This window comes from Oncorhynchus nerka, linkage group LG9a (assembly GCF_034236695.1).
Source record: "Oncorhynchus nerka isolate Pitt River linkage group LG9a, Oner_Uvic_2.0, whole genome shotgun sequence".
In the NCBI taxonomy this organism is placed as follows: domain Eukaryota; kingdom Metazoa; phylum Chordata; class Actinopteri; order Salmoniformes; family Salmonidae; genus Oncorhynchus; species Oncorhynchus nerka.
The window spans coordinates 28,534,834-28,606,922 of NC_088404.1; positions in this window are offsets into that span (position 1 = coordinate 28,534,834).

Below are 72,089 nucleotides of genomic sequence, written 5' to 3' on the forward strand. Positions count from 1 at the left end.
AAGGAGAATGGTGGGGGCTTGGGCGGGTTGCTGTGGAGGGTGCTGGGCAGTTGACCGGGGTAGGGGTAGCCAGATGGAAAGCATGGCCAACCGTAGAGAAATGCTTATTGAAATGTTAAATTATAGTGGATGTATTGGTCGTAACTGTTACGGTTTTCTTCCATTGAAAGAGAGTGGGACCAAAATGCAGCGTGGTTAAATCGATACATCTTTAATAGACGAAAAAACACGAACAATACAACAACAACAAACGGAACGTGAAAACCTATACAGCCTATCTGGTGAATAACTAACACAGAGACAGGAACAATCACCCATGAAATACTCAAAGAATATGGCTGCCTAAATATGGTTCCCAATCAGAGACAACGATAATCACCTGACTCTGATTGAGAACCGCCTCAGGCAGCCATAGACTATGCTAGACACCCCACAAAAACCCCATGACAAAAACGCACCAATAACCCATGTCACACCCTGGCCTGACCAAATAAATGAAGACAAACATACATTACTTCGACCAGGGCGTGACAGTAACAGTGTTTCCTAGCCACAGAGCAGTGGGCAGCTGGTAGGAGGTGCTCTGATTCTCCATGGACTTTACAATGTCTCTGAACTTTTTTGAGTTTGTACTACAGGATGCACATTTCTGTTTGAAAAAGCTAGCCCTAACTGCCTGTCTATATTTGTTCCTAACTTCCCTTTAAAATTGCATATCATGGGGGCTATTTGATGCTAATGCAGAACGCCACAGGATGTTTTTGTGCTGGTCAAGGGAAGACAGGGCTGGAGTGAACCAAGGACTATTTCTATTCATGGTTCTACATTTTTTGAATGGAGAATGTTTGTTTAAGATGGTGAGGAAGGCACTTTTAAAGAATAGCCAGGCATCCTCTACTGAACGGGATGAGGTCCATGTCATTCCAGGATACCCCGGCCAGGTCGATTAGAAAGGCCTGCTCGCAGAAGTGTTTTAGGGAGTGTTTGACAGTGATGATGTGTGGTCATTTGATCGCAGACCCATTACGGATGCAGGCAATGAGGCAGTGATCGCTGAGATCTTGATTGAGAACAGCAGAGGTGTATTTGGAGGGCGTGTTAGTTAGAATGATACCTATGAGGGTGCCCATGTTTATGGATGTGGGGTTGTACCTGATAGGTTCATTGATAATTTGTGTGAGATCGATGGCATCAAGCTTAGATTGTAGGATGGCCAGGGTGTTAAGCATGTCCCAGTTTAGGTCACCTAGTAGAACAAGCTTAGAAGATAGATGGGGGGCAATAAATTCACATATGGTGGCAGAGGGTGGTCTATAGCAAGCTGCAACGGTGAGAGACTTGTTTTTGGAAAGGTGAATTTTTAGAAGTAGAAGTTCAAATTGTTTTGGTACAGACCTGGATAGTAAGACAGAAATCTGCAGTCTCTTTGCAGTAGATTGCAACACCGCCCCCTTTGGCAGTTCTATCTTTTCAGAAAATGTTGTAGTTAGGAATGGAGATTTCAGGGTTTTTGGTGGTTTTCCTAAGCCAGGAATTAGACATGGCTAAGACATCTGGGTTGGCAGAGTGTGCTAAAACAGTGAGTTAAACAAACTTAGGGAGAAGGCTTCTAATGTTAACATGCATGAAACCAAGGTTTCAACGGTTACAGAAGTCAACAAATGAGAGCACCTGCGGAGTGGGAGTGGAGCTCGGCACTGCATGACCTGGATTAACCTCTACATCACCAGAGGAACAGAGGAGAAGTAGGATAAGGGTACGGCTAGACTACAGGAAATGGCCGTCTAGCACGTTTCGAAACAGAGAGTAAAAGGAGCAGGTTTTTGGGCACGATAGCATAGATTCAAGGCATAGTATACAGACAAAGGTAAGGTACATTGGAGGTAAACCTAGGCATTGAGTAATGATGAGAGAGATATAGTCTCTTGAGATGTTTAAACCAGGTGATGTCATTGCATATGTAGGAGGTGGAACAACATGTTTGGTTAAGGCATATTGAGCAAGGCTAGAGGCTCTACAGTGAAATAAGACAGTAATCACTATCCAGGACAGTAATGGATGAGGCATATTAATATTAGAGAGAGGCATGTGTAGTCAAGTGATCATATGGGTCCAGTGAGTGGTTGGGCTGGGTGGGGACATGGCAGTTCAGACAGTTAGCAGGCCGGGGCTAACAAGCTAGCAGTTAGCAGGCCAGGGATAACAAGCTAGCAGTTAGCAGAAATGCATGCCCAAATTCAACTGCCTGCTACTCATCCCCAGAGGATAAGATATGCATATTATTAGCAACCCTGAGAACAAACTATTCAGATTTTCTTTTTTTGAGGTCACTCTCTATTCAATGGGCTTTCATTGGGAATCCAGATTTCTAAGGGACCTTCTTGCATTTCCTATCACTTCCACTGGATGTCAACAGTCTTTAGAAATTGGTTGAGGTTATTCCTTTGTGTAATGAAGAAGTACGGCCATCTTGAACGAGGGTCACTTGAAGTGCACTGTTAGATAGAGGTGCGTGACCAGAAAGCATGCTACAGTTTGTTTTCCTCCTGTATTGAACACAGATCATCCCGTTTTCAATTTGATTGATTATTTACTTTAATAAATACCTAAAGGTTTATTACAAAAGTAGTTTGAAATGTTTTGGCAAAGTTTACAGGTAACTTTTGAAATATTTTGTAGTCATGTTGTGCAAGTTGGAACCGGTGTTTTTCTGGATCAAACGCGGCAAATAAATTGACATTTTGGATATATATCGACGGAATTAATCGAACAAAAGGACAATTTGTGATGTTTATGGGACATATTGGAGTGCCAACAGAAGAAGCTCGTCAAAGGTAAGGCATGAATTATATTTTTATTTCTGCGTTTTGTGTCGCGCCTGCAGGGTTGAAATATGGTTTCTCTCTTTGTTTACAGAGGTGCTATCCTCAGATTATAGCATTGTTTACTTTCGCCAAAAAGCCTTTTTGAAATCTGACTTGTTGGCTAGATTCACAACAAGTGTAGCTTTAATTTGCTATCTTGCATGTGTGATTTAATGAAAGTTTGATTTTTATAGTAATTTATTTGAATTTGGCGCTGAGCATTTTCCATGGCTTTTGGCCAGGTGGGACGCCCCACATATCCCAGGGAGGTAAACTGGTTTCCTCCCCTTTCCTCCCCTCCCCTAGACCTGGTCAGTCTATGTCTTGGTGTGCATGTGTTCCTAATGTTTGTGCACTCTGTGTATTTGTCTGTCTGTCTGTGAACGTGTAAGTTTGTCTGTCTGCCTGTGTGCCTGAGTCTCTCAATAACTTGCCCATATAATTGTATGTCTGTTGGTATATCTAACCTTTAACCTCTTGCCTCTAGTTGGGACGCTTGCCCCATAAACACTATTGGGTCTTTATTTCGATTAAATCGGGCCATATAAAGCCAAGATATCGTTATATGTAGACTGTGTGATAAACGAAAAAAACAGCGATTTCACAACGTAACGTCATTTTTTAAAATTCAAAAAGTAGACGATAAACTTTCACAAAACACTTCGAAATACGTTTGTAATGCTACTTTAGGTATTAGTAAACGTTAATAAGCGATAAAAATCATCCGTAGGCGATGTAAATATCATTAGCTGTCGTCTTGGAAAAAATTTCAGGAGAGAGCTCTTCCGGAATCATCTGGGCGGAGACCGGAGGTAAGTCGTGCCCCTCTTTCGGTTCAACCAAGAATCAAAGAGGATTCAATTCACAAGACTCTAGACAACAATGGGGATGCTGTGGGAGTTGAATGCTCGGTCTTATCTAATTCGGCTCACTGTTAACAATTGCTTGAAGTGGCGCAAGGATATTTATTTCCATTTTCTGTGATCAGGTTTTCCTGCGCTTTCCGATGTAACGCACGTTATGTAATAGCCACAGTCGTGATTTAACCAGTTTTAAAAACGTCCGAGGGTTTCCTATCCACACATTCTAACCATATGAACGTACTATATTCCTGGCATGAGTAGCAGGGCGCTGAAATGTTGTGCGATTTTTAACAAAATGTTCAAAAAAGTAGAGGGTAGGAGCAACAGGTTAACCTAACCCCTAACACTGTGACATTCTTTCCCCATTGAATGTGATGACAAAAATGTCAACCATTTGTCCCCTTAACATTTAATGCAATGTTTTGATAAAAACATCAACCATGCGACACTCATCTTTTCCCATTGAATTCAATGTATTGACAAAAACGTCAACCCAGTGAAATTCATCTTTTCACATTAAATGCAATACATTAACAAAAATGTAATAAATCAAATCAAAGTTTATTTGTCACGTGCGCAGAATACAACAGCTGTAGAGCTTACAGTGAAATGCTTACTTACATACTGTAACAAATAGTGCAAAAAAAGGTGTTAGGTGTACAATAGATGAGTAAAGAAATAAAACAACAGTAAAAAGACAGGCTATATACAGTAGCGAGGCTATAAAAGTAGTGAGGCTACATACAGACACCGGTTAGTCAGGCTGATTGAGTTAGTATGTACATGTAGATATGGTTAAAGTGACTATGCATATATGATGAACAGAGAGTAGCAGTAGCGTAAATATAATATGCAGTATTGGGAAGTTTTCCCTTTCGCAAAAATATGACAGAATATCGTTTTCCTATCATGTTGCTCAGTTTGTACTTTTTTATGGCTTAGAGTTATCACGTGCAATCACAATCATCTGTCTTTATTTCTTCCCTCTTCTGCACAAAACAGAGATGTTGATTAAAACAGGCAAGAGATTCTTTTTACAGAACAATACTTTACAATACTTTGGTAAATCCATTGTGTTTTGAGTATGTTGGACCCATTCCAAGACTACAGTTAACATAAGACCAGTATATAAACATGGTGCTTTTTTCCAAGCAAATGTGATAATGATAAAACTCACTACCACCGCCCTATGTAAATGATCTTACGACCAAATGTATTGTCATTAAAGGACAGACACTTGATCTTGAGTCTTTCGTACTTCAACAGAATAACATTTACACATTTTATTAATGGCACAACACTGGCTGTCTTCTGTTCCGATCAAATAAAATAAAATTGTATTTGTCACATACACATGGTTAGCAGATGTTAATGCGAGTGTAGCGAAATGCTTGTGCTTCTAGTTCTGAAAATGCACTAATAACCAACGCGTAATCTAACCTAACAATTCCACAACTACTACCTTATACACACAAGTGTAAAGGGATAAAGAATACGTACATAAAGATATATGAATGAGTGATGGTACAGAACGGCATAGGCAAGATGCAGTAGATGGTATCGAGTACAGAATATACATATGAGATGAGTAATAAAAGTGGCATAGTTTAAAGTGGCTAAGCATCTTATGCTTTCGCCGAAAAGCCTTTTGAAATCTGACATGTTGGCTGGATTCACAACGAGTGTAGCTTTAATTTGCTATCTTGCATGTGTAATTTAATGAAAGTTTGATTTTTATAGAAATGTATTTGAATTTGGCGCACTGCATTTTCCCTGGCTATTGGCCATGTGGGACGCAAGCGTCCCGCCTACCCCAGAGAGGTAAAATGACAAATGGAATCAATGCTGTTGAAACCAGATAAGGTGTATGAGACGCCATAGTGTTTTAACCACCTCCTGATGGAGAGAAAGATACGCTGATGTCCGGTCAGGAGGATCTGTGTTCACTACGCAGTCAGACCAATTTGAATGTAACCTCAGCCTGGCACAACTCAACTGAGGACACTTGTCACAAACATGCAGTGGTAACACTATCCACACAAAACATACTTACAGTACATGCTCAAACAACATGCATACTAAAGCGTTCACATACACAATTACACACACAATTATACTCACACACACTTTTCACAGGTTTTTAAGCATATGCAAACCTGCAAATCAATCAATAATTCAACAGAATTATCGCAAACCAAAATACTGTATCGGTGCTTTTTGTTCACAGCCTGAATGGAGCAAGAGAAGGGACGGAGGAAGTAAAGAACAAGGGACATTATATCCACAATGACAATTTAATTAGTGATGTCTGTCAAGCAGTGTGCTTTTTTTGGGACTGTGTCCCCTACATACACTGGCCAGCCTGAAAGAGACCTGTCTTTTATTGTCAGCATGTCACCATTTTCCTCAGTGTCAGAACAGGCAGAAAAAACAAGTCTACAGAAGGACAGTTTAGACCTTCTCAATGAGCTACACTCAAGATCTTTAAGATTGAGAGATACTGAAATCATAGAAACTTTATGGAAAATCATCTGAAAATCACATTTTTTATCAAATGTTCTAAGTCAAATACGAAATACCCTTTTCTTCAACCCACGGCCTACACATTTTAAAGAGAGTGTGTTGCATGTCATGCTGAGATCTTACAAACGGTGAAGGATGAAAGTTCAAACAGAGGGCACCATGTACTGCTATGATTCCCAAGGACAGAATACAGGAGGAAAAAACCTGACCTGCAACCATAGGGACCATGTGGGATTAGGTGGGTTGCTCTAGTGGGGGCTCGGTGGCATTATTGTGGCGGGGTGGTGGATAGGATAGAGGGCAGGGGGATGTCCTGACAATACAGAGACAACTGCTGGCTGATAGGAGGGGTTCATTTCTCCATTCTGCCACTGTGGCCCTGCCTCATGTCCTCTAACTGTGTGAAGAAGACAGCTGCTGGGCTGGGGACAAGGCTAGGGCAGAGGATCGACAGGAGGCGAGATGGAGCAGGTAGAGAAAGCGACAGATAAAGTGACAGGGGATCGATCCCTTCAATCAACCTCAATGCAAACAGTGACGATAAGGCATGATTTGGGAGAAGGGTAACAGATATTGGTATCAGCTTTCTCTTGTAAACTCAATGCAAGGAGACAGCTCCACAGAGGCCATCTACACACTAAATTGGCTCATGAGCCTCCAAAAGACAGAAAACAATAAATGGCACACAGCCAGATTGGTAGCTCAGCCTCGCTCGCTGCAGTCATGATCTGTCAAGAAACCAGCTGAGACATGAGCTGAAATTTGGTGCTGAGTTCCGATAAAATAACTAGAATTAAGAGTTGAGGAGGAGACTGAGTGGTACGGGACCCCATCCCATGTGAGAGAGAGCGAGTTTCCCAGCTGCCTGATAATGATTCCAATCATAGAGCAAGGTGACCTAAAACTTGATCTTGTCAAACTGTAAGGGGGAGGGGAAAACAAGCGAGTAGAGGTGGAAAGAGAAAATAAATTAAGTCTCTTAAGTTTCATTGTTCAGCGGTAAAGCCACAGTGCGATGGAGGGCAATGGATTTTCTGATTTTTGTCAAGCAGGCTATACACAATGGTTGGGATAATGTTTGTGACTCCACATGGCTGTTGCACAAGCACTCCTCCAGAGTGTGTGTGTCTGAGCAAATCTTCAAATGTCAGCTAGACTACACAGAGTCATTGTGCACGGCTCAGCCATTACAGCTTCAACAGCCTTAATGGGAAAGTGACATTAATTAAATGTCTGTTTTAATTAAAGTTATGAGCATTAGTGCATATCCCATCAATACACATCAGTGACATGTATTCATGATGGGCCTCATGACATGTCGAGGGCTTTAAACAGATTTGTGGAGACAAGAATCTCTGCTACCCGGATGATAAATATAAAGAAACCACATCAGTCTGTTCAGAGGTTTTCCTTGCTGAGGAGAATGTCCCAGGTGGGCAGAGGGAGAAAAAAACAGGCATAATTGATAGTCATACAGTCCAAATGGATGATCAATGGTCTGAAATGGAGGCCATCTATTCCTGTCAGGTGAGGATTAAACATATTGAGGAAAGGCTAAATCAGATGAATAAATATTTGAAATCCCTCCACTCTACAGGCCAACCTTGAGGCCATAACATTCAGCCTCCAGGCAGCCAGGCTGGCAGGCAAGCGGTCCAGACAGCGGCGAGGTGAGCACAATGCTGGGGAGGTCAGCTATAACAGTAACTTTAACGAGGTGCTGCTGGGTGTATTGAGCCGATAGAGGCCATGTCATGTTTTTAGGTGAATTCAATGGGACAAAGTCCAAAGCTCTGGAGGGCAACAAGCAAGTCAATGTTATCCCTGAATACTTATCAATAATTGTGATGTTTTTATTTAGATCAATATGCAATTATCTTGTTCTGACATGACATGATATTCCAATTCAAAAGGAACCTGTATGTTTTTTTTTTCATGTTTATTGCATCTGTACGTTCAGTGATCATAGGAATATGATGTATTGTATCTACAGTATATAACTAGGTTTCAGAGTTTTCCATGGTCAGGTCACATGACCATTATGGAGGCTCTAATTGCAATGTTGTATGACTGTTTGGGTACAGCCATGTAGGTATCTTAATATGTGCAATATGCACTCTACGTGGGTGCATCTTTTAAAACAAAATGATTAATATGGTTCATTCATATATTATAATTAATAATATATTATCCAGGTTCACCTGCTGTGAATATGTGGTGTCTAGGCGTCACTACAGACACCCTGGTTCGATTCCAGGCTGTATTACAACTGTCCGTGATTGGGAGTCCCACAGTGCGGCACACAACTGGCCCAGCTTCGTACGGGTTTGGCTGGTGTAGGCCGTCATTATAAATAAGAATTTGTTCTTAACTGACTTTCCTAGTTAAATAAAGGTAAAAAAAAGTAAAAGTAAAAAATGTATGGGGAAGTATTGCCCAATGGAGACATGGTAATGAAAGTAGCAAACATTCCCTTAAACACGTTTGGCAAACATACTGAATTATAGTAACATAAAACAATTCATACAACATGTGTGATCAGGCGTGTGTGTTTGAGAGAGAGAGAGAAAGAAAGACAGAGAGAGATAGTATTAGAAAGTCATATAAATACATAGCAGTGGGTTCTTATCTTGAGTTAATTGACAACTTACAGAGGACCTGCAATAACAGTTTGATGCTGTGGACTGGACGCCTGGCAGGCCGGGACATGACTAATTGTTCAGCACTCAGTATGACCCAAAGCAGTAAATGCATTGAACTGTGCCAAACGTCTTCATAATAAAATAAAACTTATCACTGATTTGGTTATCCACCACCCTGCAATTCTTCTATTGTTTTTCTGCATGTCTTTGTATACAAATTGGGTGCACAGGGCTCTGTGCTTGTTTGCTTAATATTACCATTAATTTATTCTGTTCCGAAGTTTTTAGAAACCAGCTCTTAAGGAACGGCACCTGAATCAATCCTGATTTGTCAAGGACAGATAGAGCTTTTTCTAAATGGAGAAAAAGTAGTGATCGGTTACAATGACTCATTCCTCATACGATATGGATTTAGGTGTCAAAAAATAAACTTTGCAGAATGAATATTCAATCTGCCAAAAGTTTTAATGACCAGTTAATGCTCTAATGCTGTTTTCCTCTTAAACATGTTCTCTGAAAAAAGTTTTGGAGAAATTGTGTTTGAAAATTACAGTAGGTAAGTGCTCTCTCCATCATTTCCCTTCTAAAAAATTGTGTTTGGAAATTACAGTAGGTAAGTGCTCTCTCCATCATTTCCCTCCAGTAATTTCAATTTGTGATTGTATTTCAGTTATAGGCCTATGTCTAAGCCCCCATTATTTGGAAAATGTACAACACTATAGACACTTTGAAATCAAAGATACACAGGCTGTGGGTGTTACAAGACGCTGGTCAATAAATAAGGGTTATGATCATGTTGAGTCATTGTAGACATTCAAACGACAGGCAGACTGATTATTCATGGGACAATATTGAGCTCTTGTCCAAGCAGCTTCAGGCAGGGAATTATTAACTGTCATAAAACTGTGTCATGCAAGTCTAAAACCTAAGAACTTTGTAGATACGGTATTTTGTCATACCGGTAAGCTATCTCTATACGTCACTTAGTCAGCACATGTACATTTGGGGAAAGCTGTATGCTTGAATAACCTGGAGATTGTGGCAGTTCCTTCCTGGTGTGGCTGTAAGCAGTCTAATCTTTCACTAAATTGTACTCAGCAAGCTGCTGCTGATCCATACTGTCTTCCTACTTCCATCAATATATCACTGGGGAGTTTAGATTTCTACTTGAAATGAAAAAGAAAAGATGTCACTTTAATGAATTGTAACTTGAAAGCCATGTTTTTGTTAAAGGCCCAGTGCAGTCAAAAACTGGATTTTACTGTGTTATATACAGTTGAAGTCGGAAGATTACATACACTTAGGTTGGAGTCATCAAAACTCGTTTTTCAACTACTCAACAAATTTATTCTTAACCACTTAAGCCCACCCGACACGCAGGCATCCCATCTAGCCATCTGGAAATGCAAATGCACTACGCTAAATGCTAATAGCGTTCATTAAAATACACATGCAGGGTACTGAATTAAAGCTACACTCGTTGTGAATCTAGCCAACAAGTCAGATTTTTAAAATGCTTTTCGGCGAAAGCATGAGAAGCTATTATCTGATAGCATGCAACACCCCGAAATACCTGAAGGGGACGTAAACAAAATAATTAGCATAGCCGGCGCTACACAAAACGCAGAAATAAAATATTAAACATTCATTACCTTTGACGAGCTTCTTTGTTGGCACTCCTATATGTCCCATAAACATCACTATTGGGTATTTTTTTTTCTCGATTAAATCAGTCCATATATACCCAAAATATTGATCTATGAAAAGTGTGTGATTCAGAAAAAAACACAGTTTTAAAACGCAACGTCATTTTTTTAAATTAAAAAAGTTGACGATAAACTTTCACAAAACACTTCGAAATACTTTTGTAATCCAACTTTAGGTATTAGTAAACGTTAATAATCTATCAAATTGATCACGGGGCGATGTGTATTCAATAGCTCCACGTCTTCAAATCATGGTCGGAAATCTCTCTTCCAAAACATCCTGTCGGAGACCGGAAGGAATGGGGTCTCTCTTACTCGTTTGACCAAGAAACAACCCCCAGGCAATTGACAAGACTGGCGACATCGTGTGGAAGCTGTAGGATTTGCAATCTCGGCCCCATCTAATTTGCTGTCCCATAGACAATACATGCAAGTGGCGCATTGATATTTCTTCCAGTTTTTGGTGATCAGTTTTCCTTGCGCTTTTCGACGAAACACACGTTCTGTTATAGTCACAGCCGTGATTTAACCAGTTTTAGAAACGTCAGAGTGTTTTCTATCCACACATACTAATCATATGCAAAGACTATATTCCTGGCATGAGTAGCAGGACACTGAAATGTTGCGCGATTTTTAACAGAATGTTCGAAAAAGTAAGCCCTAAGCTTAAGTAGTTTTAACAAACTATAGTTTTGGCAAGTTAGTTAGGACATAAACTTTGTGCATGACACAAGTCATCTTTCCAACAATTGTTGCAGAAAAGGATGTCATGGCTTTAGAAGCTTCTGTTAGGCTAACTGAGACACTTTGAGTCAATTGGAGGTGTACCTGTGGATGTATTTCAAGGCCTACCTTCAAACTCAGTGCTTCTTTGCTTGACATCAGGGGAAAATCAAAAGAAATCAGCCAAGGCCTCAGAAAAAAAACTGTAGGCCTCCACAAGTCTGGTTCATCCTACAAACAATAGTACGCAAGTATAAACACCATGGGACCACGCAGCCGTCATAACGCTCAGGAAGGAGACGCGTTCTGTCTCCTAGAGATGAACGTACTTTGGTGCAAAAAGTGCAAATCAATCCCAGAACAACAGCAAAGGACATTGTGAAGATGCTGGAGGAAACGGGTACAAAAGTATCTATATCCACAGTAAAACGAGTCCTATATCGACATAACCTGAAAGGTCGCTCAGCAAGGAAGAAGCCACTGCTCCAAAACCACGATAAAAAGCCAGACTACGTTTTGCAACTGCACATGGGGACCAAGATCTTACTTTTTGGAGAAATGTCCTCTGTTCTGATGAAACAAAAATAGAACTGTTTGGCCATAATGACCAACTTTATATTTGGAGGAAAAAGGGGGATGCTTGCAAGGCGAAGAACACCATCCCAACCGTGAAGCACGGGGTGGCAGCATCATGTTGTGGGGGTGTTTTGCTGCAGGAGGGACTGGTGCACTTTACAAAGTAGAAGGCATCATGAGGCAGGACAAATATGTGAATATATTGAAGCAACATCTCAAGACATCAGTCAGGGAGTTAAAGACTGGTCGCAAATGTGTCTTCCAAATGGACAATGACCCCAAGCATACTTCCAAAGTCGTGGCAAAATGGCTTAAGGACAACATGGTCAAGGTACTGGAGTGGCCTTCACAAAGCCCTGACCTCAATCCCATAGAAAATTTGTGGGCAGAACTGAAAAAGCGTGTGCGAGCAAGGAGGCCTACAAACCTGACTCAGTTACACCAGCTCTGTTGGGAGGAATGGGCCAAAATTCATCCAACTTATTGTGGGAAGCATGTGGAAGGCTACCCAAAATGTTTGACCCAAGTTAAACAATTTAAAGGCAATGCTATCAAGTACTAATTGAGTGTATGTAAAATTCTGACCCACTGGGAATGCGATGAAAGAAATAAAAGCTGAAATAAATCATTCTCTCTACTACTATTCTGACATTTCACATTTTTAAAATAAAGTGGTGATCTTAACTGACCTAAGACAGGCAATGTTTACTAGGATTCAATGTCAGGAATTGTGAAAAACAAATGTATTTGGCTAAGTTGTATGTAAACTTCCGACATGAACTGAATTTCCACACTGAGGTTGAAACAATACTGTGAAATTGTGAACATTTTGATAATGCCCTTTAAGTGTAAGCTGTTTGAATAGAACACATGCAACTTCAGCCTGTTTTGGAGGGAGAGAGTTTTGGCCTTCCATTGTGACATCACCATGCTGCAAACATAGATAGCCCCTCTAGTAATTTAATAGGATGTATCATAAAACCTCAAAGTTACAAGATGGGGTCAAAATAGCAGCCATATTGGTCAGGGAGAAATTCAAACAAGTCTAATTGGAATGAATTGCTCTAGAGGCATAATTCAGAGTTTACGTACACAGGAAAATAAAAATAAAGCATGTGATATCAGAAATTGGGTAATATAATTATTGTCAACCTAAAATGTTGATAGAATATCAGTACTTGTTGCATTTACAACATGTCTAAGTACTTTCATAAATTGATTTCAGTGTATGGCTATGGATTGGCTGCATAATTGAATTAAAACATCTTAGCGCTTGGCCCCTTTTTTCTCCACGTCCTGCCTGAATGATGTGCCCAATGTAAACTGCCTGTAGCTCAGGCCCTGAAGCCAGGATATGCGTACCATTGGAAAGAAAACACTTTGAAGTTTGTAGAAATGTTAAAATACTGTAGGAGAATATAACACAATAGATATGGTCAGAGAAAATCCAAAGAAAAACCAATCTGAATTTTTTTTTTGAGAGAGACTATCCTCTTGGAAATTCAAGAGAAAGGTCATATTGACAATTCCTAAGGCTTCCACAGGGCGTCAGCAGTCTATGTTCAAGGCTTCAGGCTTGTAACTTCAAAAACGAATAAGAAATAACAGTTTTAGTAGAGGGACACAGTCTTGGAAATTCGTGTTTGTGCGCGCCATGAAGACATTACGCACCTGCTAAAATCGGTTTCCTATTGAACATTCTTCTTTCAAAAAGAAATGTTATAGTTTGATTAAATGTTTGGGTATCTGAGGAGTAAATAGAAATGTATTTTGACTTGTTGAAACAAAGTTTAGGGGTAGATTTTTGTATTACTTACACTGCAAGTTGAATGAGTTGATTACACAAATCGATGGTGCCAACTAAACAGACTTTTTGGGATATAAAGAAGGATTTTATCTAACAAAACTACACTACATGTTACAGCTGGGACCTTTTGGATGACAAATCAGAGGAAGATTTTCAAAAAGTAAATTCATATTTTATCATTATACTGTATATGAATATATGAAACCTGTGTTGGTTTGATCATCTAAATATGATTATCTATTTGAATTGCGCGCCCTCCAGTTTCACCAGAAGTTGTCACGCTAGCGGGACCCCTAGCCCTAAGGAGGAATGTTGGCATATTGGCAGTTAATTTGAATCATTTATGGAATAATTCCTCAACAACTGCCTGGCTAGCTAGCTAAGAAACATACAGTGCAGAGGAATACTTCAAATTCATTATTTTACACAACATCTTACCACAGTACTGGCAAACCATGGTTGATCAACTTATGACCAAGAAGGTCCATGTCCATTCTCGTTTTCTAATTCCTAATTATATGGTTGTAAATTAGTTAATAGACCAATCAGTTCATGTTGATCATCAATCAAACCACTCCCAGACATGCTTGAGAAATTGCTCTTTGCTAGGAAGCTATCTTTCTTTATTTTTGATATTTTAATTGTAAACAATCACATGATGATACTTAATTGTTACCCGACCCCTCTTGTCTCAGCCTCCAGTATTTATGCTGCAATAGTTTGTTTCAGGGGGCTCGGGTCAGTCTGTTATATCTGGAGTCTTATCCGGTGTCCCGTGTGAATTTAAGTTCTTTCTCTCTCTCTCTCTCTCTCTCTCTCTCTCTCTCAGATATGCATCCATCTGAAGCTCATCATGGGCCTGCTAAGGACTGCACATTTGCATATTCACAGTAAACAGTTCAAATATGAAAGGACACAACAATGTATAGCAATTACCTCTGCGATAATGATGTCAATGTCGGTATTTTCCTCCTCTTCCATACTCTTTTAATGGAGGTGATAACAATGTAACGGCACTGATACAATAAGTAGATCTACAGGTACCCCTCCATTTTGTGAAGAACCCACTGATAAATCACATGAGAGGTTCTCTGCCAGAGCTTTGCTGTGTCATTGGCATCATAATAACAGATCATGAAGAGTACATTATCATGTGAGTAAAAAAATGTATGATTTTATTCATCGATTAATAAAGCTAGTTAAACTCTTTGACGAGAAGCTATTCTATTTAATTTATTTAGCCCCAAACTAAACTTGACAGGCTTACTTACAAGGCACACCATCTTGTAAAACAGCAATCCAACTGCAACTAGCAGCTGCACATTTGAAGGTCATGCCTTAATCGTCTTAAGTAGGAGAAGGTAGGAGAATAAAATCAAAGGAACCCTCCAAACATGTGATAGGTGAAATTTGATTCTTTGTTAGAAAAAGAGGCACATTTGCTAAAGGTCTGAAAATATTGCTGGATTATGTTGTGGCTAACTCCCCAGGCTGATACATTGTTGACTAGTGCGAAAGGTAGATTGAATCCACGAGCTGACTATGAACAAGGCAGTTAACAAATCATGACATAAAAAGGACTTTGAAAAACATCATGTTTCCCTTAACCCAACATACAGCAGTAACAACTTTCATATCATCTCCTGTCTTCACCTCTCCTTCCACTTCACTGTTTAATGATCCATTCTGTCTTAAAGGGAAACATTGGGAGGTAATTCAAATCAGAACTTCAAGCATTCATCCATGCCTTTATCTCATGAGCCCCAGACAGTACCTAGCTCTACCTGGCGTTACCCTCTGCTTCAAAAAGGTTGAAGGTAGGGGTAGTTTTGGGCTGATCTGTAATATTTTTATGGTGCGTATTTTAGAGGTAATATTGAGAGGTAAATGTATATGTTCATGAAATGGGTGGTCCCCCAATATACTGTCATACAAAAAGGTTACGAAAACTCAACAAACTCAGACACTACAGGCTGAGATCCATCCACACGTTTCACACAGATGGGAGAATGAAAAAAGAAAGAGAAGCATGAGATAGACCCCTCAGCTGTCCTCAGACATGACGTAAATCATGTATTTGGTTCATACATGCATCCAACCAAACTCCATTCCATGCTCCTCATCCAATTACTATAACACCACAAGAAAGCGATGATGACCTGACAATTGAAATTATGACATGACAATTCAAACAGTGACAAAACTATGCCAGTTGGTTTGATCAGGAGTGATGGTTCTAACGTGTTCAAAATGCTGCTAATCAAGTTTATCAGCTAATTGATCATTAAAACCCTTTTGTATTATGTTAGCACAGCTGAAAACTGTTTTTCTGATTAAAGAAGCAATAAAACTGGGCTTCTTAGACTAGTTGAGTATCTGGAGCATCAGCATTTGTGGGTTCGTTTACAGGCTCAAAATGGCCAGAAACCAATAACTTTCTTCTGAAACTCATCAGTCTATTCATGTTATGAGAAATGAAGGCTATTCCATGCGAGAAATTGCCAAGAAACTGAAGATCTCAGTTTCACGCTGTGTACTACTCCCTTCACAGAATAGAGCAAACTCTAACCAGAATAGAAAGAGGAGTGGGAGTGAAGAAGGACAAGTACATTAGAGTGAGTTTTCACAAGTCCTCAGTTAACTTTGTTAAATAGTACCCGCAAAACACCAGTCTCAACGTCAACAGTGAAGCGGCGACCCGGAATGCTGGCCTTCTAGGCAGAGTTGCAAAGAAAATCAATATCTTAGACTGGCCAATAAAAATAAAATATTAAGATTGGCAAAATAACAGACACTGGACAGAGGAACTCTACCTAGAAGGCAAGCATCCCAGAGTTGCCTCTTAACATTGAGACCGGTGTTTTTGGCCATTTTATTGTAAACTGATAGCATTCCAGCCTGGCTACTAAAAGAGCATATTGATTTGTCATTACACACATTATTAACACCTCTTATTCATGTGTGTTCCATACCTAAAGTCTCAAACCCAGGTACAATGAGTGACTGAAGGCCCATCTCTTTAACTTCATGCCTTGGAAAAATCCAGGAAAGCTTAATCATAAAAAAACTCATGCCAACAATTTGATCTAAGTGCATGAATCAGTATACCTAACTCCCAAAGTCCAGCACTACTACCAACCTTGTGAAAGCCACACAATCCTGGCTGACAGCTACAGACTCCAGAAAACCAACAATGGTGATGGTGTTACTTGCTGATATGTCCAAAGCCTTTGATCGAGTAGATCACAAAAAGCTCCTGCAACTTCGCTGACACTGAACTGTGTCCAACATTACTAGCCTGGCTCCATATCTGTTTCTCCTTCACATGTCCACCCAAAAAGTTGTCTTCAGTGGCACTCTGGACACTGGGTATGCAGACGATGTAGGGCTGTCCCGAGCCATACCATTCCATTCCATGGAAAAATCCAACAATATGCTCCTGAATGGGAAAAAGTCTGTGGATATGTTATTCTGGAGACCATCCACAACCTGCACCACTAATCATAGGAGGACAGGAAGTACCAGTGGTAACAACAACCAAGTATTCTGGTTTTCATCTGGACTCCAACCTCAGTGTTGACACATATGTGGAGCAGTCAGTGAGGAAGGCCTCAAAATGCATGCAGAAATGGCCTACCCACTGAATATCTGGTCACAGTATACACTACACTGGTCAGGCCTTGTCTAGAATACAGTGGAGTGCTATTAGTCAGATGCAGTAAAAAACAGCAGGCCCAACTAAACAGGTTGCAGAGGAGAGCCTTGAGGATCATCTCCAGAGGTGGAGCAGTCCAACCACAGCTCCCGTCACTGCAGAACAGGTGAGAGCAGGCTGCATGTCACCTGGTGAAGGACATGCACACTCTTGGCCATCCACTGAACAATCTTCAACCTGTTTCTTGAGAAACAGCAAATTTCTATAACGCCTGTATGAACTGCCTGTGAATCAGCCTAGCTCATTTCTCATTTTTTTTAACATTTTGAATTTCAATTTCCATCATGAAATATGTCCTGTAATGTTTCAAGTGTTCTGTATTCCGTTTATGTCACACGTTATGTGTAATGTATTTTAAGAGTGTTTTGCAATAATTAGTCATGTAAATTATGCATTTCTAATGTTTTATATGAGAACAAGAATAAATAAACTCAAATTCAAACTCATTGGTTTCTATAAAAAATTTTGAGCCTGTAAAGCGTTTAACCCTAGTTACATGAATGGAAGCTGATGCCTCCAGATACTAAATCTAGCTAAGAATAAGAAAATTACCCAGTTTTCATTGTTTTGCCTGGTTTTTAATGTTATTGTGTTTCTTTGTTTTGGCCGGGTATGGTTCTCAATCAGGGAGTTGCTGTCTCTGATTACCCTACTTACTTTTGAACATTTTGTTTAAAAATCCCTTTGTTATTTTGTTATAACAGTTTTTCAGCGCCCTGCTACTCATGCCAGGAATACCATGCAAGCTACGTTCATATCTTCATCAAAGATATTTGCACATTTTTATTCTGCTTGGTTACTGATAAACCTCTCGGTTTTTTTCATTCGTTTAATGCCTTAAAACTGGTTAAATTTGCAGCTTGTTTTTTAACTTTGACAGTGCTACTGATTAGTGGGCTCACTTGGCTTGCATGGAAAATTCAGCAGGAAAACCTGATCACAGAAAATTTGAGAAATAAATATCCTTTTTTAATTAGCGCCACAGATGATTCCAGCAATTAACAATAATACATTAGTGAGCTATAACCCTTGAAACCTTGTTAGATAAGACCGAGCATTCAACTCCCACAGCATCCCCATGTTGTCTAGAGTCTTGTGAATTGAATCTTCTTTGATTCTTGGTTGAACCGAAAAACAGAAAATGGCACCACTTACCTCCGGTCTCCGCCCTAGAGATCATTCTTGGAAGAGCTCTCTCGTGAAATTTTTTTTTCCAATTACGACAGCTAATGATTTTTACATCACCTACGGATGATTTTTATCGCTTATTAACGTTTACTAATACCTAAAGTTGCATTACAAAAGTATTTCGAAGTGTTTTGTGAAAGTTTATCGTCGACTTTTTTTATTAAAAAAATGACATTACGTTATGAAACGCAATTTTTTTCCTTGATCACACAGTCTTCATATATCGATATCTAGGCTATATATGGACCGATTTAATCGAAAAAAATACCCAATAGTGATGTTTATGGGACATCTAGGAGTGCCAACAAAGAAGATGGTCAAAGGTAATGAATGTTTTATATTTTATTTGTGCGTTTTGTGTAGCGCCGACTATGCTAATTATTTTGTTTACGTCCCCTGCGGGTCTTTTGGGGTGATACATGCTATCAGATAATAGCTTCTCATGTTTTCGCCGAAAAGCATTTAAAAAATCTGACTTGTTGCCTGGATTCACAACGAGTGTAGCTTTAATTCATTACCCTGCATGTGTATTTTAATGAACGTTTGAGTTTTAACTAGTACTATTAGCATTTAGCGTAGCGCATTTGCATTTCCAGATGTCTAGATGGGATGCCTGCGTGTCAGGTAAGAGCAAGAGGTTAAAGTGGATAGTGATACATTTTTTACATCAATTTACATGATTAAAGTGAGCTGGAGTTGAGTCAGTAGGTTGGCAGCTGCCACTCAATGTTAGTGGTGGCTGTTTAACAGTCTGATGCCCTTGAGATAGAAGCTGTTTTTCAGTCTCTCGGTCCCTGCTTTGATGTACCTGTACTGACCTCGCCTTCCGGATGATAGCGGGGTGAACAGGCAGTGGCTCGGGTGGTTGTTGTCCTTGATGATCTTTATGGCCTTCCTGTGACATCGAGTGTTTAGGTGTCCTGGAGGGCAGGTAGTTTGCCACCGGTGATGTGTTGTGCAGACCTCACTACCCTTTAGAGAGCCTTACGGTTGTGGGCGGAGTAGTTGCCTTACCAGGCGGTGATACAGCTCGACAGGATGCTCTCGATTGCGCATCTGTAGAGGATTGTGAGTGCTTTTGGTGACAAGCCCAATTTCTTTAGCCTCCTGAGGTTGAAGAGGCGCTGCTGCGCCTTCTTCAAAACGCTGTCTGTGTGGGTGGACCAATTCAGTTTGATGTGCACACCGAGGAACTTAAAACTAACTAGCCTCTCCACTACTGTCCCGTCGATGTGGATAGGGGGGTGCTCCCTCTGCTGTTTCCTGAAGTCCACAATCATCTCCATTGTTTTGTTGACATTGAGTGTGAGGTTACTTTCCTGACACCACACTCCGAGGGCCCTCACCTCCTCCCTGTAGGCCGTCGCGTCGTTGTTGGTAATCAAGCCTTCCACTGTAGTGTCGTCTGCAAACTTGATGACTGAGTTGGAGGCATGCATGGCCACTCAGTCGTGGGTGAACAGGGAGTACAGGGAGAGGGCTCAGAACACACCCTTGTGGGGCCCCAGTGTTGAGGATCAGCGGGGTGGAGATGTTGTAACCTACACTCACCACCTGGGGGTGGACCGTCAGGAAGTCCAGTACCCAGTTGCACAGGGCGTGGTCGAGACCCGGGGTTGATGACGAGTTTGGAAGGTACTATAGTGTTAAATGCTGAGCTGTAGTCGATGAACAGCATTCTCACATAGGTATTCTTCTTGTCCAGATGGATTAGGGCAGTAGAGCGCGGGAGCTTCTTGTTTTAGTTTCTGTCTGTAGGCTGGAAGCAACAAAATGGAGTCGTAGTCGGCTTTTCCGAAAGGAGGGCGGGGGGAGGGCCTTATATGCGTTGCGGAAGTTAGAATAACAATGATCCAGGGTTTTACCAGCCCTGGTTGCGCAATCGATATGCTGATAGAATTTAGGGAGTGTTGTTTTCAGATTAGCCTACAATCCCCAGCTACAATGAATGCAGCCTCAGGATATGTGATTTCCAGTTTACAAAGAGTCAAATAAAGTTTGTTCAGGGCCATCGATGTGTCTGCTTGGGGGGGAATATATACGGTTGTGATTATAATCGAAGAGAATTCCCTTGGTAGATAAGGCAGTCGACATTTGATGTGAGGAATTCTAAGTCAGATGAACAGAAGGACTTGAGTTCCTGTATGTTGTTATGATCACACCACATCTCATTAATCATAAGGCATACCCCCCTGCCCCTTTTCTTACCAGAAAGATTATTGTTTCTGTCGGCGCGATGCGTGACGAAACCTGCTGGCTGCACCGACTCCGATAGCATCTCTCGAGTGAGCCATGTTTCTGTGAAGCAAAGAACGTTACAGTCTCTGATGTCTCTCTGGAAGGCAACCCTTGTTCGGATTTCATCAACCTTGTTGTCAAGAGACTGGACGTTGGCGAGTAGTATGGTAGGGAGTGGTGCACGATGTGCCCTTCTCCGGAGCCTGACCAGAAGACCGCTTCGTTTGCCCCTTTTACGGCGACGTTGTTTAGGTTCGCCGGCTGGGATCCGATCCATTGTGCTGGGTGGAAGGCAAAACACAGGATCTGCTTCGGGAAAGTCATATTCCTGGTCGTAATGATGGTGAGTTGACGTTGCTCTTATATTCAGTAGTTCCTCCTGACTGTATGTCATGAAACCTGGGATACCAATGTAAGAAATAACACATAAAAAAACAAAATCCTGCATAGTTTCCTAGGAACGCGATGCGAGGCGGCCATCTCTGTCGGCGCCGGAATACAAGAATCAATTCTGGTGAATTACACATTGACATGTTTGACTGAAGTCAATTAGAGATAAGTGTATTGAATAAGTAAACAAATATTGATTGTTTTGCAATTCAGAGTATGTCGCAAACCTGAGAATGGTAATGTTTCCTGGGAGATCAAGTTGAATTAAAAGTTTGAGTAAGTTAGTCATAGTAGTTGCCTAATATCTAGAATCAGCTACTCACCTTTCAAGACTAAACATTAACATGTGCATTGTATCAGCCTGTTAGCCACAGTATAATCCAGCAATGTTTTCAAAGACTTGGCAAAAGTGATTTTTTTTCTAACAGAGAATAAAATCCCACCTACTGCATGGTGTGAGGGTTCCTTTGATTTTATTCTCCTACCTTTGGGGATACATAAGCCTTTGATCTGGACATTCATCCAAATACATTTTGTTCCTGCATTGCGCCTTAGATTAATGAATTGGCACAGTTAGAAGGATTTTGCCTCTTAAGGCGTGACCTTCAAATGTGCAGCTGCTAGTTGCAGTTGGATTGCTGTTTTACAAGATGGTGTGCCTTGTAAGTAAGCCGGTCAAGTTTAGTTTGGGGCTAAAAACATTAAATACAATAGCTGCTCATTAGTATGCTAAAGAGGAGTTTAACCTGCTTTAAATGATGCATAAGTAAATCATTTTCATTTTTACCTACTTGATAATGTACACTTCATGATCTGTTATTATGATGCCAATGACACTGACTTCCTACCAAATAATGTCACAGCAAAGCTCTGACTTGTGGCTACAGAGTAGGGGTGTGCCGAGTAGTCGGATAAAACAAATATTGTAATGGATATGGGCAATATTCTGGATAAGATTATGATCAGAATTTTTTGTAATTATCTGTGATCTAAAGAAATGAAGTAATTTTCTGCCTGCTACTATGAAAAATCACAAGAGCATTTGCTATGAAGCTATCAACGTACATAATATCTAAAAAGCGGGGCAAGGGTAGAGAAAAAAGATGAAACGCTTATGTGCATTCTGACTGAGTGACAGCAAACTTGGTAACTCAGCAAATTGAGGACACAGACACACATGCACCCCCCCCCAAACACTCCTAATCTGCAGCTTTTTTCAGTGTGACAGGGAGGTATTTTGACAACATATAGCCTACTTAGGCATATTAAAACGCGCATGTTTTTTCCGATCACGAGTATCATCCTATCCGATCCAACAATCAACTGTCAATTTATGGATATGATTATGAGTATGAGTATAGCAAGTATGATGTCGGCACACCCCTATTACAGAGATACAGTTTGTCCCTTTGACAGAGTGGCAATGTTTCAACAATCATGTGATGTATCAGTGGGTTCTTCCCAAAATTGAGGGGACCTGTAGATTGTATCAAATCAAATTGTTTGTCACATGCACTGAATACAACAGTTGAAGACCTTACCGTGAAATGCTTACTTACAAGCCCTTAACCAACAATGCAGAGGTTAAAAAAAGTATACATGCATAGATTATAAACAGTGCGTAGAAGCAGCGTATGTGAAGACTGTGAAGGAATGTGAATGTGTGTGTGTATGTGGCGTCAATATGCATCTGTGAGCGTGTTTTTGTGTGTGGTTGTGTGTGGGGGAGTGTCAGTGTAGAATGTGTGAGTGACTAGAGTCCAGTGAGTGCACATCGAGCCTGTGCAAGAGAGTCAGTGCAAGAATTAAGAACAAGTACGAATAAAATAAGTGGGTCAATGCAAATAATCCGGGAAGCCATTTGATCAACTGTTCAGCAGTCTTATGGCATGGAAGTAGAGCTGATAAGGAGCCTCGTGGACCCATAATTGACACTCTGGTACCGAGAGAACAGTCTACAACTTGGGCTGGAGTCTTTGACAATTTTTAGGGCCTTCCTCTGCCACCACCTGGTATAGAGGTCCTAATGGAAGGGAGTTACGCCCCAGTGATGTAATAGGCCATAAGTACTACCTGTAGAGCTTTGTGGTCAGATACCAAGCAGTGATGCAACCAATCAGGATGCTCTCGATGGTGCAACTGCAGAACTTTTGAGGATCTGAGGTCCTATGCTAAATCTTTTCAGCCTCCTGAGGGGTAATAGGTGTTTTGGTGCTCTCTTCATAACTGTTTTGGTGTTTTTGAACCATGATAGTTTGTTGGTGATGTGGACACCAAGGAACTTGAAGGTCTTGACCCACTCCACTACAGCCCTTTCGATGTGAATGGTGGCGTGTTCGGCCCTCCGTTTCCTGTCGTTGTCACGGATCCCTCTTGAACTTTCCTTGCGCACACCTGGCCCCTATTCCCACTGATTGTATTGTATATATGTGCCCTTTGTTCACCATGGTGGGGTCGATTATTGTTACAATGTCCGTTGGGGCGTGTGAGTACATGCTGTGTGTTTTGGCTTTAGTGCCATTGTGGATTGCGCAGATGATTACAGGTCTGGTCTCATGTGATAATCATTGTGCTCGTGTGTTATTTATTCGAGGTACTCCTCGCTCTTTTGTTTGGGTTTCAACCCTGTGTTTTTGTTACGTGTTTGTTTGGTCTTCATCCTTGTGCTTTTACCCGGTACTCCGTAATTTGGAGTTAATTTTAAAAAACTATTACGCATTCCTGCGCCTGTCTCCCGAATCTCTTCATACCAATGTGACAGTAGTCCACGATAAGCTCCTTTGTCTTACCCACATTGAGGGAGAGGTTGTTGTCCTAGCACAAAACTGCCAGGTCTCTGACCTCCTCCCTATAGGCTCGTCATCATCATTGATTAGACCTACCACCATCATGTTTTTGGCAAACGTAATGATGGTGTTGGAGTTGTACTTGGCCACACAGTCGTGTGTGAACAGGGAGTACAGGAGGGGACTGAACATGCACCCTGAGGGGCTCCCATGTTCAGGGTCAGCATGTAGGATGTGTTGTTGCCTACCCTCACCACCTGAGGGGCGGCCCATCAGTAAGTCCATGAGAGCATGATGAGAGAGCATGATCAAACAGTTGTCCCGAAAAGCTGGTGCTCTCACGCATGGTGCAATGTTGCTTTCTTCGAAGTGATCATAGAAGTCATTTAGCTCATCTGGTACGCTTGCGTCACTAGGCAGCTCTCGGCCGCATTTTCCTTTGTAAGCTGTATTATTCAACTTTTATTTTTACTTCACTACATTCCTAAAAAAAAATGTTTTACTCCATACATTTTCCCTGACACCCAAAAGTAGTCGTTACATTTTGACAGGAAAATGGTCCAATTCATGCTGTCACATGGAATGACGCTGGAGAGACGAAGCAGGTACGGGGATTCAATAATAAGGAACAGACATGGAACGAGACAGGAACAGCATCAGCAAACGAGTAACACAAATAAAAAACAATTAATGCAGCAGCAGAGAACAGAGCAAGGGAACTGACAAAAATAGGGGAGGTAATAAACAGGTGATGAGTGAGTCCAGGTGAGTCCAATATCGCTGATGTGACGAGGGAAGGCAGGTGTGCGTAATAGATGGCAGGAGTGCACCCTCAAGCGCCGGGGGGGGGGGGGGGAGCAGATGTGACACATGCACTTATCAAGAGAATATCCTTGGTCATCCATAATGCCTCTGATCTGGCGGATTCACTAAACACAAATGCTTAATTTGTAAAAATATATCTCTTGTGCCGTCTGGTTTGCTTAATATAAGGAATTTGAAATGATTTTGATACTTAAGTATATTTTAGCAATCCTATTTACTTTTGATACTTAAGTATATTTATACCAAATACTTGTAGAATATTACACAAGTTGTATTTTACTGGGTGAATTTCACTTTTACTCATTTTCTATTACTTTTACTCAAGTATGACAATTGAGTACTGCTCTAGCCTTTAGCTCAGTGCCGACGGTGCCTGTAGTCCATGCCTCCTGGTTGGGATATGTACGTACAATCACTGTGGGGACATCATCGTCGATGCACTTATTTAATGAAGCCGGTGACTGATGTGGTAAACTCCTCAATGCCATCAGATGAATCCCGGAACATATTTCAGTTTGTTCTAGCACCAGTCCTGTAGCTTAGCATCCGCTTCATCGGACTACTTCCGTATTGAGCACGTTACAGGTACTGTTTGAGGTTTTGCTTGTATCAGGAATCAGGAGGATATAGTTATAGTCAGATTTGCCAAGAGCAAGGGGGAGCTTTGTGTGCATCTCTGTGTGTGGAGTTCAGGTGATCTAGTGTTGTTTTCCCTCTAGTTGCACAGGTGACATGCTGGTAGAGATTAGGTCAAATCGATTTCAGTTTTCCTGCATTAAAATCACTGCCCACTAGGAGCGCCACCTTTAGATTGCATTTGCTTATGGCCCTATACAGCTCGTAGAGTGCAGTCTTAGTGCCAGCATCAGTTTGTGGTGGTAAATAGAGAGCTATGAAAAATACAGATGACAACTCTCTTGGTGATGGTCCTGTATAATTCCGCCAGCAATATTATTTGGCACAGTCAAGTAATAAAGCACGCAGCCGACCATATTGTGGTGCTGAAACATAAAGCTGCAACCACAACACGATCAATAGGAGGTGAACAGCGCCTGGTGCTGAAAATATAGCTAGCTTGTTATGCAAGTGGCGCAAAGCAACAAATGGAGAAAAACTACACAGGTCGAGTAAATCATTTAACCTTTCAGGGCCACATGATCCCCTTTGGGATCACCCCCCACCCCCCCTGAGCTGTAATGTGGCGCAGGGAACGCAAGAAATAATCCTAAAAATATTTAACCTCCACAGAATCGCTTGAAAAATGGCTCAAATGAAAGATAAAGAAGTTATTTATCTACCCAGCAAGTCAGATTTCTAAAATGTTTTACGGCGAAAACATAGCACATATTTATGTCCAACCACCACTGCATACATACCTCATTAGCTTAGCCAAGTAGGAAAAAATATGCAATCAACAAACGCAGGATTAAAAGAAAAATCATTTCACTAACCTTTTGAAATCTTCATCAGATGACAGTAATATAACATGTTACACAGTACATTCATTTTTTTTTCAATAATATGCAATATATATCCATAAATCTCTGTTTACAATTATGCATCGTTCAAAAATGCTACTGCAATGTCAGGAGAAATAAATAGCTCCGGCAGATAACGTCAGCTAACAAGGAATACACATCATAAACTTTGACTAAATATGCATGTTTTACATATGTATGGCGAGATAAACTTCTTCTAAATGCAATTGCTATGTTACAATTATTTTTAACGTTACATTTGGCGTTCACTAGGCTATAATAGAGAGTCGGCGCTCTCATTTAGCATACTGACTCCTCTATCATGGAGTCGACAGAAACCCAAAATGAAGACGTAAATATTCCCTTACCATGGCTGTTCTTGCTTCAGAAGACCTGGAAGGGTTAATACTCACCAAGTTAGCGTTCAGTTTTCAAGTCTGTGTCTTTCCGTTCTCAAACTAGACACTTTTCGGTCGAAATGTATGCAAATTTCAAGTGGATGCGCACCAAAACGTCGAAAGTATACATTATATTTCGAGTAAACTTGTCAAACTATGTTTATAATTAAGCCTTAGCATGTTATAAAGGTCTACAGCAATCGTGAGGGCGAACAGAGAAGCACACGTTGTTCAGTCCGTCCTGAGAGAAAGAGAGAAATTTCCCAGCTCCCATTGGTGAAACTTTTTTTTTGCGTCACCGGGACGTTTGGGCACGCTGAACGTCTCGTGAGCGCGCGATTCTCACAGTTACACGCCTCATCGAAAGCAGGCTTCACGCTGAAGACGTAGAAACTGTTTCCATGGTTATAGCTGTTTGGGAAGTGTGTATACGATGACGTCAAAGTGATGGCAACTTTTCCCATTACAAGAGAGACTTTGGGAGAATGCATGCCCTGAGACTTCTGCTTTACATAGAGACAAAATTTAAACGGTTTTATAAGCTTTAGAGTGTTTCCTATTCGATAATAATTTTTATATGCATATATTAGCAACTTTTGACAAAAATTTATCATGGTTTATATGGGTGCCGAATTCCTCCAGAAGGGGCAGTATTCAGGGCTAGCCCTAAGAGGTTTTAAACAATAATCTTCATTTTAATTTGTCTTTAAAAACAACAAGAGGGCTTAATTGGAGTATATTTCTTCCGTGCCTAGGCCTACATAAAATAAAAGCTGGCCAAAAATGTAGCACTCTGCATAAAGAAAGAAAGGCGATTCTGTGTCTGAATGTCTGTATCGGAAACAGAGAATACTGTCAGCATGAGATCTAAATAGTCCTGGATAAGCACTCACCATAATGATAGTATTTAATAAAGTTACTTACTTATGGAAAAAGTTTAATTTCCTTTCGAACACGATCTTGTGGATGTCGGGTGAGATAGATGTGATTTTGATGTGCAGGCAGTCCTCGATTGACTTATGTGAAAGCCAGTTCCTGTCGTGAGTCTCGATTGTGTTCGTAGAGGAAAAGGAGGACTCGCAGGTGTAAGTCAATCCAAACATTGTTAGCATTTAAAATGCAAGTTTCTTTATTGTGCTGTATTCCTCTGAGCATGCCACCCAAATCGTACACAAGGACTCGGCACTCCTGAGCGCATTACTGATTTGACCCGATGTCTAGAATTCCATCAGCTCAGTTTGAATTGCGGCCTCATCCAGCGAGAGCATCTCCAATACTTTTCCTTTACACAACCAGCGCACATTGTTGTGAAGCAGGAGATCATCGTGAGTTGCATCTTCTGATTCTGTCACAAGCTTGTGGAAAAGACGGTGTTGGGTGCATGATGTCTCCTTAACAAAGTTGATTATGTGCATTACTTTAGCCATCACATCTTTTAGCTCACCATTTAGTCTGGCATACAGCATACTCTGATGGATGAGACAATGCAAGCCATTCATTTGGGGGGCAATTTACTTCAACCTGCTGACCTGGCCCCTGTGTCTGCCCACGATAGCAGGAGCCCTGTTAGTGACCACAAAGTTGACTTTTGCGAATGACAGACCGTGTTTTGAAAACAGTTCTTCCAGCTTTGTGAATATTATGTACCTGGGGGTGTGTCCTTCAAGGAGAATCAGTGCCAGTAGCTCTTTTTTAAAATCATTTTCATCTAAATAATGAACATACAGTGCATTCGGAAAGTTTTCAGACCCCTTGACTTTTTCCACATTTAGATATGTTATAGCCTTATTCTAAAATGTATTACATGACAATTTCTCCACATCAATCTACACACAATACCCCATAATGAGAAAGAAAAAACGTTTTTTTTTTTAATTAAAATTTATAAAATAAAATAAGCTGAAATTTCACATTTACATAAGTATTCAGACCCTGTACTTAGTACTTTGTTGAAGCACCTTAGGAATTCTTGGGTATGACGCTACAAGCTTGGCACACCTGTATTTGGGAGTTTCTACCATTCTTCTCGGCAGATCCTCTCAAGCTCTGTCAGGTTGGATAGGGAACATCACTGCACAGCTGTTTTCAGGTCTCTCCAGAGATGTTTTATCGGGTTCAAGTCCGGGCTCTGGCTGGGCCACTCAAAAACATTCAGAGACTTGTCCCGAAGCCACTCCTGCATTGCCTTGGCTGTGCAGTTAGGGTCGTTGTCCTTTTGAAAGGTGAACCTTCACCCCAGTCTGAGGTCCTGAGCACTCTGGAGCAGGGTTTTGTCAAGGATATGTCTGTACTTTGCTCTGTTCATCTTTCCCTCGATCCTGACTAGTCTCCCAGTCCCTGCTGCTGAAAATCATCCCCACAGCATGTTGCTGCCACCACCATGCTGGTGCCAGAGAATCTTGTTCCTCATTGTCTGAGTGCCTTTTGGCAAACTCCAAGTGGGCTGTCATGTGCCTTTTACTGAGGAGTGGCTTCCGTCTGGTCACTCTACCATAAAGACCTGATTGGGGAAGTGCTGCAGAGATGGTTGTCCTTCTGGGAGATTCTCCCTTCTCCACAGAAGAAATCTGTCAGAATGACCATCGGGTTCTTGGTCACATCCCTGATGAAGGCCCTTCTCTCCCGATTGCTCAAGTTGGCCAGGCAGCCAGCTGTAAGAAGAGTCTTGGTGGGTCCAAACTTCTTCCATTTAAGAATGATGGAGGCCACTGTGTTCTTGAGAGATTTCAATGCTGCAGAAATATTTTGGTGCCCTTTTCCAGATCTGTGACTTGACACACTCCTGTCCTGGAGCTCTGCGGACAATTCCTTTGACCTCATGGCTTGGTTTTTCCTCTGACGTGCACTGTCAACTGTGGCACCTTATATAAGTGTGCCTTTCCAAATCATGTCTAATCAATTGAATTTACCACAGGTGGACTCCAATGAAGTTCTAGAAACATCTCAAGGATGATCAATGGAAACAGGATGCACCTGAGCTCAATTGTGAGACTCATAGCAAAGGGTCTGAATACTTATGTAAATACAGTATTTTTGTTTTGTATTTATTATAACATTTTCAAAAATCTCTAAAACCCTGTTTTCACCTTGTCATTACGGGGTGTTGTGGGGAGATTGATGAGATTCTTGTTTTATATATAATTTGTTCAATTTTAGAATAAGGCTGTAAAATAACAAAATGTGGAAAAGATCAAGGGAACTGAATACATTCCGAATGCACTGTATACACACAACTGTGCTACATCGGTGTTGTCAGTTATCTCATCAATAGCCATGGAAAATGCTCAGCCTGATTAAGCCCTCCAGAACAATCTTATGCCCATCATCTGCCAGTGCATGGATGCGGTGGCCGGCTGTTGATGCAGACAAGGGCACCTGTTTGACAGACGCAATTATGCTATCCATAGACTTGTAACCAATTCCTCCAAAACTGTCACCACACACTTTTTTAAATATCTCCGCATCTGTGAAGGACATATTGTGCTTGGTTAAAACCCAGGACCCTTTTAGGGAGGGACTTGTGACCAATGTTCTCTCTAATCTGTGTGTTCACGCAGTAGCCTGAGACTGTCATGCATCTCCCGGGACTAACACTCAGAAATATCAGCCCACAAAGAGACGCACCAGATTGAACTTCACTCAACTTTCTAGAGCAGTGGTTACCAACCGGTCGATCATGATAGACTGCTGGTCGATCACGATTGACTGGTCGATCTTAGAGGCATTCCTAGTCGATCGTTAAACATTTCTGTAAAAAAACAACTATAAAGCCTTGTGTTCCTATTTTATTTGTTCCTCTCCAGCTGTTGGCAGTAGGTGCACCCAATTCAGCTGCACTCCTCACCGGGTAGGCAAACTGTTGCCATTTTGAACCATTTCATGTGTCTGAAGGTACAAACTCTTGCTTCCCAGTTGAAACTGTGAAGTGAAAAAAAATGTAAAACCATGACTGGAGAGAGACTGTCAACGAATACAGCAAAGAGCTGCTGCTTTTATGAGTGAGTTCATGTTTAAGTTCTTACTCAGCACTGCCAACACTTTGTATTCAACACTTTTATAAGACATAAAATGAGCGTTCTTCCTATTTTCACTCAGTGCTACAACAAGCACTACAGCAGTAATGAATGAGTAGGAAAGTGTATCTATAGGCTTGCGTTGTTGTTACTATTAGCGGGTTGTGTCTTTTTTAATATAGAGGAATATTTAACTTTCTCTGTTCATAGGAGTAACAACATGAATTTGCACATGAGGCAGAAATAATATCGTGCAACTCGAGTTTTGCTATCAGCTGGAAGATGGTGTCCCTTTTTGGTGGAGGAAAGGGAGAGCAGAGGGTTGTTGAGAGGCGGATCCTCAGTCTGCTGATCTCTCGCTCTACTGAGACTGACCATCAGTTGCAAGCACCATCAGCCCAGTAATATATAAATAAAAACCAAATTATTTAAATGTATGCTCACTCAGCTGTACAGTAAAGGATATATTACCAGTGTGATCATATAGCCTACCTCAAATTTTGAAATCATTTTTTTTTTAAATGGCACGAACAACAATGCATTGGCAGGGCAATTCAAGCAAAGCCAACATGTGGGGATAATGTATTGGGCCTATGGCTTACTGCACAAACTTCAATGCTACAGTACTGTTCTTAATTGGTTAATGTTGCATAGGCTTATGTTTTTTTAATCATGTTAAAAAAAATCTGAACAGTAGATCTGGGCTTGCATTTTGACTCAAAGTGATCTTGACTCAGAAAAGGTTGGTGATCACTGTTGTCGAGTTTTCCCTGTTAACGTTTCCCTTTACTGTGGCAATTGTGATTGAATCAAATTAATATATTAGTGATTTTTAATGTAACATACCAAGAGATTTTGTTGTAGGCAGAACACATTGGAGTAGGATTCTATTCCATTGACATGCACAACTCAACCCATACTCTACACAGACCGGTGCAGCAATCAGAGATGCTGTAGGCCTATATGCAAATAGACAACTGCCATATATGGATCTGTGCCATTTATTTTTTACTTCTTGGATATAGGGGGCGCTATTTTAATTTTAAGATGAAAAACATTCCCGTTTTAAACAAGATATTTTGTCACGAAAAGATGCTTGACTATGCAAATAATTGTCAGCTCTGGAAAGAAAACACTCTGACGTTTCCAAAACTGCAAAGATATTGTCTGTGAGTGCCACAGAACTGATGTTACAGGCGAAACCCAGATAAAAATCCAATCAGGAAGTGCCGCATTTTTTGAAACAGCCTCGTGCCAATGACTCCTTATATGGCTGTGAAGGAGCTAGGAGTCAGCTTACGTTTTCCACGTTTTCCCCAAGGTGTCTGCAGCATTGTGAGGTCTTTTTAGGCATTTCCATTGGAGAATGACTGTAAGAGACCATATAGGGCGAGTGGACGCATGGTGTCTCCCGGAGAAAACGTTGCGTAAAATACTGAGGTAGCCATTTTTCCAATAGATTCTAATGAGAAACCAACTGCCTCCACGGATATATTATTGAATACATATGTTAAACACACTTTGAGGATGGATCCTAAACAACATTTGCCGTGTTTCTTTCGATATTATGGAGCAAATTTTGTAAAGAGTTTGGCGTTATAGTTGAAGTATTTTCGGTCGATTTCTCAGCCAAGCAGGATGAACAAACGTGACGTTTTTCGCCTACAAAAATATTATTTTTGGAAAAAAGGAACATTTGCTATCTAACTGGGAGTCTCCTGAGTGAAAGCATCTGAAGTTCTTCAAAGGTAAAATATTTAATTTGGTTGCTTTTCTTATTTTTGTGAAAATGTTGCCTGCTGCCAGCACAGCCTAGCATAGCATTATGCCATGCTAAACTTACACAAATGCTTGTCTAGCGTTGGCTGTAATGCATATTTTGAAAATCTGAGATGACAGTGTTGTTAACAAAAGACTAAGCTTGTGTTTCAATATATTTATTTCATTTCATTTGCGATTTTCATGAATAGGAAACGTTGCGTTATGGTAATGCACTTGAGGCTATGATTACGCTCCCGGATACGGGATTGCTCGTCGCTAGAGGTTAACTAGTTGCTCCTACCCTCTACTTTTTTGAACATTTTGTTAAAAATCGCGCAACATTTCAGCGCCCTGCTACTCATGCCAGGAATATAGTACGTTCATATGGTTAGAATGTGTGTATAGGAAACCCTCGGACGTTTTTAAAACTGGTTAAATCACGACTGTGGCTATTACATAACGTGCGTTACATCGGAAAGCGCAGGAAAACCTGATCACAGAAAATGGAAATAAATATCCTTGCGCCACTTCCAGCAATTGTTAACAGTGAGCCGAATTAGATAAGACCGAGCATTCAACTCCCACAGCATCCCCATGCAGTCGAGTATCTTGTGAATTTAATCCTCTTTGATTCTTGGTTGAACCGAAAGAGGGGCACGACGTACCTCCGGTCTCCGCCCAGATCATTCCGGAAGAGCTCTCTCCTGAAATTTTTTCCAAGACGACAGCTAATGATATGTACATCGCCTACGGATGAATTTATCGCTTATTAACGTTTACTAATACCTAAAGTAGCATTACAAAAGTATTTCGAAGTGTTTTGTGAAAGTTTATCGTCTACTTTTTGAATTTAAAAAAATGACGTTACGTTGTGAAATCGCTGTTTTTTTCGTTTATCACACAGTCTACATATAACGATATCTTGGCTTTATATGGCCCGATTTAATCGAAATAAAGACCCAATAGTGTTTATGGGACATCTAGGAGTGCCAACAAAGAAGATGGTGAAAGGTAAATGACTGTTTTCTATTTTATTGTGCAGTTTGTGTAACGCCGAAATGCTAATTATTTTGTTTACGTCCCCTGCTGTGCTTTTCTGTTGTAGTGTATTGGTGCATGCTATCAGATAATAGCTTCTCATGCTGTCGCCGAAAAGCATTTTAAAAATCTGACTTGTTGCCTGGATTCACAACGAGTGTAGCTTTAATTTTATACCCTGCATGTGTATTTTAATGAACTTTTGAGTTTTAACTAATACTATTAGCATTTAGCGTAGCGCATTTGCATTTCCAGAGCTCTAGTTGGGACGCAAGCGTCCCAGGTAGAGGTAAGAGGTTAACTGGATTGTGTTTACAGCATGAGCGGTCATAAGTATATCCGCTTGTTACTGTCATCATTGCATGAAGAAGAGGACCAAAGTGCAGCGTGGTACGTGTTCATGATTTTTAATCAAACTGAACACTATAACAAAAAATAACAAAGCGAAACAAACAAAACAGTTCTGTCTGGTGCAGACACACAAAACAGAAAATACCTACCCACAAAACACAGGTGGGAAAAGGCTACCTAAGTATGGTTCTCAATCAGAGACAACGATAGACAGCTGCCTCTGATTGAGAACCACACCCGGCCATACACACAGAAATAGAAAACATAGAATGCCCACCCCAACTCACGCCCTGACCAAACCAAAATAGAGACATAAAAAGGATCTCTAAGGTCAGGGCGAGAAACTGCTTGTTTTGAGATCAAAGCAATATCGGGATGTAGCCACGTTTTCACACTTTGTTAATATCCTTTGCTAGTTATTGAGTTATTAGCCCAGTTATAGTTCATTTGTAGTCAGCAATAGGGGAGTGATTGCTTCCTACAAGACCACAAAACATTTACTTTACTTTCCCCCTTCTGATGACCAGGTGGCGAATGGCATCTCTGCATGTCTGGCAGACATATCAGTGTGGATGACGGATCACCACCTCAAGCTGAACCTCGGCAAGACGGAGCTGCTCTTCCTCCCGGGGAAGGACTGCCCGTTCCATGATCTCGCCATCACGGTTGACAACTCCATTGTGTCCTCCTCCCAGAGCGCTAAGAACCTTGGCGTGATCCTGGACAACACCCTGTCGTTCTCAACTAACATCAAGGCGGTGGCCCGTTCCTGTAGGTTCATGCTCTACAACATCCGCAGAGTACGACCCTGCCTCACACAGGAAGCGGCGCAGGTCCTAATCCAGGCACTTGTCATCTCCCGTCTGGATTACTGCAACTCGCTGTTGGCTGGGCTCCCTGCCTGTGCCATTAAACCCCTACAACTCATCCAGAACGCCGCAGCCCGTCTGGTGTTCAACCTTCCCAAGTTCTCTCACGTCACCCTGCTCCTCCGCTCTCTCCACTGGCTTCCAGTTGAAGCTCGCATCCGCTACAAGACCATGGTGCTTGCCTACGGAGCTGTGAGGGGAACGGCACCTCAGTACCTCCAGGCTCTGATCAGGCCCTACACCCAAACAAGGGCACTGCGTTCATCCACCTCTGGCCTGCTCGCCTCCCTACCACTGAGGAAGTACAGTTCCCGCGCAGCCCAGTCAAAACTGTTCGCTGCTCTGGCCCCCCAATGGTGGAACAAACTCCCTCACGACGCCAGGACAGCGGAGTCAATCACCACCTTCCGGAGACACCTGAAACCCCACCTCTTTCAGGAATACCTAGGATAGGATAAAGTAATCCTTCTCACCCCCTTAAAAGATTTAGATGCACTATTGTAAAGTGGCTGTTCCACTGGATGTCTTAAGGTGAACGCACCAATTTGTAAGTCGCTCTGGATAAGAGCGTCTGCTAAATGACTTAAATGTAAATGTAAATGTAGACATCTTTGAAAAGCGAGTAAGGTACAGTAAAGAGCTGTTTTTCTTATTTGTTTTTGTATTGGAGACAGATTTAAATAAACTAAGTAGGCAATAGGCAGAGGGTAGCATAATTTGTCTGATTCTCTGAAGTAATGGTATGAGAATAATAATGAATTTTATTTTGTATAGTGGTTTCATGCATCAAACACAACCACATTTTCAGTCACCTCCTTGTCTGAAGGACAAGTGGATAAGCCCTGCATGATTTTTTCAAACGTCTCATGGAATGTAGGACCTACATTGAACACCGCAAATTGGCTGCTACTGTAGGCTGAATGATAAAACAACTATTTCCATGTTTAAATGTTATGGGATACTTTTTCTCCATTGTTGTTGATGATACATTATGATCAAATAGCCACAGTAGCCTACATGGCACTATTAAAACTGTAACTTGAAGCGGGTACAGCCTCAGTGTTCACAGTAAATGCGCGCTGGAAGTTGCACAGAATTTTCAATAATGTTCCAGTTTGCACTCAGCAGACCTGAAATTTCCTCAGTGCAAAGAAAACAATTGAGGGAACATTGCTTGTTGTTGGGTCAGGCCACAAAGGAGGATTCTGCTGCCATGTGTGTAGCTTGCAGGTCTCTGTCTGGGATAGGAAGGCCACTTTGAAAGTACTATGCTTAGATTTATAATGACGTCTGAGATTGAATTATTTGCAAATGTAACAGCATAGCTTTTGCCCCTCTCCTCGCCCTACCTGGGCTCGAACAGGGATCTTCTGCACAAGGTCTCAGAGCAAGTGACGTCACCGATTGAAAACGCTAACTAGCTAGCCATTTCACATCGGTTAGACAAACAGCAACATTTTAGTTGCAAATAAGACACACTGGCTTGGCATTGGAGAAAGATCGTAAGATGAATGCATATCTCTCTGTCCATTCTTCCCTGAAACGTTTTCATTATCCACCTTTTTTAAAACACCTTTGGAGAGTGCCATTTTCTCTTGCTTTCAAGTTAATTGTTCTGAACAAATGTTACCAGTAAAAAAATAAGTGTAGACTACAGTAGGCTACATAGACCTGTTTTTCCCACCAAACAACACAGAAATAGACAAAAATAATAATTCAATAGAGACTTTGGTGATTTTATGAGCGTAATCAGATGGAAATTATTATGTTATTGTCACTGAATTTATTATGTACTAATCAGATGTGTTAAACATTTTCAAATTGTAGTGTATTATAATTCATTGTTATAATATTATATGCTAATTATGTTCTGCCCTGCCAACTAATAGCTCAGAAAGAAATGCATAGAAAATATTCTTAGAATGCATAGATGCATAGAAAAGCCAGCCAGATGAATTTTATCCATGTCTTTTGTTCAGCTATGACTCCGAGAAGCATAGTATATTATAGTTCTTAATAATGTCCCATTGATAGGAAAGTCTCGAACAGAGCTCATCCAGTTTATTCTCCAGCGATTGCACATTCGCCAGTAGAGCAGAGGGTAGAGGCAATTTCCAAGGCAGAGGCGGGTGGCTTCAGTGTGAGTCATGCACTAACTGAGACCATTTGTTAGAATAAGGATAATTTAAGCTTTTCCTCTTAGAGCCTTAACTGAAGAAAACATATTATTGTGAAATGATATGCTCCTGTAAAGTGGAATAGATCCATCTCTATGTCATTCTGTCTCTTTATCTCTTTCTTTCTGTCTCTGTTATTGAAACTGAAAGGCCTGCACCTTGCTTCACAACCACTTTGCACTTTTTCTGACAGATCAATATCTCCTGAACAGACCATCAAACTCAGGATGTACAAATGGCCATCCATGCCTTTATCTCATGAGCCCCAGACAGTACCTGGCTCTACCTGGCTTTACCCTCTGCTTCAAAAAGGTTGAAGGTAGGGGTAGTTTTGGGCCGATCTGTAATATTATTATGGTGCCGTATTTTAGAGGTAATATTGAGAGGTAAATGTATATTTTCATGAAATGGGTGATCTCCCAATATGCTGTCATACAAGAAGGTTATGTAAACCAGAGAATTTATGGCATTCATGTTTCGGTGCCAATTTTACACTGTACTGGCTGTGAGATCCATCCACACGTTTCACACAGATGGGAGAATGAAAAAATAAAGAGTAGCATGAGATAGTGCCTGACAACAGTTGAAGGGTCTATGTAAATAATTGATTGGGTTCATACAGTACACGCATCCAAACAAAATCCATTCCATGCTCCTCACCATAACAAAGCAATAATTACATGATAATTGACCGTAATGACAAAGTGTCATAAAGAATCACTCCGCTCTAAGTGAACAACAATCTAACTCAAACAGTGACAACACAACTGAGGTTGGACCTGCCTTTAATCTTGGGAGGTCAAGCACAATACTTTTTCCATTTCAAGTGAGGCCAGTTGCAGACAACTCAACAAGTCAATAATATCTAGGGGTGCATTACATTATTGGGAAGGAGGGCTTAGATAACCCTTGAATCAGTCTGTTAGCAGTAAGTGAGCTGGTATTCGACCAGCTAAGTTGACTGATGGATATTGCTTCCTAAATACAATAATCACTTCTTGTTAACCCTTGTGTGGTGGTCGGGTTTGTGGGACCCATTTTCATTAAAATGAAAACGATACAATTACACATTTTTTTCAACCTGAGACTCATTGACCTTGGCTCATTATCTGAGAAGAACACATTTTCATGGAGTGCACACAATGCATCCCCCTACAATTATATTATATATGTTGTGTTCGGGTCCACTGGACCATAGGGGAATAAAAGTGTGGAAAAGTGTGTGTGTAGGTGAAAACAAGTAAAAATGTAACAAAAAGGTTTGCTGTGTGCCTTCACTCTGTCTTCTTCCTCCTTTGGCCTGCTGTTTCAACATAGCACACATAACCTGTGTGTCTGTCTCTGTGCCTGTCTACCTGTCTCCCCGCATGACTGCCAATGTGAAAAGGAAGTAACCAGGGCAGACACAGATGGCGGTTACTCATGCGTAGTACATAAAGTCTTCTATTCAACAGTTCATCCCAGACACCATCCAGAAAATCATTCTGGACTGCACTCATTTGGAGAGAAGGTGTGTTTTTGGAGAGAGATGGAAGGAGATGGACCAATCTAATTTACATGCACATGTTGGGGTTCTTATCATTGCTCGTGTTTTCAGATCCAATGGAGAATCCACAGAAAACCTGCAGGATGCAGAACTGACAGATAACTTTTCTGTGCAACAATGTCTCTGGAAAACTCCCACATTATTTCCAGGATTATCCACTTCGATAACGAGACACCAGACCAGCTCGGCGGCAGAGAGACAAGCTAGTTGCAATTTTGTATTTGTATTTATTATGGATCCCCAGTAGCTGTTGCCAAGGCACTACCACATATCTACAGTACTAAATCCATCTGTATATGTGTGTACAGTGCGTATGTTATCGTGTGTGTGTGTGTATGCATGTGTCTGTGCCTATGTTTGTGTTCCATAAGGTATTTTTTATCTGTTTTTTAAATATAATTTTACTGCTTGTATCAGTTACTTGTTGTGGAATAGAGTTCCATGTTGTCTTGACTATATGTAGTACCTTGCGCCTCCCATTGTCTGTTCTGGACTTGGGGACTGTGATGAGTCCTCTTGTGGCATGTCTTGTGGGGTATGCATGGGTGTCCGAGCTGTGTGCCAGTAGTTTAGACAGACTGCTCGGTGCATTCAACCTGTCATAAATACAAGTATTGATGAAGTCAATCTCTCCACCACTTTGAGCCAGAAGAGATTGACATGCATATTATTAATATTGGCTCTCTGTGTACATCCAAGGGCCAGCCTGTCCTGCCCTGAGCCAATCTGAGCCAATTGCAATTTTCCTAAGTCCTTTTTTTTGGCACCTGACCACACGACTGAATAGTAGTCAAGGTGCAACAAAACTAGGGCCTGTAGGACCTGCCTTGTTGATACTGTTGTTAAGGCGGCAGAGTATCGCTTTATTATGGACAGACTTCTCCCCATTTTAGCTACTACTATATCAATATGTTTTGACCATGATAATCAGGTCAGTGTGAGACAAGTGGGTGGACTACCTTCCCCTGTTTTACTACCCTGGGCGCAACATTACTGTTGATGAGCAGCTTATGCCATTTAGGAGTCGCTGCCCCTTCAGGCAGTACATACCGTCTAAACCCGCAAAATACGGAATCAAGTTCTGGGCTGCCTGTGATGCTGCTTCATCATATGCGTGGAACTTGAAAGTGTATACGGGGAGCCAGATTTAGGAGCACCTGAGAAGAACCAAGGAATGCAGGTTGTCCTGGAGGTGACACAGGTACTCCGGGGCCACAACATCACATGCAATAACATTTGTACTTCGTACAAGCTGGGACAGGAGCTCCTCAAGAGGAAGCTGACGATGGTAGGGACAGTGTAAAAAAATATCCAGAGCCTCAGCTGTTGAATACACAGAACTGGGCAACATATTCCTCATAGTTTGTGTTCACGGCCGACATTCCTAGTGTCTTACGTGCCAAAGAAAGGCAAAAATGAGTATGCTGCATAGGGATGGGAGAATCTGTGGCCAGAAACATCAAAAAACTGAAATAATAATGGGTTACAATGCCACAAAAGGAAGGGTTGAATATTTAGACAAGCTGGTGACTGGCTACAGCTGCAAAAGAAGAACGCTACGCTGGCCACTTATGACATTCTTCAACATCTTGGACATCTCAGTGTACAACGTGTTTGTCATCTGGATGGCGTTGAACCCAGATTGGAACAGAGGGAAGCTCCAGAGGAGAGAGCTCTTTCTCGAGCAGTTGGGCAAGGTATTGTTAAGACCTCAAATCCAGAGGAGGCAACATATCCCAAGGACCCCAGCTTCTGCAGCCATCGTGAGGAGGATTCAGGAGGAGGAGGCTGGTGCCCCATCCGCTCGACCCACAGAACCAACAACTCCAATACCGGAAGTAAGTGTGAGTGATGTTGTCGCGTGTGTGTGTCTGACTTTCATGCCTTGGCAAGCTGTAACTATATATGTGAATGAGATGTTAGTAAAATGTTTTCATCATTATAGATTGCAACAAGAAGAAGCACTGCGATGTGTGTGGACCCAAGAAGGACAGGAAGACACAGTACACATGCATCAAGTGCAAGAAGAATGTTTGCGACACACACACAGAGTAAAACGTTGTCCCTCATGTGGTGCGCAGACTAGCCTTAATTTGTGTTCAATGTGGCTCATTTATAATTTCCATAACATTTGTCCTTCCAATTTTTTCAGTTCAAAGCAGTAAACATCAATACTGATAAAAAAACTTGTTTCATTTATATTTGTTCAAGATAGACATGATTTATTCCACCCATGACTTGATTACAATTTATTTTTGTTTACAAAAATCTAATTTGAGCAAAAATAAACAAATAGTGCTTTTATGGATAAATGTGATCTAATTTCCAAAACTTTCAACATTTTTGGAAATGGCAAATATTAACCATGTATGCTGTCTATATTGCTTGTAATTATAAGTCAACATAAGTAAACATCTAAGTTAAGCATTTTTACGCAAAATGTTATGGCTGTATTGTTTAAAAAACAATATTGTTGTGTTCCATTAAACCCGTGAGCATTGGGTGAATAACAAAATCATGAACACCACACAAGGGTAAATTACACATTCACATGTTTGCCTGAGGTTAATTATAATTAAATGTATAGGTGTAACGCTTGTCCGATGAAGAATGAGGAGTGGACCAAAGCGCAGAATCGTATGTGTTCATGATTTTTTATTAACTCAGAACACTTTGAACAAAAATAACAAAGCGACAAACGAACAGTTCTGTAAGGCAACCAAACTAAACAGAAAACAACTACCCACCAAACACAGGTGGGAAAAGGCTACCTAAGTATGGTTCCCGATCAGAGACAACGATAGTCAGCTGTCCCTGATTGAGAACCATACCCGGCCAAAACAAAGAAATACAAAACATAGAAAAAAGAACACAGAATGCCCACCCCAAATCACACGCTGACCAAACCAAAATAGAGACAAAGTTCTCTAAGGTCAGGGCGTGACAATAGGGAAACAAATATTGATTGTTTAGTGATTCAGCTTATGTTGAAAATTTGAGAATGTTGATGTTTCTTGGGATATCAAGTTATTGATCAATTGACAATTTAGTCATAGTAGTTGCCTAATATCTAGAATCAGAAATTCATATTTAAAAACTAAACATTTTACCTTAATTTAACTGGGCAGGTCGGTTAAGAACAAATTCGTATTTTCAATGACAGCCTAGGAACATTGGATTAATGCAGTGGAACTCATTTTTATTTTATTTCTTTTTATTTCACCTTTATTTAACCAGGTAGGCCAGTTGAGAACAAGTTCTCATTTACACACTGCAACCTGGCCAAAATAAAGAACAGCAGTTCGACACATACAACAACACAGAGTTACACATGGAATAAACAAACATACAGTCAGTAATAAATCTATATACAGTGAGTGCAAATGAGGTAAGATAAGGGAGTTAAGGCAATAAATAGGCCATGGTGGCGAAGTAATTACAGTATAGCAATTAGACACTTGAATGGTAGATGTGCAGAAGATGAATGTGCAAGTAGAGATACTGGGGTGCAAAGGAGCAAGATAAATAAATAAATACAGTATGGGGATGTGGTAGTTGGATGGGTTGTTTACAGATGGACTATGTACAGGTGCAGTGATCTGTGAGCTGCTCTGACAGCTGGTGCTTTAATAAAAATACCTAAAGTTGTATTACAAAAGTAGTTTGAAATATATTGGCAAAGTTTATAGGCAACTTTTGAAATATTTTGTAGTGACGTTGCGCACTTTGGAAGCTGTTTTCTTCTGGATCAAACGCGCTTTATAAATTGACATTTGGACATATATGGACGGAATTAATCGAACAAAAGGACCAATTGTGATGTTTATGGGACATATTGGAGTGCCAACAAAAGAAGCTTGTCAAAGGTAATGCATGTTTTATATTTTATTTCTGCGTTTTGTGTAGCATCTTCAGGGTTGAAATATGCTACCCTCTTTGTTTACTGTTGTGCTATCATCAGATAATAGCTTCTTATGCTTTCGCAGAAAATACTTTTTGAATTATCACACGTTAGCTGGATTCACAACGAGTGTAGCTTTAATTGAGTATCTGTCACGTCTAATCAAGGTGGGTGGAATCAGGCGCAGAGAGCAGATAGCGATATAAAGTTTATTCTCCGTTGAACAAAACAAACACGGTGAACCCAAACACACACGGGGAAATTATCCAACACAGGATAACAGAGTAACTGGAGAATAAGAAACACAAAAACACAGATAGACGAAAATAATGACAACATAAACAATCCCGCACAAAACAAGGGTGGGACAACCTACAATATATACAGACACTAATTAACTAAACAACACACAGGTGAAACCAATCAGACAAAACCAACAGATAAACGAAAAGGGATCGGTAGTGGCTAGTAGGACGGTGACGACGACCGCCGAGCACCGCCCGAACGGGTAGGAGAGCCAACCTCGGCGGAAGTCGTGACAGTACCCCCCCTGACGCGCGGCTCCCGCAGCGCCGCCACCGTCCTCGAGGACGACCCGGAGGACGAGGTGCTGGGCGATCTGGGTGGAGGCGGTGGAAATCTATCAGGAGAGAAGGGTCCAAAATGTCCCTCACCGGAACCCAGCATCTCTCCTCCGGGCCGTACCCTCCCTGTCCACGAGGTACTGTAGGCCCCCCACCCGGCGTCTCGAATCCAGAATGCCTCGAACTGTATACGCCGGGGGCCCCTCGATGTCCAGAGGGGGCGGAGGGACCTCAGACACCTCACCTTCTTGCAGGGGACCAGCCACCACCGGCCTGAGGAGAGACACATGAAACGAGGGGTTAATACGGTAATACCTAGGAAGTTGTAACCTATAACACACATCGTTTATTCTCCTCAGGACTTTGAACGGCCCCACACACTGCGGCCCCAGCTTCCGACAGGGCAGGCGGAGAGACAGGTTTCGGGTCGAGAGCCAGACCCTGTCCCCCGGTGCAAACACGGGGGTCTCACTGCGGTGTTGGTCAGCGCTCCTCTTCTGCCGTTCTCCCGCTAACCGTAATGAGTCCTGAACGGCTTTCCAGGTGTCCTTGGAGCGCTGTACCCATTCCTCCACCGCAGGAGCCTCGGTCTGACTCTGATGCCATGGAGCCAGGACCGGCTGGTAACCTAACACACACTCAAAAGGAGACAAGTTAGTAGAGGAGTGGCGTAAGGAGTTCTGGGCTAGTTCGGCCCATGGAACATACCTAGCCCACTCACCCGGCCGGTCCCGGCAATAAGACCGCAGAAACCTGCCCACATCCTGGTTAACGCGCTCCACCTGCCCATTACTCTCGGGTGAAAACCTGAGGTTAAGCTAACCGAGACCCCCAGTCTCTCCATAAACGCCCTCCACACTCTGGACGTGAATTGGGGACCCCGATCAGAGACGATGTCCTCAGGCACCCCATAGTGCCGGAAGACATGGGTAAACAAAGCCTCAGCAGTCTGCAGGGCCGTAGGAAGACCGGGCAACGGAATGAGACGACAGGACTTAGAAAACCGATCCACAACGACCAGGATCGTAGTACTTCCCTGGGACGGGGGAAGGTCGGTAAGAAAATCCACCGATAAATGTGTCCACGGCCATTGTGGAACGGGAGGGGTTGTAATTTCCTCTAGGTAGGTGCCGAGGAGCCTTGCTCTGAGCACACACTGAGCAGGAGGAGACATAAAATCTCACGTCTTTAGCCAGTGTGGGCCACCAGTATCTCCCTCTCAGACTCTGCACTGTCCTCTTAATACCAGGATGACCCGAGGAGGGAAGAGTATGAGCCCACCTAATCAGCTTGTCCCGACCACCTCGCACGCACGTACTGGTCCCTACAGGACAGTTAGGGGAGCCGGTTCTGACCGTGAGGCCCTCTCTATCTCAGCGTCCACCTCCCATACCACCGGTGCCACGAGACATGACGGTGGAATGATGGGAGTTGGCTCTACTGACCGTTCCTCGGTATCATAGAGGCGAGACAGTGCGTCAGCTTTAGTGTTTTGGGAGCCTGGCCGATATGTGAGGGTAAACTGGAACCTAGTAAAAAACATGGCCCATCTAGCCTGACGTGGATTTAGTCTCTTAGCTTCCCGGATGTACTCGAGATTACGATGGTCAGTCCAGATGAGAAAAGGGTATTTAGCCCCCTCGGGCCAATGTCTCCACACCTTCAGAGCCTTGACTACAGCTAACAACTCCCGGTCCCCCACATCATAGTTTCGCTCCGCTGGGCTAAGCTTGCTTGAAAAGAAAGCACACGGACGGAGTTTGGATGGCACGCCCGAGCGTTGGGACAGCACGGCTCCAACCCCAGCCTCTGACGCATCCACCTCCACTATGAACGCTAAAGAGGGGTCCGGATGCGCCAACACGGGCGCATTTGTGAACAGCTCCTTCAGACGACTGAAAGCTCTGCCCGCCTCTGCTGACCAGCGCAAGCGCACCGGTCCTCCCTTCAGCAGTGAGGTGATGGGAGCAGCCACCTGACCAAAACCCCGGATGAACCTCCGGTAGTAATTGGCAAACCCTAAAACCGCTGCACTTCTTTCACCGTGGTCGGAGTCGGCCACCACGCACGGCTGTAACGCGATCATCCTCCATCACCACCCCGGAGGTGGAAATACGATACCCCAGGAAGGAAACGGACTGTTTGAAAAACTCACATTTCTCCGCCTTGCAATACAGGTCATGCTCCAGTAGTCGCCCAAGTACCTTACGCACCAGAGACACATGCTCCGCGCGTGTGGCAGAATAGATCAAGATGTCATCAATGTACACTACCACTCCCTGCCCGAGCAGGTCTCGGAGAATCTCATCTACGAAGGATTGGAAAACGGCTGGAGCATTCTTCAACCCGTATGGCATGACGCAGTACTCATAATGACCAGAAGTAGTACTAAATGCGGTTTTCCACTCATCTCCTCCCCGGATACGTACCAGATTATACGCGCTCCTCAGGTCCAGTTTTGTGAAGAATCGCGCCCCGTGAAATGATTCCATTGCCGTAGCGATGAGAGGTAGTGGGTAACTAAACCCCACTGTGATGGAATTTAGACCTCTATAATCAATACACGGACGCAGACCTCCATCCTTCTTCTTCACAAAAAAGAAGCTTGAGGAGACGGGTGATATGGAGGGCTGAATGTACCCCTGTCCCAGTGATTCGGAAACATATGTTTCCATCGCAACTGTCTCCTCCTGGGACAATGGATACACGTGACTCCTAGGAAGTGCAGCGTTTTCCAGAAGGTTTATCACGCAGTCCTCTCGACGATGAGGTGGTAATTGGGTCGCCTTCCCTTTACTGAAGGCGATAGCCAAATCGGCATATTCAGAGGGAATGCGCATGGTGGAAACTTGGTCTGGACTCTCCACCGTAGTTGCACCAACGGCAACTCCTATACACCTACCTGAACACTCCTCTCACCACCCCTTAAGAGCCCCCTGTCGCCAGAAAATCACCGGGTTGTGTTGAGCTAACCAGGGAACCCCCAACACCACTGGAAACGTAGGTGAATCTATAAGGAACAGGCTAATCTGCTCCTTATGATCACCCTGCGTTACCATGTCCAGTGTCACCGTAGCCTCCCTAATCACTCCTGACCCTAATGGCCGGCTATCTAAGGAGTGCACGGGGAAAGGTCGATCTAACGACACCAGGGGAATCCCTAGCCTTAACGCAAGCCCACGATCCATAAAACTCCCAGCTGCGCCTGAATCGACTAGCGCCTTATGCTGTAGAGATGGGGAAAACCCAGGGAAAGAAATCAATAGAAACACATGACCGACAGGAAGCTCTGAATGAGTTTGGTGCTTACTCACCTGGGGTGATCGAGCAGTGTTCCGCCTGTCCTCCCGACTCCTAGACGAGTTCCTCCAGCACCGGTCGGACGTGTGCCCTCGTTGACCACAACTGGGCAGGAGGACACTCCTCCTCCGGTCCCCCTTGAAGCCGTACTCCTAATTCCATAGGGATAGGAACAGGGGGCTGGGGATAGGAAACGACAGGACCTGATCCGAACGCCCGCGAGCAGCCAGCAGGTTGTCGAGACGGATAGCCAGATCGATAAGTCCATCCAGTGTGAATGTGGTGTCCCGACATGCCAGCTCCCTGCGGACGTCTCACTGAGACTACATCTAAAATGATCAATCAAGGCCCTGTCGTTCCATCCTGCTCCTGCTGCCAAAGTCCTAAACTCTAGGGCAAAATCCTGTACGCTCCTCGTCTCCTGACGCAGGTGAAACAGCCGTTCACCCGCCGCCCGACCCTCCTTCACTGCAGCCGAGGTGAGTAAGACATTTAAACATGTTAACCCTCGCAAGGCTGCAGGCCCAGACGGCATCCCCAGCCGCGCCCTCAGAGCATGCGCAGACCAGCTGGCCGGTGTGTTTACGGACATATTCAATCAATCCCTATACCAGTCTGCTGTTCCCACATGCTTCAAGAGGGCCACCATTGTTCCTGTTCCCAAGAAAGCTAAGGTAACTGAGCTAAACGACTACCGCCCCGTAGCACTCACTTCCGTCATCATGAAGTGCTTTGAGAGACTAGTCAAGGACCATATCACCTCCACCCTACCTGACACCCTAGACCCACTCCAATTTGCTTACCGCCCAAATAGGTCCACAGACGATGCAATCTCAACCACACTGCACACTGCCCTAACCCACCTGGACAAGAGGAATACCTATGTGAGAATGCTGTTCATCGACTACAGCTCGGCATTCAACACCATAGTACCCTCCAAGCTCGTCATCAAGCTCGAGACCCTGGGTCTCGACCCCGCCCTGTGCAACGGGGTACTGACTTCCTGACGGGCCGCCCCCAGGTGGTGAGGGTAGGCAACAACATCTCCTCCCGCTGATCCTCAACACGGGGGGCCCCACAAGGGTGCGTTCTGAGCCTCTCCTGTACTCCCTGTTCACCCACAACTGCGTGGCCACGCACGCTCCAACTCAATCATCAAGTTTGCGGATCGACACAACAGTGGTAGGCTTGATTACCAACAACGACGAGACAGCCTACAGGGAGGAGGTGAGGGCCCTCGGAGTGTGGTGTCAGGAAAATAACCTCACACTCAACGTCAACAAAACTAAGGAGATGATTGTGGACTTCAGGAAACAGCAGAGGGAACACCCCCTATCCACATCGATGGATCAGTAGTGGAGAGGGTAGCAAGTTTTAAGTTCCTCGGCATACACATCACAGACAAACTGAATTGGTCCACTCACACTGACAGCATCGTGAAGAAGGCGCAGCAGCGCCTCTTCAACCTCAGGAGGCTGAAGAAATTCGGCTTGTCACCAAAAGCACTCACAAACTTCTACAGATGCACAATCGAGAGCATCCTGGCGGGCTGTATCACCGCCTGGTACGGCAACTGCTCCGCCCTCAACCGTAAGGCTCTCCAGAGGGTAGTGAGGTCTGCACAACGCATCACCGGGGGCAAACTACCTGCCCTCCAGGACACCTACACCACCCGATGTTACAGGAAGGCCATAAAGATCATCAAGGACATCAACCACCCCGAACCACTGCCTGTTCACCCCGCTATCATCCAGAAGGCGAGGTCAGTACAGGTGCATCAAAGCTGGGACTGAGAGACTGAAAAACAGCTTCTATCTCAAGGCTATCAGACTGTTAAACAGCCACCATTGAGTGGCTGCTGCCAACACACTGTCATTGACCCTGACCCAACTCCAGCCACTTTAATAATGGGAATTGATGGGAAATGATGTAAATATATCACTAGCCACTTTAAACAATGCTACCTTATATAATGTTACTTACCCTACATTATTCATCTCATATGCATACGTATATACTGTACTCTACATCATCGACTGCATCCTTATGTAATACATGTATCACTAGCCACTTTAACTATGCCACTTTGTTTACTTTGTCTACATACTCATCTCATATGTATATACTGTACTCGATACCATCTACTGTTTGCTGCTCTGTACCATCACTCACTCATATATCCTTATGTACATATTCTTTATCCCCTTACACTGTGTATAAGACAGTAGTTTTAGAATGGTTAGTTAGATTACTTGTTGGTTATCACTGCATTGTCGGAACTAGAAGCACAAGCATTTCCCTACACTCGCATTAACATCTGCTAACCATGTGTATGTAACAAATAAAATTTGATTTGATTTGATTTGATTTGGATGGTCAAAAACAGCTCGGAATCGGCGGGTGAACTCTGGGTAATTATCCTTAGCCGAGTCCGGACCATTCCACACTGCGTTGGCCCACTCGAGGGCTCGCCCAGTCAAGCAGGAGACGAGGGTGCACACGCTCTCCTCTCCAGAGGGAGCAGGACGCACGGTAGCCAGGTATAGTTCCAGCTGAAGGAGGAAACCCTGGCACCCAGCCGCCGATCCGTCAAACTCCCGTGGGAGTGTCAGCCGAAGAGCCCCAGAGCCAGATGTGGTCGCAGAAACAGGAGGTGCTGGAGAAGGGGTTGCTAGAGATGAGGTGGGGAGGCCACTCCTCTCCCATCGATCCATTCTCTCCATCATTTGGTCCATAGCAGAACCAATCCGGTGAAGCACGCTGGTATGATGGAGGACCCTCTCTTCCATCGATGGGAGAGGAGACGCTGCTGCTCTGCTGATTCCATGGTGGTGCGGGATTCTGTCACGTCTAATCAAGGTGGGTGGAATCAGGCGCAGAGAGCAGATAGCGATATAAAGTTTATTCTCCGTTGAACAAAACAAACACGGTGAACCCAAACACACACAGGGGGAAATTATCCAACACAGGATAACAGAGTAACCGGAGAATAAGAAACACAAAAACACCGATAGACGAAAATAATGACAACATAAACAATCCCGCACAAAACAAGGGTGGGACAACCTACAATATATACAGACACTAATTAACTAAACAACACACAGGTGAAACCAATCAGACAAAACCAACAGATAAACGAAAAGGGATCGGTAGTGGCTAGTAGGACGGTGACGACGACCGCCGAGCACCGCCCGAACGGGTAGGAGAGCCAACCTCGGCGGAAGTCGTGACAGTATCTTACATGTGCGATTTAATGATAATTTAAGTTTGATTTGTATATCATTTTTTTGAATTACCCTGTTTTTTGCCAAAGCGGGACGCAACCGTCCTTTATACCATAAGAAGTTAACTTGTTATGGCTGCAATCCCGATATCGGGATAATTGTCATCAACAACCACTGAATAGCATAGCGCTACATACAATAAATATTACTATAAATATTTATATTCATGAAATCACAAGTGCAATATAGGAAAACACAGTTTAGATTTTTGCTAATCCACCTGTCGTGTCAGATTTTGAAATTATGCTTTACAGCGAAAGCATTCCAAGCGTTTGTGTAAGTTTATCGATCGCATGATAAAACATTAAGTACACTTAGCATCAGGTAGCTCGGTAACGAAAATCAGAAAAGCAATCAAATTAATCGTTTACCTTTGATGATCTTCGGATGTTTTCACTGACGAGACTCCCAGTTACACAACAAATGTTCCTTTTGTTCCATAAAGATTATTTTTAGATCCAAAACATCCACAGGAAAGAGCGATCACGACAACGCAGATGAAAATTCCAAATAGTTTCCATAATGTCCACAGAAACATGTCAAACATTTTTTATAATCAATCCTCAAGTTTGTTTTTAAAATATATAATCGATAATATATCAACCGCAAATGTCTTTCACCGTAGGAGAGGGGAAAACAATGGCTGTCCAAATTCTGTTGCGCGAGCAAATCTCAAGTGATCACTTGAGATTGATGTTATCGTTCTGGCTCATTTTTCAAAATAAAAGCATGAAACTATGTCTGAAGACTGTTGACACCTTGAGGAAGCGATAGGAAAAGGAATCTGGTTCATATCCCTTTAAATCAAGCAAAGGGAGGCTATGGGACATGGAGTTTTCAAAATAGAAGCCACTTCCTGTTTAGATTTTCCTCAAATTTCGCCTGCAATATCAGTTTTGTTATACTCACAGACAATATTTTGACAGTTTTGGAAACTTTAAACTTTAGAGTGTTTTCTATCCACTACTAATAATAATATGCATATATTAGCAACTGAGACTGAGGAGCTGGCTGTTACAATGGGCACCTTTTCATCCAAGCTACTCAATACTGCCCCTGCAGCCATAAAATGTTAAAGTAATGTCTGTGAGTATAACAGCACTGATATGGCAGGTGAAAACATGAGGAAAATCCATCCAGGAAGTGGGATTTATTTTGATACGGGTGGTTTTCAATTGAATGCCTATTGAGAATCGAATGGGTTAGGACCCAGATTGCAGTTCCTATGGCTTCCACTAGATGTCAGCAGTCTTTAGACAATGTTTCAGGCTTGTTTTCTGAAAAATGAAGAAGAATGAGCCCTTTCTGTCAGAGGACTGAGGAAGCATGCAATGCTTTCTATTGAATACACTATTGTCAGGTTGAAATATTATCGATTATTTAGATGATTGACAACCTGAGGATTAATTATAATTATCGTTTGACATGTTTCGGCGAACTTTACAGGTACTATTAAGACGTATTCGTCTGCATGTTTTGACTACCTGTGAGCCAGTGGATTACTGAACAAAATGCGTCAACAAAACAGAGTTTTTGGGATATAAAGAGGGAATTTATTGAACTAAATGAACATTTATTGTGTAGCTGGGACTCTTGTGACTGCCACCAGATGAAGATCTTCAAAGGTAAGTGATTTTATCGCTAAGTTGGAAAATGTTTGTATGCTTTTGTAAGCAGGGCGCTATCCTCAGATAATCGCATGGTATGCTTTTGCCGTAAAGCCTTTTTGAAATCTGACAAAGCGGCTGGATTAACAAGAAGTTCATCTTTAACCTCTTACCTCTACCTGGGACGCTTGCGTCCCAACTAGAGCTCTGGAAATGCAAATGCGCTACGCTAAATGCTAATAGTATTAGTTCAAACTCAAAAGTTCATTAAAATACACATGCAGGGTATCAAATTAAAGCTACACTCGTTGTGAATCCAGGCAACAAGTCAGATTTTTAAAATGCTTTTCGGCGACAGCATGAGAAGCTATTATCTGATAGCATGCACCAATACACTACAACAGAAAAGCACAGCAGGGGACGTAAACAAAATAATTAGCATTTCGGCGTTACACAAACCGCACAATAAAATAGAAAACAGTCATTACCTTTCACCATCTTCTTTGTTGGCACTCCTAGATGTCCCATAAACACTATTGGGTCTTTATTTCGATTAAATCGGGCCATATAAAGCCAAGATATCGTTTTATGTAGACTGTGTGATAAACGAAAAAAACAGCGATTTCACAACGTAACGTCATTTTTTAAAATTCAAAAAGTAGACGATAAACTTTCACAAAACACTTCGAAATACGTTTGTAATGCTACTGTAGGTATTAGTAAACGTTAATAAGCGATAAAAATCATCCGTAGGCGATGTACATATCATTAGCTGTCGTCTTGGAAAAAATTTCAGGAGAGAGCTCTTCCGGAATGATCTGGGCGGAGACCGGAGGTACGTCGTGCCCCTCTTTCGGTTCAACCAAGAATCAAAGAGGATTAAATTCACAAGATACTCGACTGCATGGGGATGCTGTGGGAGTTGAATGCTCGGTCTTATTAATTCGGCTCACTGTTAACAATTGCTGGAAGTGGCGCAAGGATATTTATTTCCATTTTCTGTGATCAGGTTTTCCTGCGCTTTCCGATGTAACGCACGTTATGTAATAGCCACAGTCGTGATTTAACCAGTTTTAAAAACGTCCGAGGGTTTCCTATACACACATTCTAACCATATGAACATACTATATTCCTGGCATGAGTAGCAGGGCGCTGAAATGTTGCACGATTTTTAACAAAATGTTCAAAAAAGTAGAGGGTAGGAGCAACTAGTTAAGCCAATGTGTAACACTTGTCTTTTTATGAATGTTTATTATGACTATTTCTGTATTTTGAATTTGGCACTCTGCAATTTCACCGGAAGTTATCAATGTGGGTCACTAGTGGCATGCCTGCGCCAGAGAGGTTAGTCCAGGCCCTGCAGTGCCTAGCTCCACTCCCATTCCCCAGGCACTACCATTAGCTGACTTCTGTAACCGTAAAAGCCTTGGTTTCATGCATGTTAACATTAGAAGCCTCCTCCTTAAGTTTGTTTTATTCACTGCCCTAGCACACTCTGCCAACCCGGATGTCCTAGCCATGTCTGAATCCTGGCTGAGGGAGACCACTGGAAATCCTGAAATGTCCATCCCTAACTATAACATTTTCTGACAAGATAGAACTGCTAAAGGAGACGGTGTTGCAATCTGCTGCAGAGATAGCCTTCAGAGTTCTGTCTTACTATCCAGGTCTGTATCCAAACAATTCAAGCTTCTACTTCTAAAAATTCACCTTTCCAGAAACAAGCCTCTCACCGTTGCTGCTTGCTATAGACCACCCTCTGCCCCCAGCTTTGCCCTGGACACCATATGTGAACTGATTGCCCCCCATCTATCTTCAGAGCTAGTGCTGCTAGGTGACCTTAACTGGGACATGCTTAACCTCTCTGCGCACGGAACCCGCTAGCGGGCTGAAATTCCACAGCATACGGTGATCGCTACATAAACAGTCATATTAAACAAACTGCATTAAAAAATAAATTGTTTACCTTTGACGATCTTCGTCTGTTTGCAATTCCAATGCTCATTGGTACACAATGAATGATCTTTTGTTTGATAAAATCTGTTTTTATAGCCGAAACATTTTGTGAACCGCTTGTGTCGTGAATTCCGTCTCATTCCATTTTCGACGACACATTCCAGGTAAATAACCCACACAGAACGTGACTTTTCCAGTCATGTTTGGTTTCACTGCAATCAACTGGTTTGTTTGTAACACAATCAAATGTGATTGGCCATTTCGCGGGAGGTATTGACTGAAAGAAACCGATTTGAAGACAACAAGTCATGACATCATTGTGCACCAATGATTTGCCTGCTGTTTCGTTGATTGCCCAATGACCACTGATCGTCTTGAAATCTAGCTGGGTAGATGAGCTGAGGTAAACGGCAATAGGTCAAGTTTATGTGTTGCAAGACCAACCAATGTAGTAAGCTCCAGCGTAAAGAGAGTCATTCGCTATTGAAGTTTCATACCGGAAGGAGAAACACATATTACGCACTGCATTGTTTGGTAAACGCGCAGATTCAGCTGTTTATATATCAGTCAGTTTGGCGACTAAGTCAGGGAAAGCTAAATCTAAGTCTAGATATACAAATGTACACACAATTTTAGAATAAATTGATTGGGAAGGTGAGACAGAGATTGTTGTAGGACGATTCATTTAGCAATTGTGGAGGAATATTTTTTCAACGGGAGAGTACATCGTTTTGGACTGGTAAGTTCTTATCATGCTAATGCCATTGTTTTGAAATTAATAATACAAAATATTATTTGTGATTTTCTTTTTAATTTTAGAAGCAATATATAAACATGTAATGTCATGAAATGTGAGATGCCTCAACCCACATGAAATAGCTTATTTGAGGCTGTTGAGGGGAGGGCAGGCCCACAACAATGGCCAAAGTGAAATGGAGACCGTAGATACAGCTGGTCTGTTGTAATATAATAAAGACAGTAGATCTAGCTGGTCTGTCATAATATAAAAGAGACAGTAGATCTAGCAGGTCATAATAATATATTCAATCTTATGTTCCCTGTACTCCATATACAGTATATATCTGTTTATTATACCTGTTGAATAAGGGCTCATATGTGAAACTATTCTAACTGAACATTTTCTTTCACAGTGACACTGACTCCGAATGGGAGTTTTATCCGGTGTCCTGTGTGAATTTCTAGTATGCTCTCTCTAATTCTCTCTTTCTCTCTCTCGGAGGACCTGAGCCCTAGGACCATGCGTCAGGACTACCTGGCATGCTGACTCCTTGCTGTCCCCAGTCCACCGGGCCTTGCTGCTGTTCCAGTTTCAACTGTTCTGCCTGCGGCTATGGAACCCTAAACTGTTCATTTTTACTCTTGAGGTGCTGTCCTGTTGCACCCTCTACAACCACTGTGATCTCCACCCGGCACAGCCAGAAGAGGACTGGCCAACCCTCATAGCCTGGTTCCTCTCTAGGTTTCTTCCTAGGTTTTTGCCTTTCTAGGGAGTTTTTCCTAGCCACCGTGCTTCTACACCTGCATTGCTTGCTGTTTGGGGTTTTAGGCTGGGGCTATATAAATAGATTTGATAGAGGACTGAATATTGAAAGTGTGTAAATAGTTACCCAAGTGTGTAAATAGTTACCCATGTTATTTTGTAAATGTATATATATATATTTTTTCCTTCATATTTTTTTATCAATAATTATATTTTTTCCCTCCCAAAAATTGTTTCATTTATTTTTCTCCATTAATTTTTTTTTTGGGGGGGAGGGGTGTTTGTACATAGTTATTTGTTTCAAAACGTATACCTTCACCAATTTGGCCACTTGGGTACATTTGGGCTGCTTGTGTGGGACACCTGGGTGACTTCATGATAAATGTCATGTAGCACACCCAATTTGGAAGTTATCATTCTGAAAGTTTGCACAAGTACTGTTGCCCTCTTATATTTTTCACTGAAATTGTCCCCATCATCCTATCTGAATTGTTTGTTATATCTTGTTCATTTTAAAGATGATGATACAAAAATAAAAATAAAAAAGGATGTTTTTTTCCATTGTTTTATCTAAACCAGATCTATTGTGTTATATTCTCCTACATTCAATTCACATTTACACAAACGTCAGAGTGTTTTCTTTCAAATGGTACCAAGAATATGCATATCCTTGGTTCTGTGCCTGAGCTACAGGCTGTTAGATTTGGGTATGTCTTCAGGCGGAAATTGCACAAAGTAGGGGGAGCTCTAAGAGGTTAATAACCTTTTGTGACTAGGGGGAAGTATTTTCATTTTTGGAAAAATAACGTTCCCGTAGTAAACGTGATGTTTTTTCAGGACAAGTTACTAGAATATGCATATAATTGACAGCTTAGGATAGAAAACACTCTAAAGTTTCCAAAACTGTAAAAATATTGTCTGTGAGTATAACAGAACTGATATTGCAGGCGAAAGCCTGAGAAAAATCCAATCCGGACGTGACTCATCTTTTGAAAGCTCTGCGTTCCAATGCGTCCCTATTGAGCAGTGAATGGGCTATCAACCAGATTACTTTTTCTCCGTATTCCCCAAGGTGTCTACAGCATTGTGACGTAGTTTTACGCATTTATGTTGAAGAATACCCGTAAGCGGCTACATTGCGCAACTAGTCACCTGATGGCACCCAGGGTGATCGCGTAAAATACAGAGGTAGCCATTATTCCAATCGGTCCTACTGAAAAACCAATTGTCCCGGTGGATATATTATAGAATAGTTATTTGATAAACACCTTTAGGATTGATTATAAACAACGTTTGCCATGTTTCTGCCAATATTATGGAGCTAATTTGGAATATTTTTCGGCGTTTTCGTGACTGCAATTTCTGGGCGATTTCTCAGCCAAACGTGAAGAACAAACGAAGCTATTTCGCTTACAAAAATAATATTTTTGGAATAAAGGAACATGGGCTATCTGACTGGGAGTCTCCTGAGTGGAAACATCCGAAGCTCATCAAAGGTAAACAATTTAATTTGATTGCTTTTCTGATTTCCGTGACCAAGTTACCTGCTGCTAGCTGGACAAAATGCTATGCTAGGCTATCGATAAACTTACACAAATGCTTGTCTAGCTTTGGCTGTAAAGCATATTTTGAAAATATGAGATGACAGGGTGAATAACAAAAGGCTAAGCTGTGTCTCAATATATTTCCTTGTGATTTTCATGAATAGGAATATTTTCTAGGAATATTTGTCTGTTGCGTTATGCTAATTAGTGTCCGTCGATGACTACGCTCCCGCACGCGGGATGGGGAGTCACTAGAGGATAACAGAACTCATATGGCAGCGAAAACCTGTGAAAAATCCAACCAGGGAGTGGGATATCTGAGGTTTGTAGTTTTTCAAAGCTTGGCCTACCGAATACACTTGGAGTCAAGTTGCACTTCCTACGGCTTTCTCTAGATGTCAACCGTCGTTAGAAATTGGTTTGAGGATTCTACTATAAAGGAGGGGCTCATGAGACCTGTTTGAGTCAGTGTCTGGCAGAGTGTCTCAGGCTCGTGACGCGCTCTCAACAGAGTTAGCTCTTGTTCCAGTGCTTTTCTTCAGAAATAGGAATTCTCTGGTTGGAACATTATTGATGTTTTATGTTAAAAACATCCTAAAGATTGATTCCATACATCGTTTCACTTGTTTCTACGACCTGTAACGGAACCTTTCGAGTTTTTGTCTGGACGAAGTGCTCGAGCCTTATGAATATGGATTACTGGGCAGAACACGCTAACAACAAGTGCCTATTTGGACATAAATGATGGACTTTATTTAATTTTATGGAACAAATCAGTCATTTATTGTCGAACTGGGATTCCTGGGAGTGCCTTCTGATGAAGATCATCAAAGGTAAGTGAATATTTATAGTGTTATTTCTAACTTCTGTTGACTCCAAAATGGCTGATACTTCTCTGGCTGGATTGGGCTCTGAGCGCCGTTCCCAGATTATGCTTTTTGCGAAAAGTTTTTAAAAATCTGACACAGCGGTTGCATTAAAGAGAAGTCTATCTTTAATTCTGTGAACAACAGTTGTATCTTTTATCAATGTTTATTATGAGTATTTCTGCAAAATCACCGGATGTTTTGGAATCAAAACATTACTGCACGTAACGCGCCAATGTAAACTGAAATGTTCGGATATAAATATGCACATTATCGAACAAAACAAACATGTATTGTCTAACATGATGTCCTATGAGTGTCATCTGATGAAGATCATCAAAGGTTAGTAATTCATTTTATCTATATTTCTGCTTTTTGTGACTCCTATCGTTGGCTGGAAAAATGGTTGTGTTTTTTTGACTTGGCTATGACCTAACATAATCATATGTTATGCTTTCGCTGTAAAGCATTTTTTAAATCGGACACGATGGGGAGAATATGATGTTTATCTTTCATTTGCTTTATTGGACTTGTTAATGTGTGAAAGTTACATATAAAATTATTATATGAATTTTTTTGAATTATAAAAATATTTTTGAATTTCGCCCGCTGCCTTTTCAGCAGAATGTTGTCGAGGGGTTCCGCTAGCGGAACACCTGCGCTAGAAAGGGTAAGCACTTTAATTTATTGATAAAACTAAACCCTGGCCAATCTTCTTTATCTGCTAAACAACACTTACCGATTATGGAGTTGCATATTGCTGTGATTTATTTTTTTAATTGGCACACCTTTCTATGCCTCTTCTATATTTTGGCTACTCTGGCTGAGCTAATTTAGATTGTCCTCTGAACATTGAATAAGAGTCTATCAAAGACTACATTTTTCCTTCATAGTACAATGCTTTTAAACAGGCAAACTGTTGTGTCTCGCTCCCCTCAATAGGTTTTGTGCTAAATTACCTTGAATAGAACTGAGCATGCACACAGAGGAAACGCCATGGCGACCCTGGCATTGAATCTCCTTGCTACCATGTTAGATTATTTTTTTTACTGTAGAATTTAGAATGTAGGTATTCAAAATGCATCTGTCAGACACCTTGCCAATTAGCAAGCGATGTCTTAACAACATCTTCCTGTTGCATCATGTATACATCCGTTGGGAAGAGGTATCTGTGCTATCTGGGTTTGTTGCCTCTCTCTCACACACATCCAATAAGTTGTGTTGTCACAAGGTAGGGGTGGTATACAGAAGAGAGCCCCATTTGGTAAAATACCAAGTCCATATTATGGCAAGAACAAGAAAAGAGAAATGACAGTCCATCATTACTTTAAGACAGTGTTACTCACTATTTTTTGTAAGGGGGACACTTTGGGTTGAGACAATCATACAGATCTTTAATTTGTTGTACTTTTTCTTCCAATATTATCAATTGAGAGCAAATTGAGAGCAATAGAGCACATGCAATTTATTTGGTGTACAGCACATCACAAATATATACATACACACATCAAATAGGCTACATCACATGTAAAAGACCCAAATTAAGGGTTACCTCAGTAGTTGGATGAGCGAAAATGTCCCTTATTCTCCTTGACTGAATTAATTCTAAATGTATAGTCCATTTTTTCTATCCTTGTGAGGCAATCCAGGTGTGCATTGGTCAGTCTGTTTCACTGCTTTTGTTTCACAGTGTTCATTGTTGAGTCCTTTCACCTTCCCTTGCATGTTTGTGGCACGGTCAGATTTGACCAGTCAATATAATTATCAGCAAAAAAACGTAACAAGGGCATTCAGAATATCCTCTCCTTGTGTTTGTCCCTGAAGGGGCAGTAAACATAAAAGTTCCTCTCTGAATGACTCGTTTTGAGGGAAGAGGACCCGAACACATTATTGGGCAATGTCACTTACATCAGTGCTTTCATGAAGCGCAATACTAAAACTTAGCGCCATGGATATGTCAGTAATCAGTTGCTTACCGATGTCGTCGCCAATGTCTTCTATGAATCTTGTTATGGTCGAGTCTGAGAGTTGCAGTCCCTGAATTTGCTTTAAAATAGCTCCATTGTTCGTAAAATCATCAAACAATATTTTGGCTCCGGCCAAAAAACATTCTTTGGCAATCTTTGCATCTGTTTAGGCCTTTTTGTTTCTCGCGAGTATCCAAGCAATCTCACATGTTGCCTTTGTCGTTTTCTCTGCAACAGTGCTATATCTGTCCATCATTTGTTGTTCTCCTTTGAACTGTCCTTTGAGTTGGGCTATTTTGTTTTTTCTGAGGTTGCTTTGTGGCGGATATGTTTCGTCAAAGTGGGCATGATGTGACTGGAAATATCGCTCTAAATTTTTTCTTTTAAAACCTTTTTGGGATAGGGGGCAGCATTTTCACTTTTGGATGAATAGCGTGCCCAGACTGAACTGCCTCCTACTCTGTCCCAGATGCTAATATATGCATAGTATTATTAGTATTGGATAGAAAACACTCTGAAGTTTATAAAACTGTTTGAATAATGTCTGTGAGTATAACAGAACTCATATGACAGGCAAAAACCTCAGAAAAAATCCAAACAGGAAGTGAGAAATTAATTTTCAAAACAGTGCCACAGTCAGATATGGATGAGGTTGCACTTCCTAGTGCTTCCACTAGATGTCACCGTCTTGAGGATTCTACTATAAAGGAGGGGCTCATGAGAGCTCAATGATTGAGTGGTCTGGCAGAGAGCCTTGGTCTCATGACGCGCGCTCCCAACAGAGTTTTCTCTCGTTGCATTGCTTTCCTTCAGACAATGAAATTCTCCAGTTGGAACCTTATTGATGATTTATGTTAAAAACATCCTAAAGATTGATTGTATACATCATTTGACTTGGTTCTACGGACTGTAACAGAACCTTTCGAGTTTTTGTCTGGAGGAAGTACTCGCGCCTCATGAAGATGGATTACTGGGCTGAACACGCTAACAACAAGTGGCTATATGATGGGCTTTTATGGAACTTTAGGGAACTTTATGGAACAAATCAGTCATTTATTGTCGAATGGGGATTCCTGGGAGTGCCTTTTGATGAAGATTATCAAAGGTAAGTGAATATTTAGAGTGGTTTCTCTAACTGCTGTTGTCTCCAAAATGGCAGAATTTTATTTGGCTGGATTGGGTTCTGAGCGCCGTTCTCACATTATGCTTTTTAAGTAAAGTTTTTTATAAATCTGACACAGCAGTTGCTTAGAGGATAAGTCTATCTTTAATTCTGTGAATAACACTTGCATCTTTTATCAATGTTTAATATGAGTATTTTCTGGATATAAATATGCACATTATTACACGCATGCGGTGACGTCACCTGGTCTAAATGGTATTTCTAGGAACAATATCTCTTTCACCATCCCTCTATGCACAGGTTTACCTTCACTGTAACCACATCCTACCATACCTTCGTCTGTACATTATGCCTTGAATCTATTCTACCGTGCCCAGAAATCTGCTCCTTTTACGCTCTGTTCTGAACGTTCTAGATGACCAGTTATTTTAGCCTTTAGCCGTACCCTTATCCTACTCCCCCTCTGTTCTTCTGGTGATGTGCCCAATTTCAACCTCCTGCTACTCATGCCAAGAATATAAGATATGCATATTATTAGTATATGTGGATAGAAAACACTCTGACGTTTCTAAAACTGTTTGAATCATCTCTGTGAGTGTAACAGAACTTATGTAGCAGGAAAAACCCAGAGGACTAACCGTTCAGAATTTATTTTTTAGGTCTCTGTCTGTTCAGTGGGATTCTCGTTGGCAAACAATATTTCTTAGGAACTGGTTTTCAGTTCCTACCGCGTTCACTGGATGTCACCAGTCTCTGGAATTTGGTTGAGGTTATTAATTTGTGCAATGAAGAAGTAGGCCATCTAGGAACTGCGTAACACTGTTGAGAGTTGCGCAAGATGTGAAAAGTAGCATGGTTTGTTGTCTTCCTGTATTAAACACAGATAGACCCGTCTACAATTTGATCGATTATTAACGTTTATACTCACAGACATCATTCAAACAGTTTTAGAAACTTCAGAGTGGTTTCTATCCAATACTAATAATAATATGCATATATAGTGGGGCAAAAAGTATTTAGTCAGCCACCAATTGTGCAAGTTCTCCCACTTAAAAAGATGAGAGAGGCCTGTAATTTTCATCATCAAAAAAGTACAAAACAAAACACATTGTAGGATTTTAATGAATTTATTTGCAAATTATGGTGTAAAATAAGTATTTGGTCAATAACAAAAGTTTATCTCAATACTTTGTTATATACCCTGTTGGCAATGACAGAGGTCAAACGTTTTCTGTAAGTCTTCACAAGGTTTTCACACACTGTTGCTGGTATTTTGGCCCATTTCTCCATGAAGATCTCCTCTAGAGCAGTGATGTTTTGGGGCTGTTGCTGGGCAACACGGACTTTCAACTCCCTACAAAGATTTTCTATGGGGTTGAGATCTGGAGACTGGCTAGACAACTCCAGGACCTTGAAATGCTTCTTACGAAGCCACTCCTTCGTTCCCCGGGCGGTGTGTTTGGGATCATTGTCATGCTGAAAGACCCAGCCACGTTTCATCTTCAATGCCCTTGCTGATGGAAGGAGGTTTTCACTCAAAATCTCACGATACATGGCCCCATTCATTCTTTCCTTTACACGGATCAGTCGTCCTGGCCCCTTTGCAGAAAAACAGCCCCAAAGCATGATGTTTCCACCCCCATGCTTCACAGTAGGTATGGTGTTCTTTGGATGCAACTCAGCATTCTTTGTCCTCCAAACACAACGAGTTGAGTTTTGATCCAAAAAGTTATATTTTGGTTTCATCTGACCATATGAAATTCTCCCAATCTTCTTCTGGATCATCCAAATGCTCTCTAGAAAACTTCAGACGGGCCTGGACATGTACTGGCTTAAGCAGGGGGACACCTCTGGCACTGCAGGATTTGAGTCCCTGGTGGCGTAGTGTGTTACTGATGGTAGGCTTTGTTACTTTGGTCCCAGCTCTCTGCAGGTCATTCACTAGGTCCCCCCTTTGTGGTTCATGGATTTTTGCTCACTGTTCTTGTGATCATTTTGACCCCACGGGGTGAGATCTTGCATGGAGCCCCAGATCGAGGGAGATTATCAGTGGTCTTGTATTATCAGTGGTCTTGTATGTCTTCCATTTCCTAATTGCTCCCACAGTTGATTTCTTCAAACCAAGCTGCTTACCTATTGCAGATTCAGTCTTCCCAGCCAGGTGCAGGTCTACCATTTTGTTTCTGGTGTCCTTTGACAGCTCTTTGGTCTTGGCCATAGTGGAGTTAGGAGTGTGACTGTTTGAGGTTGTGGACAGGTCTTTTATACTGATAACAAGTTCAAACAGGTGCCATTAATAAAGGTAATGAGTGGAGGACAGAGGAGCCTCTTAAAGAAGAAGTTACAGGTCTGTGAGAGCCAGAAATCTTGCTTTTTTTCTAGGTGACCAAATACTTATTTTCCACCATAATTTGCAAATGAATTCATTAAAAATCCTACAATGTGATTTCTGGATTTTATTTTCTCATTTTGCCTGTCAGAGTTGAAGTGTACCTATGATGAAAATTACAGGCCTCTCTCATCTTTTTAAGTGGGAGAACTTGCACAATTGGTGGCTGACTAAATACTTTTTTGCCCCACTTTATATGTTCTCTGTTTTCCCCCCTATTGCACACCAGGCTGCTTTCTCCTCTTTCCTCACCCAGTCTGATACTCCTGGGAGACCCATGATGGGGAGGAGCAGAGGTCAGATGGCCCCTGGGGGGGCCCTGATACCTGTACCATGATCAGACACTCATTTCACTATGCCTGCTCCTCTGCTCTGCTTTTATCCTTCTCTTGGGAAAGAGGCTGTATGCTTGGGCTGTTTAGGGCTCTTCCTAGCTCTCAGGTATGTTCTCCCATTCACGCTGAAGGAAAATCTCCCTTTTTAATTTTGATCTCCCTGAAAATACAATAAAGCCCTGAAGGAGAGACCTCTTCCACTGAGAGAAATATAGAGGTCTCCTCTTATGGATGCTCTTTATTCGACAACAAATGGAAGGATGAGAATGGAAGTGCTAGCTATTTTGAGGGCCAGGGAGAAAATTAAGGAGTTGTTCCTATTAATCTCAGATGCAAGTCTTCATTAGGAAAATGCACACTGCATAGGCCTTTTTGAGCAAGAGCACATTTCTACCTATATTCATTAAGCCCATGTCTCTTAGTGTTTTCTGGCGGTTCATGGCCATAGAATAGAGCTTATATGTGAAATTGGCCTAATTTTAGAACTGAAATATAGATGTGCTAAACTGATTCCACCAAGCTGTAAAATATGATCTTCCTATAAAAAAAGTAAATGAATAAGTAATGAACTTCTGAACTGCCAATGAGCTCATAGCCATTAACACAATGTCTTCCTGGAGAAAACAAACATTCATTATTTTCATATTTGTCCATCTAAATCTTTTAGTAATATTCTATCTGAGAGGTCATTCAATCTTAACTTAGTTTCCCCTATAGTCTATGCAACACATTTGTTTGTAACAGGGTACTGGTCTGAACATTATGTTCCTTCAAATATACTCAACAAAAATATAAACGCAACATGCAACAATTTTAAAGATTGTACTGGGTTACAGTTCATATGAAATCAGAGCAGGGGCGGAGCCATGGATGGGACTGAGAGGACAAAGGCCCACCCACTGGGGAGCCAGACCCAGCCAATCAGCATGAGTTTTTCCCCTCAAAAGGGATTTATTACAGACAGAAATTCTCCTGAATTTCATCAGCTGTCTTGGTGGCTGGTCTCAGACGATCCCACAGGTGAAGAAGCTGGATGTGGAGGTCCTGGGCTGTTGTGGTTACACGTGGTGTACGATTGTGTGGCCGATTGGCCAAATTGTCTAAAACGATGTTAGTGGCAGCTTATGGTAGATGAATGATCACTAAATTCTCTGGCAACAGCTCTGGTGGACATTCCTGCAGTCAGCATGCCGATTGCATTTCCCTCAAAACTTGAGACATCTATAGCATTGTTTTTGTGACAAAACTGCACATTTTAGAGTGGACTTGTATTGTCCCAGCACAAGGTGCACATGTATAATGATCATGCTGTTTAATCAGCTTCTTGATATGCCACACCTGCCAGGTGGATAGAATATCTCAGCAAAGGAGAAATGCTCACTGACAGGGATGTTAACAAATTTGTGCATAAAATTTGAGAAATTTCTGGGAATTTATTTTATTTCAGCACATGAAACATGGGACCAACAGCAGGCCAACACTTTACATTCACTGAGATAACATCACAATGGCTAAAACTTCATTTTAAAGTGGGTAGCTAGAAAGTAAACATTAAGCTATTAAAAGTTGTGATTTAAACTTACTTTGTGATTTAGTGCCTATAGACACTTTCTTTAGTAGTGTTGCTGACTATGAATGTCAAATACAATGATGACCCATGTTCAAGAAACAGTCACAATACCTCAAGATGAGAGGGGAAGAAGGTTTCATACATTTTGTAGGGCAAAGTGTGCATTGAGTATAACATACGATAATATCATCCTCATCATCATCATCAAAGCATGAATGCAGTGTTAACAGATATGTGTGTGATTTGTCAGTCTGCAATGCAGACAAGCAGGGCCTAATAATTGTGCCTATACCAGCCCCAGTAGCATGCGAGGCTACAGGTGTATTTCAAATCCAAGACCTGTCTCAAGAGGAGGAAGATTTGCAGGTCTGACAACCAAGCATTGGAGAGTGCTCATTTCCAGAGCTGTCATTGAGATGACAAACAAAGCCATTTTGTCATTAAATAATACTTAAATAATACTTATATAAGAAATATCAGGAGATATTTCCTTTGTCCTCGGCTCTTCCCCTCCCATAGTTCTTTTCACTTAGTGTGTGGATGCCTAATGGATCCTGCCCAGTATTATACATCCATATTTACAGATTGGCTGGTCCTCTGCTGCAAATCTAACTCTAAAGGAGAGGCTTTGGAATGTGCCAAAGACTTGTGTTAGTGTTCAATTGAGCTCCCGTGGGGATTGGAATCCTCCAGTATCGACCTGGCCCATTCCCTTTAATCATGCCTCATGCCAGATGTCGTCAGCAGCCATAGAGATAGTGCCTATAGGTACTGGCCTTGGTATAATGTAGTGACCATTGAAAAACAGTACACATGATATGCAGAGAGTTGGCTGACATTCATAAGGTTATTCAGTTAGTGCCCGATTACAACTTAAGATAAGTAGACTTAACATGGACCTAAGTCATTAAAACATGGATTTAAGTAAAAATGTGTTGAATTAAGACCATGACTGGAACGAACTGCAAAAATCACTGAAGCTGTAGACTCTTATCTCCCTCATTAACTTCAAGCACCAGCTGTCAGAGCAGCTCACAGATCATTGCACCTGTACATAGCCCATCTGTAAACAGCCCATCCAACTACCTCATCCCTAAACTGTACTTATTTATTTATTTTGCTCCTTTGCACCCCAGTATCTCTACTTGCACATTCATCTTCTGCACATCTATCACTCAAGTGTTTAATTGCTATATCGTAATTACCTCGCCACTATGGCCTATTTAATTGCCTTACCTCCCTTATCTTACCTCATTTGCACACACTGTATATATCCTTTTTTTTCTACTGTATTATTGACTGTATGTTTGTTTATTCCATGTGTAACTCTGTGTTGTTGTATGTGGCGAACCTCTTTGCTTTATCTTTGCCAGGTCGCAGTTGTAAATGATTAACTTGTTCTCAACTGGCCTACCTGGTTAAATAAAGGTGAAATAAAAAAAATGTTAAGTCAACTTATCTCAAGTCTGAATAGAACCCTTTGTCTAAAGATTAGCAAGGTCCAGTGTGAATGTTCTATTGTCGTGTATCATATACTGTCTCTAGGACCAGGAGTTCTTTATGGTCAGGTCACTTGGCCAGGGAAAAACGTCTGATCATTGAAAGGAAAGAAATAAGGAAAGGTAGCATAGACATAATCAAAAATAAGAGAAATAAGGTAAGGGAATATTTTAAAGATGTGAGGGTAGCTCAAGACAGTGTGCCTAGTGGATGTTGGGAAGAGAAAGGGGATGGGGTGCCGGGAGCCGGGAGCCGGGAGCCGAGACGTACTCCATGGCTTTGTCCGAGGAAAACAAATTAACTGATGCATTCCATTCCTTCAGGGTCTGGGGAACGATCCATCACACTCAGGGGGGACCAAAAAAATACACTACTCATGTAAATTAAACCCCCAGAGCGCCTCTGGTTTGAGACAGATAATTTTCCTTCACTTCACTCTCTACCCATGGCGGGATCTGCCTTCCAGGACCTATATACTAAGCAGTGTCAGAGGAAAGACCCACAATTGTCAAAGACTCCAGTCACGAAGTCATAGACTGTTCTCTCTGCTATTGCACGGCAAGTGGGTTCAGAGTGCCAAGTCTAGGACCAAAAGGCTCCTTAACAGCTTCTACCCACAAGCCATAAGAATGATGAACAGTTAATCCGGCCACCGGACAATTTACATTGACATCCCCCCTCCAAATGTTTTTTACACTGCTGCTACTCGCTGTTTATTATCTATGCATAGTCACTTCACTCCTACCTACATGTACAAATTACCTCGACTAACCTGTACCCCCGCACATTGACTCTGTACCGGTACCACCTGTACATACTGTAGCCTCGTAGCCTTGTTATTTAATTGTGTTACTTTAAAAAAAAATCACCTTTATTTAACCAGGTAGGCTAGTTGATAAGAAGTTCTCATTTACAACTACGACCTGGCCAAGATAAAGCAAAGCAGTTCGACACATACAACAACACAGAGTTACACATGGAATAAACAAACATACAGTCAATAATACAGTAGAAAAAGTCTATATGCAGTATGTGCAAATTAGGTAAGGTAAGGGAGGTAAAGGCAATAAATAGGCCATGGTAGTGAAGTAATTACAATATAGCAATTAAACACTGGAATGGTAGATGTGCAGAAGATGAATGTGCAAGTAGAGATACTGGGGTGCAAAGGAGCAAGATAAATAAATAAATACAGTACGGGGAAGAGGAAGTTGGATGTACTATTTACAGATGGGCTATGTACAGGTGCAGTGATCTGTGAGCTGCTCTGACAGCGGGTGCTTAATGCTAATGAGGGAGATATGAGTCTCCAGCATCAGTGATTTTTGCAGTTCTTTCCAATCATTGGCAGCAGAGAACTGGAAGGAAATGCGGCCAAAGGAAGAATTGGCTTTGGGGGTGACCAGTGAGATATACCTGCTGGAGCGCGTGCTACGGGTGGGTGCTGCTATGGTGACCAATGAGCTGAGATAAGGCGGGGCTTTACCTAGCAGAGACTTGTAGATGACCTGGAGCCAGTGGGTTTGGCGATGAGTATGAGGCGATGGCCAGCCAACGAGAGTGTACAGGTCAAAGTGGTGAGTATTATATGGGGCTTTGGTGACAAAATGGATGACACTGTGATTTTTTTTAACCTTTATTTAACTAGGCAAGTCAGTTAAGAACAAATTCTTATTCAGCCTAGGAACAGTGGGTTAACTGCCTGTTCAGGGGTAGAACGACAGATTTGTACCTTGTCAGCTTGGGGGTTTGAACTTGCAACCTTCCGGTTACTAGTCCAACACTCTAACCACTAGGCTACGCTGCCGCCCCATTTAACACCATCCAATTTGTTGAGTAGAGTGTTGGAGGCTATTTTGTAAATGACATCGCTGAAGTCAAGGATCGGTAAGATGGTCAGTTTTACGAGGGTATGTTTGGCAGCATGAGTGAAGGATGCTTTGTTGTGAAATCGGAAGCCAATTCTGGATTTAATTTTGGTTAGAGATGCTTAATGTGAGTTTGGAAGGAGAGTTTACAGTCTAACCAGACACCTAGGTATTTGTAGTTGTCCACATATTCTACGTCAGAACCGTTCAGAGTAGTTATGCTGGATGGGAGGACAGGTGCGGGCAGTGATCAGTTGAAGAGTATGCATTTAGTTTTACTTGCATTTAAGAGCAGTTGGAGGCCACGGAAGGAGAGTTGTATGGCATTGAAGCTCGTCTGGAGGTTAGTCAACACAGTGTCCAAAGAAGGGCCAGAGGTATACAGAATGGTGTCGTCTGTGTAGAGGTGGATCAGAGAATCACCAGCAGCGACAGACACCAACATTGACGAATACGTTGATTCGGTGAGCGAGTTCATTAGAACGTGCGTTGAAGATGTCAATTCCATAGCAACGATTAAAACATTCCCAAACCAGAAACCGTGGATTGATGGCAGCATTCGTGTGAAACTGAAAGCACGAACCACTGCTTTTAATCAGGGCAAGGTGACCCGAAACATGACCGAATACAAACAGTGTAGCTATTCCCTCCGCAAGGCAATCAAACAATCTAAGCGTCAATATAGAGACAAAGTAGAATTGCAATTCAACGGCTCAGACACAAGAGGTATGTGGCAGGGTCTACAGTCAATCACGGATAACAAAAAGAAAACCACCCCAGTCACGGACCAGGATGCCTTGCTCCCAAGCAGACGAAATAACTTTTTTGCCAGCTTTGAGGACAATACAGTGCCACTGACACAGCCCGCAACCAAAACATGCGGACTCTCCTTCACTGCAGCCGAGGTGAGTAAAACATTTAAACGTGTTAACCCTCGCAGGGCTGCAGGCCCAAACGGCATCCCCAGCCGCGCCCTCAGAGCATGCGCAGACCAGCTGGCTGGTGTGTTTACGGACATATTCAATCAATCCCTATCCCAGTCTGCTGTTCCCACATAGTTCAAGAGGGCCACCATTGTTCCTGTTCCCAAGAAAGCTAAAGTAACTGAGCTAAACGACTACCGCCCCGTAGCACTCACTTCCATCATCATGAAGTGCTTTGAGAGACTAGTCAAGGACCATATCACCTCCACCCTACCTGACACCCTAGACCCACTCCAATTTGCTTACTGCCCAAATAGGTCCACAGACGATGCAATCTCAACCACACTGCACACTGTCCTAACCCATCTGGACAAGAGGAATACCTATGTGAGAATGCTGTTCCTCGACTACAGCTCAGCATTTAACACCATAGTACCCTCCAAACTCATCATCAAGCTCGAGACCCTGGGTCTCGACCCCGCCCTGTGCAACTGGGTACTGGACTTCCAGACGGGCCGCCCCCAGGTAGTGAGGATAGGTAACAACATCTCCACCCCGCTGATCCTCAACACTGGGGCCCCACAAGGGTGCGTTCTGAGCCCTCACCTGTACTCCCTGTTCACCCACGACTGCGTGGCCACGCACGCCTCCAACTCAATCATCAAGTTTGCGGACGACACAACAGTGGTAGGCTTGATTACCAACAACGACGAGACGGCCTACAGAGAGGAGGTGAGGGCCCTCGGAGTGTGGTGTCAGGAAAATAACCTCACACTCAACGTCAACAAAACTAAGGAGATGATTGTGGACTTCAGGAAACAGCAGAGGGAACACCCCCCTATCCACATCGATGGAACAGCAGTGGAGAGGGTAGTACGTTTTAAGTTCCTTGACGTACACATCACAGACAAACTGAATTGGTCCACCCACACAGACAGCATCGTGAAGAAGGCGCAGCAGCGCCTCTTCAACCTCAGGAGGCTGAAGAAATGTGGCTTGTCACCAAAAGCACTCACAAACTTCTACAGATGCACAATCGAGAGCATCCTGTCGGGCTGTATCACCGCCTGGTACGGCAACTGCTCCGCCCACAACCGTAAGGCTCTCCAGAGGGTAGTGAGGTCCGCACAACGCATCACCGGGGGCAAACTACCTGCCCTCCAGGACACCTACACCACCCGATGTCACAGGAAGGCCATAAAGATAATCAAGGACAACAACCACCCGAGCCACTGCCTGTTCACCCCGCTATCATCCAGAAGGCGAGGTCAGTACAGGTGCATCAAAGCTGGGACCGAGAGACTAAAAAACAGCTTCTATCACAAGGCCATCAGACTGTTAAACAGCCACCACTAACATTGAGTGGCTGCTGCCAACACACTGACTCAACTCCAGCCACTTTAATATTGGGAATTAATGTAAAATATATCACTAGCCACTTTAAACAATGCTACTTAATATAATGTTTACATACCCTACATTATTCATCTAATATGTCTACGTATATACTGTACTCTATATCATCTACTGCATCTTTATGTAATACATGTATCACTAGCCACTTTAAACTATGCCACTTTGTTTACATACTCATCTCATATGTATATACTGTACTCGATACCATCTACTGCATCTTGCCTATGCTGGTCTGTACCATCACTCATTCACATATATTTATGTACATATTCTTTATCCCTTTACACTTGTGTGTATAATGTAGTAGTTTTGGAATTGTTAGTTAGATTACTCGTTGGTTATTACTGCATTGTCGGAACTAGAAGCACAAGCATTTCGCTACACTCGCATTAACATCTGCTAAAACTGTGTATGTGACAAATAACATTTTATTTTATTTGTATACAGAGAAGAGAATCGGCCCGAGAATTGAACCCTGTGGCACCCCCTTAGAGACTGCCAGAGGTCCGGAAAACAGGCCCTCCGATTTGACACTGAACTATATCAGAGAAGTAGTCGGTGAACCTGGCGAGGCAATCATTTGAAAAACCAAGGCTGTTGATTCTGCCGATAAGAATGTGGTCGAAAGCCTTGGCCAGGTCGATGAATACATCTGCACAGTAATGTCTCTTATCGATGGCGGTTATGATATCGTTTAGGACCTTGAGCGTGGCTGAGGTGCACCCATGACCAGCTCTGAAACCAGATTGCATAGTGGAGAAGGTACGGTGGAATTCGAAATGGTCGGAAATCTGTTTGTTAACTTATATAGGTCTGTATAGGTCTGTAGCAGTTTGGGTCTAGAGTGTCTCCCCCTTTGAAGAGGGGGATAACCGCGGCAGCTTTCCAATCTTTGTGAATCTCAAACGATACGAAAGAGAGGTTGAACAGGCTAGTAATAGGGATTCCAACAATTTCGGCAGATCATTTTAGAAAGATAGGGTCCAGATTGTCTAGCCTGGCTGATTTGTAGGGGTCCAGATTTTGTAGCTCTTTCAGAACTTCAGCTATCTGGATTTGGATGAAGGGGAAATGGGGAGGCTTGGGCGAGTTCCTGTGGTGGTGGAGGGCTGTTGATCGGGGTAGGGGTTGCCAGGTGGAAAACATGGCCAGCCGTAGAAAAATGCTTATTGAAATTCCAGATTATAGTGGATTTATCGGTGGTGCCAGTGTTTCCTAGGCTCAGTGCAGTGGGCAGCTTGGAGGAGGGGCTCTTATTGACTTTACAGTGTCCCAGAATTTTTTTGAGTTTGTGCTACAGGATGCAAATTTCTGTTTGAAAATTATTTGTTTTTTACTTTAGTTTATTTGGTAAATATTTTCTGAACTCTTTCTTGAACTGCCCTTTTGGTTAAGGGCTTGTAAGTAAGATGTTCACGGTAAGGACTACACCTGTTGAATTCTGCACGTGACAAATAAAGTTTGATTTGATCTGCTCCTCAGATGGCTTGAGGCTTGAGACAATGGCTCTCACTGAAGAATAGAGAGGCCCTCAGCATTCCTCAGTGTGGAAGTGGAGTATACTACATGGCCTTCGATTGTTGAGCTGACAAGATTGTATTTTTTACAAGGGTTTTTGTGATCGACATGAACATGAGTGGGATGTCACATAATAATTCATGACAGATCTTCTCATGATGGAAAATCCTTGAAGATGTTGAGTTTGATGTTGAATTATCCGCAATAACAGTCTGCCAAAACACGTGCATTCGATACGTCTAAATGGATTCCTCTTTTCTTTCAGGATCTCCTACGCACTTAGCAGAAAGGCAGTCTACTTCCTGCTTACACGATGCTCACTTCATCTTGGTTGTTTTTTCAAACAGTCAAAAACAAGATTTGCATGTTTTGGGGAGCAGAAAGGAAAATCTGGATTAAATCAAACTAAGCTTATTAACGGATGGGAGATTTTTAATAAGATTGAGAGAGGCTAAGC